Source organism: Engraulis encrasicolus, chromosome 19, assembly GCF_034702125.1.
Source record: "Engraulis encrasicolus isolate BLACKSEA-1 chromosome 19, IST_EnEncr_1.0, whole genome shotgun sequence".
Classification (NCBI taxonomy): domain Eukaryota; kingdom Metazoa; phylum Chordata; class Actinopteri; order Clupeiformes; family Engraulidae; genus Engraulis; species Engraulis encrasicolus.
In genome coordinates this window covers 23706-95794 of record NC_085875.1, presented here as the reverse complement: position 1 = coordinate 95794, position 72089 = coordinate 23706, and the positions used below count along the sequence as shown (strand labels likewise).

The following is a 72089-nucleotide window of genomic DNA, read 5'->3' as shown; positions in this document are numbered from 1 at the left end:
GGTGGCTTTTCTCCCATTACAAAGTTTTTTTTGTTTGTTTAATTTTTACTGTATTAGATATGAGGAGAGGAGAAAACTGAACCCAATTGCAGCTAAAACAGTGTGCATGTAGCACTCTCTAGTGGACAGTTGAGTTCATTACCATTGCCGGTCAAGGGATCGTATCGCATCTCACTTTACACTTGATAATTACTATTTTATAGAGGCTGAAATGTACCAACATCAACACTTAAAATATATTTCCACCATTTTCCATCAAACCCACAAATTAACTTTATGGTACTTTGGAAAGTAAGACTTACTGGGGAAAAAACAGCTTTAAGTCAAGAGCTGTCACGCAAACTTTGAGCTGTCAGAGAGGCATTCAAATATGTGAATGAACATCTTGCCAAACTGTGAGTGGATTTGATGAGTGATATTAAATTAGATTAACATGAACATTAATTAATATAGGACTATCCCTTGTGGGGCAAAAAACCTATATTATATTATCATTATATTGAATTATATAATGTAATATAATGTAATATGTAATATAATGTAATATAATATAATATAGCCTAATATAATGTAATATAGGCTAATAATAGGCCTATGGCTATACATGGGTAATATGGGCCCCGGGACACTGTGCACTGGAAAAAATGGGCCTCGACGTGAAAAAGGTTAAGAATCCCAGACCTACTGTAAGTCAAGGAGGAGGATGGGGGAGAGTACTAGTTAATTACTCCCCCCACCAACCTGGCGGGGTCGGGAGTCGAACCGGCAACCTTTACAACCTTTACAAGTCTGACGCCCTAACCGCTTACACATGACTACCCATGACGAGGACAGAAACAGTGGATTGAAACCCACTTTAACCCATTGATACCTAAAGCACCTGCATTAAATAGAATGCCTCCTAAATGCTTGAGCCCTTTTGGGGAAAACATGGCCTCAGCCTAAAAAAGCTACATACAGTATCTCAGCTTCTGATGCACATAAAAACATGAAATAATTTTTTAANCACTAAGACCCTCATCTTTTATTAGAATGTGTTCATTCAGCTCTAATATACCAATATTTTTAGAAAACAATCTCAAATGCTGCATCCATGCAGCTGCAGGAGCCTGGGTCGATGTTGCGCTACTACACAGAGAGCATCCGGTATCAATGGGTTGAGGAGTATGTATGAACTCAAACAAGAAACTGAAAAACTGATAAGAACTGAGAAAGAGATAAACCAGATCGCAATACTACTGTCAAAGTAAATAAAATGACACATTAGAAATATACAACACAAAATACAAAGTACAGAACTTATTGACATTATAAATAACAATACACATCATACCAACACACAACACAACATACACAACACATCAGAACAATGCACTGAACTTATTTACATTAACACAACTTATTACCATTATCCGCTTATTCACTTTCAGAAAAATAAAAATACAGCAAACAGATATCACTGCACATAACACCTGTAGCTCTGTGTGTGTGTGTGTGTGTGTGTGTGTGTGTGTGTGTGTGTGTGTGTGTGTGTGTGTGTGTGTGTGTGTGTGTGTGTGTGTGTGTGTGTGTGTGTGTGTGTATGTGTGCATGCGTGCGTGTGTGTGTGTGTAAATGCACGTGGTGTTGGAGTAGGAATGGGGCAAATGTGACTGAGTGGCTGTTTCTGCAGCACGAGGAGGTCATATGGCAGGGGTCCCCAACCTTTCTGGGTCTGAGGGCTACCGAGGGCTATCCGAGGGCCTCTGAGGGCTATCCTAGGGCTATTTTTGTTCAAAATCCTCTACTGATGTCTTGGCATCATTCGCAAATCACACTATTATTGATTACTTATAGGTTATACAGAATATATAATCTCATGCATTAACTGTGACTAAAATATGGTAGTCGTCACTGTTTGTTAACATCCTTGGTGGGCCCCTCAGAAGCTCCTGGAGGGCTACCTAGCGCCCGCGAGCACAACATTGGTGACACCTGTCATATGGTCTGGTTTTTTATGCCGTCCCATTTCAATGTGCATTTTAGCGCCTCCTCATGGTCTTTGTTTTACCACTGCCACCCCAGGATTCCTAATTGCTGATTGGCTGATTGAAGCTAATTGAGAACATCTGCACCTGGGGATATAAAAAGCCAGAGGATCTTCAGTTGGGACCAAAGAGGCTTGAAACAAGACGGCTTACTCACGTCATAACAGCGTAGTAGGAAATGATGGCGAGGGGAGTACGGAAATGTTATTCACTGTGGAACAGGTCATAGGACAGCGTGAATGTCTGTCAGCTGTCCTTAATTACCCCCAGCAATTACTGCTGACCAACAGCTGCCGTTACTTGGCCACAAATTATCCATCATGGTGTCGCCCCCACTGACCATGTGCAAGGGAGTACGAAAATGGCATCCATCGCACCCACTGACCAATGACCATGCGCAAGGGAATTAATTTTCCATCCACTCGTGTCCTCAGGCAACGCCCCCGTACTACACCGTGGCCAATGCATCCCCCGCCAAGAGATTGTTCTTTCTCTTGAGTTTCTTTGGTTGGGAGCTGCTCTCCAGACGCTCTGCAGCACTTTCCCCTCGCTCCCGTTTTGCTGACACTGTTGTCTTGTTTACCTTTTGGACATTGCCGTTGGCATTTTGATCTTTTTGTTGATCTTGACCCTGAGCTCTGAGCTCTTGTATTTTTGTTAAACCCCTAGGCATTTTGTAAATACATTTTTTTTAGATTGAGCCTTGATTTTGCGTCTGGCCCCTTTCATGTTACCAGTTTGTAACACCTGTCATATGATCTGACAGAGGGACACAGAGGAGTCCGACACCACAAACCCGGGATACAGTGGCTCGGTGAAGGTGGAGCGGAACGTGTACAGGTGCGTGACCGTGTCGTAGGAGACGTTGTAGAAGGACAGAGCGCCGTCTGGCCAGTCCAGGTACACTCCTACTCGTCTGGAGCCGGAGGAGGGGGCAGGTATGTCGATGCGCCTGTCGTTGTGACTGACGGAGTAGCCGCTGATGGAGCAGGAGAGTGACCAGGACTTGGCGTTCAGTCCCACTCGACTGTTATTTCGTTCATTTTTCATTCATTTTAAGCACGTGACCTCGACCAAAGTTATCCAATTTGGGGAAAAAACACAATTGTTGGCCTTAAAGAGTGGCAAAAACGGTCTTTAGGAGCAGGAGAATAATTAGTTGTTGTTTGAACAAAATCACCTTGAGGTGGAGTCAAAATATTACACTCTAAATACTGAATAAATAATTAAAAAAGAGCCAAAAGAGCCAGTTTTTTTAACGGCTCTTTGAAAGGAACGAGCCACTAAGATCCGGATCCCGTCAAAGAGCCATAAATCCCATCTCTAATGCAAACCCTACTGCAAAAAGTTACACAATGAAATAATGGCAGCCTAGGCTATGAGTTTGGTCTCCATCTGCCACATCATAAATCTTCCATCTTGCCCAAGTTTCCCTAAACCGATGAGCACTAAAGGGAAAACCATAGGCCCATAGCCTATATCAGTGTTTCCCAACCAGGGGTACATGTACCACTAGGGGTACGCGAGCACACTGCAGGGGGTACTTGGATAGATATTATTATTATAACTAATGTATGGAGCAGTCACGTCTGGACAGAGAAAGCGATATAGAACATGAATTAGGGGGTACTCATGGCACAATCAAGAGGTTTAGGGGGTATGCGAGAAAAAAAATGTTGGGAAACACTGGCCTATACTGTATGTCTCTGCCCAGGGGCGGAGCTATGGGGGGGTGCAAGCAGGGCATTTGCCCCGGAGCCCAGGGCCCAGGGCCCACCTGTATAGGTGGGAGGGGCCCTATTGTCACCTTGGCAGGCCGTATGGGAGGGCCTATCTATGTCGTGCCCTGGGGCCCCGGGTGCAATTGCTCCACCACTGGCTCTGCCACTTTATAGTAATTTCCCTGTATTCACGAACCAGGCAGTGGACTTTGAATGAAGGTTCCCCCGACGATTACAAGTCCAAAAGAACTGAGCATACCCTTCAGTAGCCTAGGCCAGTGGTTTTCAAAGTGGGGGCCGGGGACCCCTGGGGGGCCGCGAGAGGGTGCTAGGGGGGGCCGCAGCAAGTTGGAAAGGAAAGTAAAGCAAAACAAAATAACTAATAATTTAATACATTTAATAACGAATGTACATCAAAATAGACCAAAAACAAGAGTAACAATGTCCCTTTAGTTAGGAACGGCATTCTAATAGCCTAATCTAGCCTATTGCATCTCTGAAGATCACTAGGCCTACTATTATCGTTATTTGGCGGTACTTACAAACAAACCTGAACTGGTTGTGAAAGGGGGACCAGTGCACAAAAAGATAGTGTGGCATGACGCATTTAATTAAGGGGGCCTTGGTTGGAATCTGCTGGTATACGAGGGGCCTTGTCATGGTTAAGTTTGGGAATCACTGGCCTGCTTATTTTGGGTAGGCCTAGTAGGCGGAGCATGCCATTCCATTCCTTTTCCACTTGCCCGCGTTCGCCAACTAGTGGCGGAACTGTGGCTAAATTGAGAGCCAATGAGAGTACAGGTTCTGGGGGAGCCAAGATGGCGTCAGTGGAGGAAGGCGTGTTCGTTTGAGCTCGTCAAGGGAAGTGGTTATAACAACTTTATAACAACTAATATTGATGCAAGCCATTTGTTTTATTTCGTGTTAGGCTACGCTTTTTCCAGTAACTGAACTTTATGGGAAAGAAATTGAAGAGTAAAAAGGTAAAGACGATACCGAAGATGGCAGCGGACAATGCTATCCATGCTGGTGAGCAAGACGACATGATATTCTTTGACGACTCCGATTCAAAAATAACCGAAGACATTGCACTAATTCCCTTGCCGGATACCCCAATGAAGCCGGTGTCCAAAAAATCTAAAAGAGAAGAATCACACAGTGTTAACGAGGACATTTTAGCTGCGATAAGCAAATTGTCCCTCAAGCATGATGCTACCTTCCAGAAGGTGTCAGTGATTGAAAAAACAACTCAGGCTACTTCAAAAGAACTGGACAAATTATCCACTACAGTGAAGCAACTCGTTGCCGAGGTTGGTGAAAACAAAAAGGAGCTTTCCCGTCTGCAGAATGAAGTGCACATGCTGAAAAAAGACAACACCGCTTTGAAAAAAGCTTTGATCGAAACGCAACGCTACGGCTGGAGATCCTTTCTGAAACTCCATGGTTTGAAAGAACAAGCTGGAGAAGATGTCAGACGGAGAGTCATCGAGGTTCTACAGCAAGCGGCAACCTTTCTTCCTGCTGACGACCTCAACGCGGGTGTGGATGTGGTACACCGCCTCGGGCCGCCACCAACGGATGCGAAATGCCGCTCAATTATCATCCGCTTCTCATTCAGAAGGGTGAGAGACGCGATCTGGCAAGCGTCGAAGAAGTGCAAGTTTCTTCAGAATAACGAACTGTCAATCACGGAGCCTGTCCCACCAGAAGATAGAGCGGCACGAGAGAAGTTGTGGCCTTTAGTCCAGAAGGCAAGAAGTGAAGGCAAGAAGGCATCTTTCAAAGACTCTCATGCTCTCATCGACGGTAAAAAATATGACTATACAGAGGTCACTGTGGATTGAATGGCTTAGGCCAATCCATTTCTAGCTATCCAAAATAACTGTAAATATGCCAATTCTTCCTTTGCTTTTATTATTTATCTTCAGAGATGATAGACTCTCAATTTACTCCTGCCTTTTTAAGTTGTATGGTAGGTTAGACCTACTCTAACTTATATTTCCCAGTAGACCTATTAGTAACATCTGGGGTATTTTTTTCTCTCTTTTGCAGATATTAGCCCATACCAAAAAATACAAAATTCCTTTATTTTTCAATAAGCAAACACAAAATAAGCAATCAGTCCGATTTCAGTAGGGCCTAAGTTTAATAGGCTATCTGATGATGCTTATTGTGCATCAGAATATGTTAAAGTTGTTATCCACCTCCTTTTGTAGGTGAGTTTTTGTGCAAGTTCTTGCATATCAGTGTTTATTAAGTTTGTTTTCATGGTTGAATCTTTGTGTTGTGTGTCTTTAAATGTTAGAGGAATACGAGAAAATGTGAAAAGAAAGGCTTTATTTTTATTTTGCAAGAGAAGTGAAGCAGATTTTGTTTTGTTACAAGAAACACACTCACTTGAAGAAGATGGTAAATTTTGGAAATTACAATGGGGGAACAAGACTTACTATTCTCATGGTAGCAGCCACTCTGCAGGTGTTGCTATACTCATACACAGATTTAAAGGAGAGGTTTTAGAAATGATGCATTCTTTAGAAGGTAGATGGGTCTTAATTGTTGCCAATTACGACAAGAAAACCTTTATTATCGGTAATATCTATGGATATAATTCTAGTCAACTTAACAAAATTCTTTTTGCTGAGATCTCCAGTAAAATTAAATCACTCAATGACAAATATAAAGACTCAATAATAATTCTGGGTGGAGATTACAATGAATGTATGGACAGTTCAATTGATAGATTTCCTCCCAAGTTGAATCAAAGTTCCTATTTAAATAACTTAATATTGTCCTTAACTTCTGATCTATCTTTAACTGATACTTGGCGTTTCTTTAACCCAGATTTAGTTGATTTCACTTGGTCCAACAATACTATGACATTGAAATCAAGAATTGATTTTTTTTTAGTCTCACAGTCTGCTTTGTCTTTAGTTATAGATACCACCCACTCTGCTGCACCTTTAACAGATCACAAACTCATAACTCTCAAGATTGGTGACCTACAATCTAAACCAGCAATAAGAGGATACTGGAAATTTAATAATTCCTTATTATCTGATGAGGAATTCAATGACTCTATTAAAACACTCATCAAAGAGCTATTTGCTGATTGTAATGATGGATACAAACAAAAATGGGAATTTTTTAAATACAAAACTAGACTCATTGCCTCAAAACGATGTAAACTAATTAAGGCCAGTAGGAATCAGTTAGAAACTGAATTATTGCAACGCTTAAATTTATTATCCAAAGAAGATAATACAGAAGAAGAAAAGTTAGAAATAAAAAAAATCAGTCTGCAACTGGATGATCTTTATTTGAATCTAGCAAGAGGTGCCTTTGTGCGGTCTAGAGCCAAGTGGCTGGAAGAGGGAGAGAAAAACTCTACTTACTTTTTTGCTTTGGAGAAAAGGAATGGTCAAAGGAAAATGCTAAACTGTCTTAACGTTAATGGTAAAATCTGTAATGATGCCACTAAAATTTCAAACCATGTTTATAATTTCTATAAAGAATTATACACTTCCAATTTTAATGGCTGTACAGCAGAGGTGTTCATCAAAAAAATTGAGAGATACATTCCAACCATAGATGACTCTTATATGTCATTCTGTGACTCTGACATAACGAAAACAGAGATAAGGAAAGCACTCTTTTCTATGAAGAAAGGTAAAGCCCCTGGTATAGATGGTTTATCTATAGAATTCTATGTTCATTTTTGGGAATACATTGAGAACCCATTATTCTATATGTTCACAGAATGTATTGAACAAAAACATATGACGTCAACTATGAAGCAAGGAGTTATCTCTCTAATTCCTAAACCAGGGAAAGATGTGCATTCCATTGAAAATTGGCGCCCGATATCTCTGTTAACAATCGACTATAAAATTTTAGCACTGGTCTTTGCAAAAAGGTTCAAAACTGGCCTTGATGGTATCATATCAGAGACACAATCTGGATTTATGAAAAACCGCCACATTACAAACAATATAAGATTGGTACTTGATCTTTTAGATTACTCAGATGAGGTACATTCTGAAGCTCTCATGCTACTGCTAGACTTTTACAAGGCCTTTGACTCCATTGAGCATCAGTTTATTTTTCAATCTCTCAAGCTATTTGGATTTGGTCAACCCTTTATTAATATTATACAGACGCTTTATTATGACATAAACAGCTCTGCAATAGTTAACCACAGCACTACTCATAGATTTAATGTTGAGCGTGGAATAAGGCAAGGATGTCCTCTTTCCCCATTTTTATTTCTGCTAGTGACAGAGCTTCTTGCTTTAAGTATACTTAATGATTCTGATTTAAAGGGCCTAACCATTTTTGAAAGGGAAATTAAAATATCACAATTGGCAGATGACACAATTTTGTTTTTGCAAGATAAATTACAACTTCCTCATGCGCTGGCTCTTGTGGAACAGTTTTCTGATGCTTCAGGCCTGAAATTGAATGTTTCAAAATGTGAAATATTACCCCTACAGGTCTGCAATGATACAGTATTGTATAACATCCCAGTAAAACAAACAGTTAAATATTTAGGTATACAAATAACTAAGGATACCAAGATAAGAGAGGATTTAAATTTCGCAGGGAAAATAATAAAAGCCAAGAACATATTTAATTCCTGGTTACAACGTGATCTTAGTATATATGGTAGAGTGTTGCTTTCTAAAGCAGATGGTCTTTCTCATTTTGTTTATCCCTCTCTTTCCTTATTTCTGAAAGACAAAACAATAAAACAGATCAACAAATTATTTCTGGATTTCATTTGGAGAAATAAAACTCATAAGTTAAAGAAGGAAGTGTTGGCAGATTGTAAAGCTAATGGAGGTCTAGATGTTTTAGACTTCTCCAACACAATTAGCTCCTTCAGGACTGGATGGATTCGGAGATGCCTTTTACAACCCAACTCACTCTGGTTCTTTATCCCTAATCACATATTCAATAAATTAGGTGGTCTTTCTTTTATTCTTAAGTGCAACTTTTCCCCTTCTAAGCTACCTCTTAAACTTTCTAATTTCCATAAGCAATGCCTACTTGCTTGGAGAATGTGCTTTGTCCATAACTTCTCCCCCCATAAAGTATTTATATGGAACAACTCTGATATCACTGTAAGAAGCAAAACCTTATTTTACCCTAATTGGTTTGAACATGGCATTAATGATATTTTCTCTCTATTTGATGATTCAGGTACTTTCTTGACGTATGAACAGTTTCTGTCACGCTTTCTTTTTCCTATACCCTTTCGTCAATTTCAAACAGTTATAAAGGCAATCCCTCAAGGGCTAGCGCTTCACCTATCATATAATTTACCAAATTTTACTCCACTCTCCTCAGAAATCATATTAAACGGCATTAACATAATTGATAAAAAATGTGACAACAAATATATACGTAAATCGCTTCAACAAAGGGACAGAATCACTCCTAGAGGGAAATTTTTTTGGAATCCTTTAGTTCAAGACATCATTTGGAAGAAGGCTTGGTTACTACCTCACAAATATTGCATTACGAATAAAATAAAGGAAACTCATTTCAAAATTCTCCATAAGATTTACCCCACAAATGTATTTATTTCCAAATACACAGACTTAAGTTCAAATTGCTCTTTTTGTAATAATGTTGATGAAACCCTTGTACATTTATTTTTTGACTGTAACATAGTGAAACGCTTTCTTGCAGACCTTAGTTTTTATCTTTTTTCACAGCAAGACCTTTATGTTTTCAGTCTTAAAGACATTTTCTTTTACTATGAAAACTCAAATGACCCTTCTTTTGATTTGTTTGTGAATTTCTTCCTTTTACATGCTAAGTTTTTTATTCATAAGCAAAAGTGGGAAAAATGCAACCCTTCTTTATGATATTTATTTTAGAAATGTCTTCTCTTCTCAACTCTCTCAAGCTTGTAAATAATAAGAAAAATGACAGACTTTTGAATATTCTTTAATGTATTCCTCTTGTTTGTTTGATTTTTGTCTGTTTTATTATTTTTGTTCCTTATTTGAGTTGCTCAATGTAACCTAACCAAATCGTCCATAGTATTTACTGTATTTACTTGACCTTGTATGTCTTGTTATGTCATGTCTTTGTCATCCTCTTTATTGCAATTAAAAAAAAAAAAAAAAAAAGAGAGTACAGGTTCTCTACTAGCCTAGTTTCACTTTCACTTGTCTCGACGGCGATGACCCAGGCCCATCTCGCTCGAAATGGCGAGTCCAACAACAATGGGAATGGTAAGCGAGACTTGGATGTTTTTAGTGGGACTTGCATTAGAAGAATTCGTGTTTTACTGAGGGGTTCACGCACGTGTTGAGTGGTTCCACGTGAGAGACTGTTGTCGAAAACAAAGACAGGAAGACGTGGATTTTGAAGGAGAGAAATAAAGGGAACTGTTTTTTTTCTTGACGGTAACAGTTCTCAAGATTTTGATATCGAAGAAGTCCATTGCAATCTATTTTGGGAAATACACAATCCAATATTTGTTTAGCGAAGACTCGAAAACATTGATGCGCGCGTCGACCTCACCACACACAAATGGCCATAGGCCTATCTGTTTGCGTTGTCGTGCCGAAAAGCGATTCCCTGCCAGAACACGTGTGCCTTCATTGAAACCAATGGAAACCAATGAACAATATTTCAGATATTTTTTACCCATTTTTGCAGGCAAATCCGACACAATTTAAGATGGAAAGCTTATCAATAAAGCATCTACATTCCTTCTGGAAGTATTACAAAGAGATGGTTACAATATCAGTATTATTTCCATAAAAGAATCGAAGACTTGGCATAACAAATGTTACGGTTTCATTCAAATAGCTAATATTAAGTGGAGGACGAGTAATGTTTCATAAACATATTTTAGGTCATAAATTATGTAATTGATTCTGCCAAAATTAGTATAATTTTCTCTCAAAAAAATTTAATTGATTGGTTTCAATGAGGGCACTCGTGTTCTGGCAGGGACTCGCTTTTCGCAAGTGACATTGTAAACATTAAATTGAACACTAAAACTTTATCTTCACAGGGTCCCAAGCACACACTCACTGAGACGCCACCCACAGGAGGTAGGCTAATTAGGTGTCACATTTCTGTAAAAAATCCCAGGTGTTACATCGTGTGTGTGTGTGTGTGTGTGTGTGTGTGTGTGTGTGTGTGTGTGTGTGTGTGTGTGTGTTGGGGATGGGTTGGTAATCAGTTTAATCGATAATTGCTGGCAAAGGTGATCCAGTTTTAAGAACTATGATGATGAATAAACCCAATTTATAAACTGGCAAAAGGAAAAGTAGGCTATGGAATGAAATTGTCCTGTTTGGTGTGGGGAAGGAGGACAGAATAGATAAATGCAATGCTTATACACAGTGTTATATAGTTTATACACCAGCTATTACACTGTACCCCCTACCTGAGTTGGATGTTATACTGTATAGGATTAATAATGTAACTTAAAGGGACACTGTGCAAGATTTTTAGTTGTTTATTTCCAGAATTCATGCTACCCATTCACTAATGTTACCTTTTTCATGAATACTCAAGTTACTACCACAATCAAATTATTTCATTAAAGTATTCATTATGACTGGGAAAATTGCCCTTTTCATACATAAAAAGGGGGATTTTCTCCATGGTCGGCCATTTTGAATTTCCAGAAATAGCCATTTTTAGCTGCAAAAATGACTGTACTTGGGCCATACTAGAAAATATTAGTTTATTGCATAGTAAACTTTCATGAAAAGATCAAATTAGGCAATAGGCAGACCAGTTTTAATGTGCAGCTTTAATGTGACCATTTCCTGCACAGTGTACCTTAAAATTATGTGAAATTATGGTGGTATGCACAAATGAGTACACCCAGACTGATGCCAAATTCCTATCTTTAAAACAGATTAAGACATAGCCATTACAAATTTGGTGACCATAAGGGAACATATTTGGCGCCAAGGGGTTCATCACTGAATCACTCACCTCTTCAGATGCGTTCTGACATCTACTGACATCTACCAGGACATTGTTTATTTATTTATTTTGTTTTCCTTTCTATCCACCTAGTCAAAACTATTGTAACTTGTGAAAATATCTGCACAATGAAATATTCTGTGTTACTTTTCAAAAGGGATTATCAATGCTTGGCAATAATACTGTGTCAAGAGGAATTTTGCAAAAGGGGATATTGTTTTAAGGCACAATGACAATGATTATTACACAATACAGGCAAACAGACAGGCAGGTAGGCACCCAGACAGACAGGCAGGCAGACAGACAGGCAGGCAAGCAGGCAGGCAGGCAGGCAAGCAGGCAGGCACCCAGGCAGACAGACAGACAGGCAGGCAGGCGCATAGGCACCCAGACAGACAGACAGACAGACAGACAGACAGGCAGGCACATAGGCACCCAGACAGACAGGCAGGCATACAGACAGACAGACAGATAGGCAGGCACATAGGCACCCAGACAGACAGACAGACAGACAGGCAGGCACCCAGACAGGCAGGCAGACAGGCAGGCACCCAGGCAGACAGGCAGGCAGGCAGGCACCCAGACAGACAGGCAGGCGCCCAGGCAGACAGGCAGGCGGGCAGGCGCCCAGACAGACAGACAGACAGACCGACAGGCAGGCAGGTAGGGAGGCAGGCACCCAGACAGACAGACAGACAGACAGACAGACAGACAGACCGACAGGCAGGCAGGTAGGGAGGCAGGCACCCAGACAGACAGTCAGGCAAGCAGGCAGACAGGCAGGCAGACAGGCACCCAGACTGTCAGGCAGGCAGGCAGGCACCCAGACTGTCAGGCAGGCAGGCAGACAGGCACCCAGACTGTCAGGCAGGCAGGCAGGCACCCAGACTGTCAGGCAGGCAGACAGACAGACAGTCAGGCACCCAGACAGACAGACGAACAGGCAGGCAGGCACCCAGAAAGACAGACAGACAGACAGGCAGGCAGGAAGGCAGACAGACAGGCAGGCCAATGTTCTCAGCTAAGTCCGAGACATTTTTTTATGCCGTGAATCCGAACGGTGCACGATTAATTGATGAACTCATGCTAGCCTTTTCCCATATTAGCCCAAAGCTGAGCAGTTAACCCATGTTTAACCTCTACCGCAATGTTGCAAATACACATTTTTGCACCCACTGTCTGTAGCCTATATGGCGAAACTGAACAACATAGGGAATTAGGGAGTACGAAATCAGCTGTTTCTGTCAAGAAATTATATGGGGGAATACTTTAATACTTACCCGTCAGCGCTGAAATTTACCCGTATTTGACGGGTGGACGGGTGTTAAGTTCCATCCCTGACACACACACACACACACACACACACACACACACACACACACACACACACACACACACACACACACACACACACACACACACACAGTTTGATTAGATGGACCTCCTCGAAAATGAGATATCCTATCTCAAGGGGATATCCCCCTAAACAAGTAAATTGAAATTGAATTGAAAAGATATTGTGACTTAGCTACTCTACATGAGGGTGTGTGTCTCAGCTTTGTTGGTTTCATTCATGTCACATCATTGTCTACAATATCTTAGTTGAATTCATATTGAATGTGTGTGACTCCAGCCACAGTGAACATGGAGGAGCCGGTGTGTCTGATTGATACGGGGCCTGACGGGCGCCTGCGTGTCCAGCAGGGGGCACTGCAGATCCTGGAGCAGATCCAGCAGCCGGTGGTGGTGGTGGCAGTGGTGGGGCTCTACCGCACAGGGAAGTCCTACCTCATGAACCGACTGGCTTTGAGGAGAAAAGGTTCTGACTGCTTTGTTTTGACTTTTGGCGCATTACAGTGAAATATTGATTATTATTAATCTCTTCCGCCAAGGAATCTTTGAAAATGACAAAAGGAACAAGTGATTAAACTTTGGTGGTGATCCGGATCATGATCAGGAACCAAAATTCTTCACTATTGCTGGCCCAGAAATCTAGACACCGCAAATTGAATTGTGGGAGAGGGCGAATTTTGACATTCCAATTTCTAACTCCAGTTTCTCAACAGGGGTGCCTCGGGCCCCCCTCAGGGGTGCCGCGGAAGCGTGGCTGATAAATAAATTATGTAATATGATACATATTTGTCTAAATTTACAAGTTAATGCTAGTCAGTGGAATCTTTCATCTGCCATTTAAGCACAATAAAGTAAATATAGGTCGCCCCAGTCAGCTGCAACTTCAAACATAGGTCGTGTGACGTTTCCAAATGTGTTACTTTTCTAAGCTTGCGTGGTATCAGATGTGATTCTATGTTATGGCTTGTTGGTTTGGGGGGAATTGAAAGGGTGCCTCGCCTTAAAAAAGGTTGAGAAACACTGCAGTAGTCAAATGTTCTATCAAACAACTTTCTTGGCGGAGCTCTGAAGTCTCTGAGTGTATTCCTAGTTTTTAGCATGCATTCTGAGGATTTAAATTGTAATTGTTGGCATGGTAACTGTTACCTTGACTACTACTCCTCTCTCAGGCTTTGCTCTGGGAAGCACAGTCGAGTCCAAGACCAAAGGCATCTGGATGTGGTGTATGCCTCATCCCAGTAAATGTGGTGGGTACACACATACACACACAAACACACACACACACACACACACACACACACACATACACACACAAACACACACACACACTCGTCCATTCAGATGTTGTTGATGTTTACTTGTGTTTCTCCTCCTGACTAGGGAACACCCTGGTGCTGCTGGACACAGAGGGACTGGGAGACGTGGAAAAGGTCAGGGCAGTATGGCACATGGATGTGTGTGTGTGTGTGTGTGTGTGTGTGTGTGTGTGTGTGTTTGTCTTCAAAGAAGGTTAATCATGTTTTGCTTTACCTTCTTTGAAAACACACACACACACACACACACACACACACACACACACACACACACACACACACACACACACACACACACACACACACACACACACACACACACACACACACACACACGCTTGTCCATTTGAAATGCTGGTGGGGCACAAAGTGTATTTGACTGTACATGTTGTTTCCAGGGTGATGAGAAACATGACATGTGGATCTTCTTCCTGGCCGTTCTGCTCAGCAGCACTCTGGTCTACAACAGCATGGGAACCATTGATAACGTTGCCTTGGAGAAACTACAGTATCCTTTTACACATACACATGCGCACGCCCACCCGCCTGCGCACACACACACACACACACATACATACATACATACACACATGCACACATACACACACAGAACAGTTGTAAATCTCCATCAGCCATTGGCCATTAGGTGACATCTCCTCAACAGCTCCCCCTATAGTTTTGTGACAGAACTGACGGAGCACATCAGGGTGAAGTCCACTAATGATGGCGAGACCACAGAGCTGATGCGTGTCTTCCCCTCCTTCGTGTGGACAGTCAGAGACTTCATGTTGGAGCTGGAGCTGGACACCAAACCCATCTCAGCTGATGAGTACCTGGAACATTCCATGAGGCTGAAAACAGGTGACAAACTCTGTTAACCTCCCTCTCTCATATACATAATGTAGGTCCTACAGTGTAGGCTATAGTCAGGGCCGTGTGAAAGGACCAGTTCTGCCAATTTCAATATGCTGTTGTATTGCTCATGCTACCCTTGACTTGTCAGTACCCGGTGACGCTGCATTTTTCGGCTCAGGCCTTTCCAAGATCAGAGCTATGCTAATGGGGGCAGATTTTGTTCACATTTTTTCTTAACATAGGCCTACTCCAAATATTTTCCCAAAAGGTAGGCCTACCAGTGTTTGCTAGTTGTCTGCTGATGTTGCATGACCTTTTGGATATTTTTGGGAATAAATCAAGATTTAAAAAAAAAAAATGTAAACCAACACCTGCCCCCATTACAATGACCATGAAATAAAAGATTCTCAGGTACTGACAAGTCCAACTGCATGTTGAAATTGGCTGAACTTATCCTTTAACCCTCACGAGGCCCAGGGCAGATGCACCCCGAGGGCCCCAAACCACATTATAATATGGGCCGTATTTCAGATGCATGAAACAACGCAGGAAACACGTTTACTCCAACAGAAAAAAGGGTGCACTGAAAATAGGGATGCAAACGATTAATCGGGGGAAAACAAGGGAAAAACGCCGCTTATCAATTAATTGTAAGTCGATTGATAAGGCAATCAACTAATGATTAATGAATTAATCGATAATTCGCATCCCTAACTGAAAAGCCTGCTGAGTCCAAGAGTCGCAAGCCAAAGTCAGCTGAATAAGACGTTGGCTCACCTGGAACTACCAAATAGAACCAAAAGTCTCGTAACGTTTTTCTACGTTGCTGCCGAACAATTTGTCTAATTGAAACCGTGGCCAAATGTTGCAGCGGTTGAACACAGTGGTGTAGTCTACTTTTTATGGTGGGTATACTGTATATTTGAGCATTTTTTGAAGTGGGTATACTGTATATATTGTGCTATTCAAAACAATGGATCAATCAATTTTAAGTGGGTATACTGAAATCCCTGAAATTTAGAAGTGGGTATACTCCGTATACCCGCGTTCTACGTAGACCAGTGTTTCCCAACCAGGGGTACGTGTACCACTAGGGGTACGCGAGCACACCTCAGGGGGTATGCGGAAAAATGTAATAATAGCAAATATATTGAGTGTAGTCACATTGGGAAAGAGGAACAGAGCATGTGTGAGGGCGAGGGGGTACTCATCATATGACAAAATGGCTTAGGGGGTACGCAGGACAAAAAAGGTTGGGAAACACTGACATAGACTACACCACTGGTTGAACATGTTAAATATATTAATCTCCAATAGCCTTGGAAAGAGTGGCTCTCTGTCAAAGGAATTAACTTTTTAACCTTTTTAAACAGAGACACAAACACAGGGTCAAAGTGAGCAAATGCTTCATCACAGGTATTGGAAAATGCAAGATGTAGATTTACATTTTAAAGTAAGGAAACAGACCTACAGTAACTTCCCTGGTTTCCTTTGATTCATGAAGGATCCTCCCGGCATGTTGTTCAACTCAACCGTGTGCGGCAGAGCCTTAGAGATTTCTTCCTCGTGCGACGCTGCTTTGTCATGGAGCGCCCAGCCAGCTCAGCAAAGATGAAACGTGTGGAGCAGCTGACGGATGCTGACCTGGAACCAAGTTTTGTAGAGCAGGCAAATGACTTCTGCAGCTACATCTACCATGAGGCTCAGGTGAAGACCATGAGAGGAGGCAGAGAGCTGACTGGCAGGAGTGAGTAGTGCTGTACATTAATTGGTGTGTGTGGGTAAAGTTTTCCTGCTTTTTCTGCTGATCTGCTGTTGACGAATGGATATTTACGAATGGATGTTTGTTGCTGGCCTCTAACGGTAGGGACACATACACTCGAATTTGGGCAAGCAAAGCAAACTTTGCCATTCATTCCTATGAGGGAGGCGAAGGCAAGCGAACAGGAGCGAAATTATTAAACCAAGTTTAATATTATGCAAATGAGGAGTGAATTCGCCTGCGGCGGCCAATCAAATCAACAACATAACTGTTCCATTCCATTTGATTCGCCGCGACGACCTGATGACGATTGAGCTGTCAGCGAATTTCGCCTCTCTTCGCCTTGCTCGCTTCGCCTGCTATGTGTCCCTAACGTAATGGTCTAATGGTTGCTCCTCTGTTGTCCTTCAGCGCTGGGCGACCTGGCAGAGCACTATGTGGAGGCCATTCGCAGTGGGCAGGTGCTGTGTCTGGAGAGTGCTGTGGAGTCGCTGGCAAAGATCCAGAATAGCAGAGCTGTGGCAGAGGCTCTGGGGTTCTACCAGGCAGAGATGGCTGAGAAAGTGCAGTTCCCCACAGAGACACAGGAGGCGCTGTCTAAGGTCCACATGGAAGCGGAACAGCAAGCCATCAGCAAGTTTATGAAGGCATCCTTCCACGATCCGGATGAGAAACATCTGCTGCAGCTCAGGGTGGGTTTTCCATTCACTACACTGAAGGAATCAATCAGCCTGACTGTGTGGGCATAAAAGTAAGATTCCAGTTTGAACCTTTTTCGTGCATGCACATGCAGTTTGTATATTTTACACCAGTGTTTCTCAACTGGTGGGTCGCGGGCCAAAAGTGGGTCGCGGAGGGGTCTTGGGTGGGTCGCGGAGCCTTGGTGTAAAAAAAAAACGTAACTCTAAAAAAAAAATTCCAACTCTTCCTGCAACAATTTACAACTGTTATTTTGATAGGCTAGTGAACTCCATGTCATCTGTTGTCATAGATACAATCTGAATGTTTATGCGAGATAAATAGCGTGCAACCAGTCATTCGAGTCTTGGTTACATTTTGAGAATTGCATTGAATTGACTTGAACGCTAAAGAAATTGGGTCGCGACCGAATGAGAGTGGAAAATGGTGGGTCCCAAGACTGTTCCAGTTGAGAACCACTGTTTTACACCATGTAGCTTTTGTCTGGGCCGAGTTAAGCAATTAATTTGGTTAGAATACTATTTGTATTGTCTGTTTCCATACCTAACTGTTCTTTTCTGATCTAAGACAGTTTGATGACTGGGCACATCTCTGATGTTTGAGCACCTGTCTGGCGCACAATGCTACTTTTCTTAGCATTGCGTTTAGGTCAGCTTGGCATGGGGCTGAAGTAAAATATGTTCCTCCATTTCAATACACTTGCTTAACTAGTTACAGTAGACCCACTCTGGCCTGTGGCCATCCCTCTCTCCTCTGTCCTATCAACAGGCCAGCTTAGAGGGAAAGTACAGAGAGCTGTGTAAGAGGAACGTGAAGGAGTCTCATAAGCTGTGCTGGGAAGTCCTCCGTCAGGTGTTTGCCTCTCTGGAGGATGGAATCAGCAGTGGTTCCTTCATGAGACCTGGGGGCTATGAGGAATACCGCTCTGAACTCGACCGAGGAGTTGAACACTACAGATCAAAGACAGGCAAGGGACTCATGGTGAGTCAAGAGTACTGTATGTGTGTGCGTGCGTGTATGTTCAGCTGATTCGTTTAATTTTTGTTGATGGCCATGAAAAGCACTGTGACAACTGGCAGACAGAAAAGACACCACACATTATGTTCTAAAACCAAAACAACATGCAAGGAATCTATATAGCAAACACAATAGAATTCAAACCAGTTACCGTGGCGCGCACTCCTTGCACCAAACACAATAGAATTAAAAGCTGTTACCATGCACACCTTGCACCAAATCCAATAGAATTCAAAGCAGTTACCGTGCATACCTTGCACCAAACCCAATAGAATTCAAAGCAGTTACCGTGCATACCTTGCACCAAACCCAATAGAATTCAAAGCAGTTACTGTGCATGCCTTGCACCGGCAATAGGATTCCATGGTGTCAACACATCACTTTTTACATACGTTTTTACATTTTTACACCTATACAAAATAATCATAATCATACAACTAAATCAAGTAACAGACAAACTAAATAGCAGAGAACTTTATCTCTGTGTTCAAAAAAGGGTCACATGCTCCTATATTAGTGACAACTGTGCGTGTGTGCGTGTGTGTATGTGCGTGTATGTGTTGCCAGGGTGAGGAGGTCCTGGTGGAATATCTAGAGGAGAAGCATGTGGTGGGCAAGACTATCCTGATAGCTGACGAGAGCCTGACTGAGCTCCAGAGGAAGGCGGAAGGTGAGAGAAACCCAGACAAAGTCAAAGTGAAAGCCCACCAAGGAAACTCCCATTGTCATTGGGTCACAGCACTCAGTGCCCACTGCACACAACACAATTGCGTTCATACCTCACCTGTGCAAGGGGGCAGCTCCAAACGGCACCCCAAGAGAATAGTGCTGTGGGATGCCATGACTAAGCTGCAACAACAGCACTATCCTTGCTATAAGCCTCTGTTAACCTAAAGCTGGGCTTACACTGTGCGACTTTTGCCCCGATTTTGCACCGATTTGGCGCTCGCACGACTTTTTGAGAGTCGGGACGATTTCTTGCTCAATCGCAGGTCAATCGCGAGTCTCGCATCGTGCAGTGTACATGGGGTAACGACAAGCGATTTCGCCTCACGATCGTGCAATCGCAGGGTCGCAAGAAAATCAAAACGGTTTGAAATCCTGGTCGTAGCTCATGCGTAAATTGCACAGTTAAAGCAGTGCTACGACCCGATTTGACACTTCACATGCACAAATTAATAGGGCCGTGCGATTCGCTGTTGTGCGCGACCTCATCTCCACCTCAGGTGCCCATGTTCCCTCCTCTGCAGACCGGGGAAACATGCCTGTCGCGTCGCACAGTGGAAGCATTTGGCTCGCATCCGACTGTCGGCTTGTATAGTGAGATGTGAACTTTTAAATAGTGAAATTTCATCGTGCAGTGTGAGCAGGAGCTTAATTCCCACGAGTGAAAATATCGCACAGTGTATGCCCGGCTTAAGGTGCAACAACAGCACTATCCTTGCTATAAGCCTCTGTTAACCTAAGGCGCTCTATAGTCTTCCATCTGCGTGTGCGGGCGTATATGCACATCTCGGTGTCTTAGATTTTAGTTTGAGCGATAATATTTTCAAAGGGTGGATGGATTTTCTTTCCAACAATTATTAGCCTGGCGAGCCAAACCCCTACAACAAAATGCTATATAGGGGTCTGGTGGAGCTCGGAGGGAGTATGGGCGGAATAAACGGTTGTCTATCAAAATGCCACGCAATAGGATGGCGCAACAACCAATCACATTGAATCCCCACACAGCAACCTAAAGGGTGTGGCAATAGTTCCAGAGCTACCTAGCGACCAGTGCACTTTCCATTCCGCAGTCCGCACACACAGCCGGCTTCTAGACTCAACTCGCCTAATCTCGCTGTTTTTGGCAAAAGTAAAGCAGCAGAAACATTGCTTTACTGACAGGTTAGGTTTAGGGATGGTTTTGGTTAGGGCACAGCAAAGCATATTTGCGTTTAGTAACAGAAATACGCTGTGGCAAAACGAAATCGCAGACACGGCGGAAAAACTGTGAAAACCATGTCACTTGTCAAAAGTGCATGAAAGCGCTTTACCATTGCATTGAGGAGCACGCCTTAACTTCAAAATGCATCGCACCAACACGCTGAATGCACTAGCGTGCTATACAAGCATGATGAGTAGAGTAGAGTAGAGTAGAGTATCTTTTATTGATCCCAGGGGGAAATTAAGGTGTCAAGTAGCATACACACATACATAAATGAAGACATTGCTCACAAGACGTAACACACATATTACACATAAAATAATCATCATATATAGCTCACTGTTACATATATTTGCCAAGGCATCTCTCTCTCTCTCTCTCTCTCTCTCTCTCTCTCTCTCTCTCACTCTCTCTCTCTCTCACACACACACACACACACACACACACACACCAAAAATAAAGTGTAAAGTGTCCACAGTGTTCACATGTGCCTTAGCTGAGTGGCACATAGAAGCCAACACAAAGTGTCCAGGAGTGTCCATAGTATTCCTTGGAAAAAGAGATGAGATGGGGGGGGGGTGTAACACAAGTCGCCCCCCTGTCTCACTACACACACACACACACACACACACACACACACACACACACACACACACAAACACACACACACACACACACACACACACACACCAAAAATAAAGTGTACATAGTGTCACCTGTGCTGGGTGGCCAAAAAACAAAGTGTCCAGGAGTATCAGTAGTCCAGGGGGTTACACAAGTCGCCAACTGTGTCTCTACACACACACACACACACACACACACACACACACACACACACACACACACACACACACACACACACACACACACACACACACACACACACACACACACACACACACACACACACACACACACAAGCAGCTGTGCATTGTCCAGTGACTGCACTGTCCAGTGAAGAGGAGTCGAAGGGTAAAGGGTTAAGAGTCCAGGTAAATAAAGTGTGCAGGAGTGGGATTTGTTATGCAGTCCAGTCCCCTATGACAATCTCTCTTTGTGTGTCCTTCTGTGCAATGTTGAATAGCTGGATGGCCCTGGGTACAAATGACTTCCGCAGCCTGTCTGTAGCTGAACAGGCTTCTCTGGTTGTTGAGGACTGGGTACAGGGGGTGCTCGTAGTTGTCCAAAATAGAGTCCAATCTGCTAAGTGTCCTCTTGTCAGCAGTGGTTGTGAGGGCGTCCAGTTCTGTGCCGACAACAGACCCTGCTTTCCTCACCAGCCTGTCAAGCCGTCCAGCATCTCTCTTCCTAATGCTGCCACCCCAGCATGCCACAGCATAGGAGAGCACACTGGCCATGGCAGACTGGTAGAACATCTGCAGGAGTCTGTTGCAGACATTGAAAGACCTCAGCTTTCTCAGAAAGTAGAGTCTGCTCTGTCCTTTCTTGTACAGTGCATGTGAGTTTGCAGACCAGTCCAGTTTAGAGTCCAGGTGAACACCCAGGTACTTGTATGTGGAGACTGTCTCCACTGTCTCCCCCTCGATGGAGACAGGCACCAGCCTGACAGCCTGACTTAAAACATCGAGTGATCAAATGGTAATGTGGAGTGACCTATTTGTGTCAGATAAGTTCATGGTGCATTTTTACATCAATCCTTAGCAGCCACGGAAGTTATAGTCATTCAGGCTTTTTGAATTAAGCAAAAACATTCATGTAGGAAGTAGCACAGACAGCCACCATGTTTCTTAGAAAGTTTTGTACGATTCTGTTTTCACTAGGTAGCCCGGCCACCCATCTCGCTCCTCACGATTTGATTGGCAGGTCATCTTTTCGAGTTTCAGCCTCGCAAAGCGACTAGGGTTGGCTAGACTGCCCTCGAGAGCAAATTCAATTTGCGGTCGCTACGGCCATCTAGATTTCTTGGCTAAGCAATTACAAAATGTACCTTTAATCTACATACTACTCAGGGGGGCAAAGGTTGCTTATATTTTTTGAAACGCTACATGTCTGTTTTTGTATGATGACCTTTCTGGATTTTCAGCTAGTTAGTGTTATCAGCTGTTAACCCTCTGGTTGTGTTAGAAACATGGTTACGTTCATGGTGTTAACGGTCAAAATTGACCGCCTACACAAAAAAGGTAATAATACATTGATTAAAAATCTGTTTTGCATATTTTGTGATTAATACTTTTTAGACATCCATTTGAAACATGTACAATGTGATTTAAATGTTATTAGGGGCCAAGCAGCGAAGCTGGCGAAGGCCCCTACTGTTTTAGCTGGTATTCTTATTATGTCACCTTTCCTCTCCTTAGCAAGTCTATGGCAGCCCATAGAACCGTACGTAGGAAAATGCTGTAAATCGGCACACACATTCGGGCCCGGCTCAGCATTACCCACAGCAATTTATAGGTCCCCAGCCCCAACGCTCTAGCGCCACCAACAGGTCAAAGTTGCAGGTACATTTCTGCTTGTAACTTTTGAACCGCTGGGCCAAGTTTCATAAATTTGGTATCCCTGGAATCCTTGGGCCTAGACGAATCCAACGCACCCTATGACGTCATTTTCCGCCAGGATAGTTTTCCCGCCATTTTGAATTTTGTAAAATTCAATAAAAATGCTATTTTTTCGGCAATTTTTGACCAATTCACCCGAAATTCGGTATATAGTATCTCTGGACTGAGCTACACATGGGGTCTTCAGGAATATTGGATATCTTTTATCGTTTAGCCGTGAGAGCCAATCAAAATTGTCGTAAAAGTGGTGAAACAGGAAGTGAGGTCATATCTCAGCAACCGTTTCTTGAATTAGCCTGATTTTGTACACACATAGTAGTCCATCCCATGACCTACCACAAAAAAAATCAGATCCCCAGCTCAAACTCTGTAGCGCCACCAGCAGGTCAAAATTTTAGCTACATTTTTGCCTGTAGCTTTTGAACCGTACTCCCAATTTTCAAAATATTGGTACACAGGTCATCTTCACACTATGCTGCACCCAGGTATGGATTTTCGTAACGATTGAAAAAACTATCAGCTCTCAGCAGCCATTCAAAATTGTGGAAAGAATGAAGGGATTTTTCTCATCTCTCTGTCCCCTTTGCCAACGGCACCTGCGCACGTTCACTGACACCATTCTCGGCAGGGGGTCTCTGGACACACAAGAGACGAGAGCTTAGGTGTGTGCGTAGTCTGCTATTGCTCTAGTGTCAACCAAAGCCCCACTGCCCCAGCCCCTGCACATACCCCCCCACCCCCACCCCACACACACACAGACAGAGGGAGAGGGAGAGGGAGAGGGAGGGGGAGAGGGAGAGAGAGGGAAGGAGGGAGGGAGAGAGAGAGAGAGAGAGAGACCATTGTTGTTCTCTCGGTTCCTCTGTCTCTCACACACACACACACACACACACACACACACTGCACGAAAAGAGGAATTTGTGGATGAGTTTTGCACCTTAAATTGCCTCATACCTCAAGCCACAGCATTTGCGGCTCCCCCATGCCCCCCTCCCATCCCCTTCTTAGAAGAGCCTTTAATATGTAAATGCCAGTGATCAGGTCGGGAGCTGCCCCAGTCAATTTCAAGTGGGGTGGGGTGGGGTGAGCTCAGGTGGGTGGGAGGGAGTGGGGGGCCGGCAGGCCTGTTTCTAGGATTTTGGGGTCCCTAGGCAACAGGATTGTTGGGGGCCCTAGGGCATTTTTTGGCCTTTTACTAAAATGTGTGTGTGTGTGTGTGCGTGTGTCTGTGTGTCTGTGTGTATGTTTTTTCACGCTGCCCAGTGGTGTTTTTCAGAATCACTAACCATTAAACCAGGGGTAGGGAACCTATGTCTCGAGGGCCCTTGAGGCCGTTTTATCTGGCCCCTGATATCATTATAATGTTTTGCAACTTCACATGAAATAGGCCTATGACATATTTTGCAGGCCTAAAGGAATCTTAGAAATTACATTTCCAATGCAATTAAGTTATATTCAGGGGACCTAGAAAAGGTGGGGACTGTTTTAAAGGTGTCTACCTTTAAAGATGTCTATATGTCTATATAGGCCTAAAGGTGTCTATATAGGCCTAAATTTTATGGGGAAATCCTGATTTGTGTTCATAGTACGGCCCCCGGAGGATTTTATGACCATGGTAGGAATTTGAAGTGGCCCCTCGAATTAAAAAGGTTCCCCACCCCTGTATTAAACCTTTCTACTAGCCACAGCTTTGCTGTCAGTACATTTTATTATGATACTATAAGCTCAGAAATTAAGTTGATCAAACAATTCGATCTGTGCTATAAACATTTAAATGAACCTACAGAATAGGCAATCAAAATAGAATCATCTGAATGATCTTTCTTGGACATACATTTTGAAGTGACCCTTCGAATTAAAAAGGTTCCTCAACTGCTTGTGAGGAAATACATCAATGTGCTTGGCCACTCTGGTTTTTAAATGGTATTCTGAACTAAAGCAAGGATTGTTCAAGTTAGTTGAAAATAGACCGTCTCTGGTTAAATTAGTTCTACACCAAGCCTTTAGGTGGCAGTAAAACTAATTGGCACAATGCGAATTCCACACACAAGCCACAAAGAAAGAAGCCATCAACCGCGGCCAAAAACACCTTCCTGATTGAACAGAACCACGCGCTGTCTGTGTGGTTTCACTGTTACAAGTTTCTTGGTGATATGGGGGGAAAGTTCCTCACATACCAACGGAAAATGGGCTTCACATACATGTAAGTACATTTTACTCAACTGTGGTTTAAAGTTTCAGTACTCAAGAGCGATTGAATAGCTCCTCTGAACACAGATCCGCCATTGCTAAGTTGTAGCACAGCCGCTTTACATAGCTGGTAGCTCAAGTCCCCTCAATGTGACTACACTAGTTGCTGCTGTACGCTAGTAAATTCTGATGACTTGCGAGCATCGTAATGACAAAATCCTGTGGTGAAACAGTGAATGTGTTAAGTATACTTGTTGATGGTAAATTGTTTGACATTGCTCGTTCTCAGTTGCCTTTCCCCTGCCTAAAGATAGACAAAGGCTACCGTTAGCATGCTATTGCGTTAGCTCATCAACTAGATGCCGGGCACTGCTCATTTTTCACGTCTGCCCGGCATTTCGCTGATGAACTAACGCTTAGACGCCTTGCCAATGTATTTTACAGCGGCAAAAATGCATCTAGGCCACGTTGGCAAGACTGGTGTGCCGTCTGGGTATGTTGGTTTTCGATTCCGTGATTGTCGCTCCCAACGCAGGACGCTCCCCGGTCGGCCCGCTCCCACTAGCCAGACTATCGATCCCACCGCCATATAACGGAGCTAGTTATCTTTTTGATGTTAGTTTTTTGTTTCTAACCCTAACCCTAAATCTAACCCTAAATTGCTTGTATGTGGCAGTGTATGATAATACGTGAAATATAATCGGTGGGACTACACGTCCGGGAGTGATAGAAACACCTGGGACTACACGTCCGGGAGCGATCTCAGTTGGGAGTGTCCATCTATCTCCCTTGGTTTTCAGTGCTGGGCAGTAGCGAAGCGACTAGTTTAATTATATTCTCTAGTAGCTTGGTCGTAGCGTCACTACTATGTATCGAGTAGCTAACGTCCCTGTAGTTAAGCTATTTTTCCTCAAGTGGCGACGTAGTCTACAAAAGCTACAATTTGTCCCCCATCGATTTTACTCAATGATTTTTGTTTTACTTTCTCTATCCTGAAACCTAGGCAGTCACACAGGGGTTCCAAGACCCACCTGCGTAAAATCAAGTCAAAGGTGGGATATAATTTAGTTCCATGCTACTTTGAAACACCTTGCCCTTTCACCAAACCGACCGATTCTTCCTTGTTGCGTTCTATATTATGACAGCTAACCTTGAGTAGTTCTGGCGGCAGCTCTCAGTAACGCGAGCCCAATGTATCAGCGCGAGCTCAATGTCGACCAGAGTGGTCAAGTTAATAGAGCACGCCACCCCGAAATCAATGTGAAATACCCTGGCATTTGCAACAGTAGGCAACCTGTCCTTAAAAAGTATGGGTCCTCAAAACAGCACTTGTTGCACAAATAAGTGTAGATGGCCTCTTCAAGAAATTTAAATTATGTATGGTCACTTTTTCTTATTGTTTCACGTGGAGGTCTACTGACCTTGTCTAAATAATGTAGGCTAGTTTATGTCCATGTATTATATTAGGACCCAAGGTTAATGGGTTATTCTATTTGCCATGTTTTCACAGGCTGCTGTCTCATAATATGGCGAAGACGAGTCACCTGAAGGCCTAACTCGCCATAGAAGACTGAAAGAATGTAAGATTAACTTCTTTGTGACCAATATGACTTGCTCATTGATACATTTGCTATGTCAATATGAGGTGCATGGCGAATTATTTAATTTATTTGTCTCGCTTCTAGGAGCTGTAGAAACAACAGGGTGTTCTTTTTCTGGGTATTCTTTTTTATAGAACTGGACAGGTCATTTATTCGTTCCCCTTGTTTTTTGAAGTGTCCTGCAGGATGCTGTGTCCTGCAATCCTGTGTGCTGTGCTACAGACGCGTGTGGAGGTCAACCCCTAAATGGGCACAGTCTCACCACAGAAGAGTGAAAGAGGGTAAGCTTAACCTATAGCCTACGTCAGGGTCGGGGAACCTTTCTTATTCGAAGGGCCACTTCAAATTCATCCGAGGGCCGTAAAAGTCCTCCAAGGGCCGTACTATGAACACAAACCAGGATTTTCCCTTTCACTTTAGGCCTATATTGAAGGCAGCCACATTTAAACAAACACCACCATCTTCAGGTTCCCTGAATATAACTTAATTGTTTTGCAAATGTATTTTATAAGATTCCTTTACAAAATATGTCATATTTCATGTGAAGCTGAATAGCATTAAAATTATATCGGGGGGCCAGATAAAACTGCCTCAAGGGTCGCCATCGGCCCTAGAGACATAGGTTCCCCACCCCTGGCCTACATTGTCAATATGACTTGTGCTACTTTACAGATAAGTTGTCAATGCTGTGCATTGCTATGTTTTGATTCATTTTCTTACATCCTGCAGATCCTGGCAGGGAGACGGTAGTGTCCTGCAGAATGGTGATGGGCCAATCTTACAAGAGACCACAGAAAACTGATATAGTGTAAGATTATCCCTGTTGGGCTCAATAGGTCTTGCTTATTGACATATTTGCTATGTCAATATGAGGTGCATGGCGAAGTATTTATTTATTTATTTGTCTCGCTTCTAGGAACTATAGAAACAACAGAGTGCCTGCTGCAGTATGACGAGGACACCCTGAGCAGAGAGCTCCAATAGACCCAGGTCCAGTGTCTTGGCAGGGTGAAATGGCACTGATATGGGTATGTACTGATGTCAGTTAAAATGAATGAATGAATTAATTCTCATATCTGAATAATGTGAACACTGGATTTACCACACACACACACACACACACCCTAGGCCTAGATGATTTGGACCCAAGGTTACTTTTACCACAGCTCTGGCACATCAATTTTCATTTGTTTAATAACTGGGCAGGTCATTTATTCATTCCCCTTGTTTTTTGTAGTGTCCTGCAGGATGCTGTGTCCTGCAATCCTGTGTGCTGTGCTTCAGACGCCTCTGGAAGCCAACCTGAAATAAGCACAGTCTCTCCACAGAGGAGTGAAAGAGGGTAAGCTTAACCTATAGCCTACGTCAGTGGTGGGGAACCTTTCTCATTCGAAGGGCCAATTCAAATTCATCCGAGGGGCCTTAAAAGTCCTCAAAGGGCCGTACTATGAACACAAACCAGGATTTCCCCCTTCACTTTAGACCTATATTGAAGGCAGCCACATTTAAACAAACACCACCTTCTTCAGCTTCCCTGAATATAACTTAATTGTATTGCAAATGTATTTTCTAAGGTTCCTTTACAAAATATGTCATTTTATGTGAAGCTGAATAACATTAAAATTATATCGGGGACCAGATAAAACGGCCTCAAGGGTCGCAAACGGCCCTCAAGACATAGTTCCCCATCCCTGGCCTACATTGGCAATATGACTTGTGCTACTTTATAGATAAGTTGTCAATGCTGTGCATTGCTATGTTTTGATTTATTTTCTTACATCCTACATATCCTGGCAGGGAGACATAGTGCATGAGACCATAGAAGACAAAAATAGTGTAAGATTATCCCTGTTGGGCTCAGTATGACTTGCTTATTGATATATTTGCTATGTCAATATGAGGTGCATGGTGAAGTATTAATTTATTTGTTGTTTCTACAGCTCCCAGAAGTGAGACTGAGTGCCTGTTGCAGTATGACGAGGACACAGTGACCAGAGACCTTCAGTAGACCCTTCTGGCATGATTGGCGGCTGAAGAACATGAAATCAACAGCAATGTTTATAATGTTGTACATACCTGTATAGTCTGTATTAAAAGGCAGTACCTGTACTATTTTTTCCTCTTACTTTCATATTTACCACGTATTTACTATGAATTGACAACTTTTACTCAAATCCATTTTTGTATGTGCCCTGACTAAAACTATCCTTAAACCTAACCTGTCAGAGGTGTAACAACAACCTGCTCTTAGCAGTGTGGCAGCAGTCTACTTGGATGCAGTGGGGAACATGGAACCCTTTTTTGAAAAAGCATTGTATGTTTCTGAGTTTTATGAATTGTGCCCTTCCCAAACATCATGCATAGGCTAGGCGTATCTATGACACGCTGATTTGAACCCACTATCGCGTGTGTCCAATACGCATTTTCAAGTTAAGTCGTGCTCCACAACGCCCTGTGACAGGTTCGGTTTAGGGATGGTTTTGGTTTAGGCACAATTTAGGTAGAAATTCGCCTAATCTCGCTGTAATTGGCAAAAGTAAAGCAGCAGAAACATTACTTCACTGACAGGTTAGGTTTAGGGGTGGTGAGCAAAGCATATTTGCGTTTAGTAACAGAAATGCGCTGTGACAAAACAAAATCGCCGACACGGCGGGAAAACTGCGCAAACCTCGTCACTTGTCAAAAGTGCATGAAAGCGCTTTACCGGTGCGTTGAGGAGCACGCTTTAAATTCAAAATGCGTCGCACCAACACGCTGAATGCACTAGCGTGCGATACGTACGCTAAAGCATGATGACAGCCTGCCCAAACCTAATCTGTCGGTAATGAAATGTTTCCTAGTTGTACATTTGTGACCTGAGTGCTGTGTACATCACTGCATATAGAGTATACTGTTTGCAGGGTATGTGTGTAGTTGCATGGTTCTTGTCAAAGTGTGTGTACATTGTTTGGTGTGATATTAAAAGCGTAAAAAAAATCATTTTCATTTCATTCATTTTCATTTTATCAATAAATTCACATCATGCATGCATGCTAAAGCCCCATCACAGTGCAGCCTATAATGATGTGAATATACTAAGTAAAATAAACCTAGGCATATTAGTAATAATAATTTTTGCATAATTATACGGACCTACTGTATACGGTCTGCATAAATGAATCCAACGTGGCCAATAGAAGCTCGTAGCTGCCGACCCTGCTAACCAATAGCGCAGCTCTTTTACTTTGAGCCACGTGTCTTTTTCGTCCAATAAGAGAAAGGCTAGTCCGCGTTCTGGGCTGGCTGTCATTGCCTTTCATGTGGTAATCGTTGGGCCATTAACACCCTGCTGTGAGACCTGCCCGCGGCTCGCGATTCGCTTCCGGGCGAGTTGAGTGTCACCAAAACTGTTAATTTTGATTCTCTCAAGCGCTCAAAATCAGACGAAAGTTAGGCAAGTCCGTGGACGATTAGGGACGAGTTCATTGTCACAAATCCCCCTTTTCGTGCTGTGACACACACACACACACACACACACACACACACACACACACACACACACACACACACACACACACACACACACACTTACTTCTGTATATGTGACCAAGAGGGGGGGGGCGCTCAAGGCCCACTAAACCCGTTCTGCACCAGGGAACACAACACACCACACAACACGCCAAGACAAGGGATAAAGTTAAGAACAAATTTATTGGGGGATAAAAGTTATACTAAAGGGAAAAGGGGGAAACTCTATCGTCAGGGCCCTGGAAGGTGGAGACCGGGGGGGGGGGGGAAGCTGAGAGTCACTGGGGCGGCAGCGAGGGTGGCTCGCCAGGCGGGGGTCTCGTCAGTGGCACGACAGCGTCGGGGGTAGCAGCGGGAACGGCTCGTCCAGCGGGGACCTCGTCGGTGGCTGGACAGCGTTGGGGGATAGTGGAGGACACGGCTCGTCGGGCGGGGACCTCGTCAGTGGCCGGACAGCGTTGGGGTCGCGGCGGCACGGCTCGTCCGGCGGGGACCTCGTCAGTGGCTGGGCAGCGTGGGCGTAGTGGCGGCACGGCTCGTCCGGCGGGGACCTCGTCAGTGGATGGACGGCGTTGGGCAGCGGCGGCGCGGCTCGTCCGGTGGTGGGGGAGGGCTCGTCAGTGGCTGGACAGCGTTGGCGTGGTGGCGGGCACCACTCTTCCGGCGGGGACCTCGTCAGTGGATGGACGGCGTTGGGCAGCGGCGGCGCGGCTCGTCCGGCGGGGGCCTCGTCAGTGGCTGGACAGCGTTGGCGTAGTGGTGGGCACACTCTTCCGGCGGGGACCTCGTCAGTGGATGGACGGCGTTGGGCAGCGGCGGCGCGGCTCGTCCGGCGGGGGCCTCGTCAGTGGCTGGACAGCGTTGGCGTGGTGGCGGGCACAACTCTTCCGGCGGGGACCTCGTCAGTGGCTGGACAGCGTTGGCGTAGTGGCGGGCACACTCTTCCGGCGGGGGCCTCGTCAGTGGATGGACGGCGTTGGGCAGCGGCGGCGCGGCTCGTCCGGTGGGGGCCTCGTCAGTGGCTGGACAGCGTTGGCGTGGTGGCGGGCACAACTCTTCCGGCGGGGACCTCGTCAGTGGCTGGACAGCGGCGGCACGGCTCGTCCGGTGGTGGGGGAGGGCTCGTCAGTGGCTGGACAGCGTTGGGTCAGCGTAGGACACAGTCGAACTAGTAAACAGGAGCAGGCTAGTCATCAGTAGTCCGGGCATGGAACTCAAGGTCCCGGGGGGGGGGGGGGGGGATAGCGGCTGGCGCACCTGGGGCTGCTGCTAAGTGAAGGGAAGCACCACGGCAGATCACACTGGTGAGATTTACAAAGGTTGTCCTGACAAACAATTCAAGGCACAGCAAGCTCAGGGCAATAGGGTTCAAAAACAAAGCAGCCCAATTATCATGCAAACAGGTAGCCAGCACAACTGAAGGGTATACTGATAATAGTGCTCGAAAAAGGGGACACTTAGCGTTGCTGTCGTCGTTGCTCCTCCCTCCCGCCAGCCGAACTGCAACCGCCCGAAGGTCTCGTCTCGTCCAAGGGCTCGGCAGGGGCAGCTTCGGTGACGGTCCGAGAGAAAGGCTACTGGAGGCTGTATTCGGTGCAAAAATACACAACACTGCAATCCGTGACAAACTCAAACTCTCAGCACTGCAATCCGTGAAACTCAACTCGTATGCACATTTCGGATGAACACAATAGGTGAAAGATGCACGAATACCAGCCCCAGCAGCCAACTACCACTCGGCTAGCACCGAAGCTAACAGTTGGTAGCGACACATCAACAACCCAGCTCCAGGGGTAGTCTACTTAGCTGTCGATATTCTCCCACTTCTCCTTCGTGAGGCCCGGTTTCTTGTGTCCGTTGTCCGTCTCGGCAGTCTTCTCCGGTCGTCCGTCCTCTCTGCAAGCACAGCCCGTGTGGTGTCCGGCTCCCCGGTCGTCTCTCAAACAAGACGCATCTCCAGCATATATAATGCTCCTGTGATGGAGTGACCATCACTAGGGTTGTGGGTGTGTTCTGACTAACATGCCAACGAGCCTGGCTCTTTGGTGTAGCGGTCAGAGCCCCGGTTTACTACCTCAAAAGGTCTGGGTTCGAGTCCCAGCTGGGCAACTCTACTCCCCTTCGCTACAAAATGGTGTCAGAAGTGGGATGGTACCGTGAGGCCATCGGAAGCGTACCCATTGTGTGTGAGCCGTAATTCCATGTGAGGGACCCCCAGGATTGGTGACCCCGGTGTGAGGTACCCCAGTGATGGGTGAAGCATTGATGACGGGGCACACTGGATGGGAGAAGCATGATGGGCAGATGCGTGAGGTACACCATGAGTGTGTGAAGTGCACGGGTGCGCTTCCCGAAGGGGAAGGCAGTGTGATGGAGTGACCATCACTAGGGTTGTGGGTGTGTTCTGACTAACATGCCAACGAGCCTGGCTCTTTGGTGTAGCGGTCAGAGCCCCGGTTTACTACCTCAAAAGGTCTGGGTTCGAGTCCCAGCTGGGCAACTCTACTCCCCTTCGCTACAGCTCCCCCTCTCAAACACACCAATCGTTGGAGCGAATTTTCTTCCCCTGTCCAGCTGGGCTGCATTGGGACAATAATGAATTAACAGGGCACGATTATAAACCATTAGCCTTGCTAGGCTGGCTGCCGTGTTTACATTTTGGGACAGTGAGCCGCCATCTTTGTTCCGGATGGCTACACCGAAACCGCTCCCTAAAGGAAACGGGGAACACATATTAGTTCCGCCCCATTGTGTGTAGTCACCCCGGTGACATATACACCAATTCCTCAGACCAGTCTCTCAAAAGGCTGGCCAACATTACATTGCAGCCTATAGGATTCTTATGTTTAGGATTTCAAGGACATATCTATTTTCAGTAGGCTCCCGATTCTTTTCCATAATATTGTATGTCATATAAACAATTTTACTAAATAGAATGATCACAGAGGATTATAATTGCTGTCCAAAAAGCAAGCCTCTCAAGTATAGAAATGACTTGCTGATATTTTATAGACTAATTTGAGAGGGAATGGAAATGTGTTACTCAATATAAATCAAGGGCAGCACAGGCCCTGCCATGGCCAACCGGTAGGGCACTCGTCTATCATGCGGCTGACCCGGGTTTGATTCCCAGCCTCCTTTGCCTACCCTCCCCGTCTCTCTCCCCATTTTCCCCTCCAAGGAATGCACCCCAACATTGGCGAGATTTGGGCCAAAGGGGGCGCTGCAGTTCCTTCTGTTGCCATGGCAACTTTGGCAAGTTTACTGCTTGGCCCCGCATTGCTGCTTGCAGCTATATTTCTGCTTTGTTTTAGTGATTTGTAGACTTTTTTCTTATCTTGCACCAATTCGTTTTATTAACCCTCTGGAGTCTAGGGCCTCTCAAAGGCTTTCAGGCCGTTTGGAACACCTTTACTTTTTTCAAGTATTTCAACTAACTGTAAACATCTATACTAATGTGAGACATATGGTTGCATTCTGAAAAGCCTAACAAAAAGAATATGAGGGTAAAATGAATGTAATATAAACTGTATATAACTTTGGGAGATGTAAATTAATGGTCCGGTCATTTTTGACCGAAACACCATGAATGTAACAAGTTGGTGTATCTTCCAGAATTCTTTAGGAATTTCATTATATTTCATTTTGACCATTTGAATAGGTAAGCTGGAGGATATGATGAAAAATAGAGAAGTTATTTAAGAATGAAGTTTCAAAACGGTCATTTTTGACCGTAACAGAACCAGAGGGTTAAAGTGACAACCCAAACATTTTTAAGATGGGTGCATACATATGTTTCTACTGGCCTTTGTTAAAGACATATGGGGATATTTTATTTTGTCATGTTTGGTATAATAGAGAAGAGGAGACTGAGCTTTCATTCAAGTCCTTTTGTGAACATTTTGGTTGAGCATCACCCTGTAGCTCTTCAAACATCGACTCAGAGACTCATTTCCGCCTAAATCATCTGTCTTTTAATACGGTGGCATCAGAGAAACAATGTTCAAACCCTAAAATACTGCCTTGATTTTAAGGGATCAGAAAATGTATCATTTCCAATACCTATATTACCCCATTTTTGTGTGAAGTACACAGATATGTGGTGTACCTATTTCCTTAGCCCTGCCCAGCACTAGCAAGGTGTACCTAATGAAGTAGCAGGTGAGTGTACATCTGTACTGTAGCACTGATTTTGATTGCTAAGGAAAATGCTTTGCCTAGGAACCCTTGCTAAGCAAATAGGTACACCAAATATATGATCCATACACTAGACACGCCAAGCTTTTATATGGTATACAACAAGCTATGCTAGCCAATCGTAGAATGGCTCCAGAGGCCTTGTCAGTTTACTACTATATAGAGCTGAAACGTCTGGAGCATTGTGGGGTGATGTACAATTAAACTAAGGGGTGTAACACACTCAACTCAAACAAAGTGAACAACTGGGTGCTCATTCCTCGAGAATATAAAAATAATAAAAATAGAAATAAAAATAAAGAGCAGGAGAGCACTCCAAGTTTTGTGGTTTATTGCCCGTCAGACGTTTCGGGGTTAACCTTCTTCAGTGTCGGGCAAACATTTCATCCAGCAGGTGCACACAATATAATCAAAGCCCCAAGTGTCCACCCATCGCTTTTCAACCAATCAACATTGTTACATGAAACCGTTTGGACATAAAACTTTTTCTTTTTTCTTTTTTACATTTTTACATCTTATTTGTGAAACCAAACCAAAAATACATCACAAAAAACAACTCAAAACAATTCCTTCATTTAGTCCATTTGGCATCATTGTGTCTAGTTGGTGTATCCAAGTGCATTCCCTTTGAAGAAGTAGCCTATCCCTATCCCCGCCCCTTCTAGGCATCGCTACTGTCTCCACCCCGCAAAATTTCAGGTCACTCACATCATGTTTAAGTTCGTAAAAGTGGCGCGCCACTGAGGACTTCTCGTCTCTGTTTCTTATGGCGCACTTAATGCTCACATATTCTTGTTTTAAGTTCTCGTTTAGTTTTACCAACATACATGAGATTACAAGGACACTTCAAAACATATACAACAAACTGCGTTCTGCATGTGATTCTTCCCCTAACAGAAAAGTTCCGCCCCGTCTTAGGATGAGTGATAGACTTTGGTTTCAACATTGTGACACTGTACACAATTATGGCACGGAACATTACCGTTAGATACAACAGATACAAAATGTGACGTGGGTCTTTTGGGTAGAGTTTTCACTAATGTCTCTGAGACTGGATGACCTTTTATAAAAATATTGCGGGCGTGTCTGAAACTGATGAAACCTGTGGATCGCTCAAGGATGTGCCAATATTTCTCAATGACATGTTTAAATGACTGTGATATCGGGCTATAAGTGGAGACCATGGCCACTCCTTCTGACTTTACCTTAGTGCTAGGGCTTAACAGTTGTGTTCTAGGCACCTTACGAACTTTGTCCAATTGTTGCGATAAATTATTTTCCTTGTAGCCACGGGTTTTAAACCTCTCACACAGCGCCTGCTCATGCATCTCAAAGGACTCCTCAGAGCTGCAGATGCGCTTGATGCGCAACAATTGCCTGTAAGGTAGCGACCTCTTTAGTGCAGGTAGATGGTAACTGTCATATTGCAAGAAAGTGTTTCTATCTGTTTGTTTTCTGTACAATCCCGTCTGCAAACTGTCAGTATCACTCCACCTCCTTACAAGAACGTTGAGGAATGCAATTTCATTGCGATCAAACTCCATGGTGAATTTAATGGTTGTTAGTCTGGTATTTTATATAATTGTAGAACTCTTGGAGAGCTGTTTCAGTACCACTCCACACGAAGAATATATCATCAATAAATCAAAAATTACATACACAAAATCAACCTCAAATTTCCCCATAAACAAGTTGGCGTAATTGGGCGCCACTGGGGAACCCATTGCTGATCCCGTAATTGCAAATAGTATTGATCCTGAAATTTGAAGTAGTTTTTTGTGTGATGTAAAATACAATTAAAAATGCGTAGTGAGAATATTACCTCGAATTATTATTAAGGACATCTTGAAGGTTAAAAAAAAAACATATGGCATTTTGGACAAATTGTCAGGATTCAGACATCATAACAGTGGAATCCCCAAGACACGGTATCATTGATGCTGGTTGCTAAGGAAAATGCTTTGCAGCCGTTGCTATGCAATTGGATGCACCAAATACTGTATGTCAGTGTTTCCCAACCACTGTGCCGCGGCACACTAGTGTGCCGTGAGAGATCGTCAGGTGTGCCGTGGAAAATTCTTGTTTAAAAAAAACAAAAAAAAAACCGAATTCATTATTATCAGCAAATAATGCCAATATGTCACCCAGTAGTGTCTACTGTTGACTGGCGTCCTAATCATGTAATAATTCCTTATCACTAGGTGGCAGCAGCAGGTAGCGAATTGCATTGTAGTAGCTGTCAAAAGAAGGCAATAAAAACCGCGAGCTCGAGTCAATACAATAGAGTTACATTTCATTTGGATTTAGGACTACCAGTACTTGTACGTGGGATGCAACGGCACCGATTCCATTGTGCTTGGTATGTAAACGAAACACCCTTCACAAAACAAGAGTGCGTACGATTTTGCTGGCCTGCGTAAGCAGACAGAGAACCAAGCAATATTTATGAAGGAAAAAGGTAAACGAGAGAGCCCTTAAAGCTAGCTAGCTAAACTTGTAGCTAAATAAAAAAAAGTCACACAGTGGCAGAGACGCTACCTGCCTGCAAAGCCATTGTAAATGAGATGCTAGGACCTGAAGCGGTTAAAGAAATAGCCAAAGTCCCTCTCTCAAATAACACAAATTTCAGACATTGATGACATGTCTGCTGACATCGAAAGTGTGGTTTTGGGAAAGATTTGTATCCGTGAGAAATTTGTGTTGCAACTTGACGGGGCTGCGCAACTGGACATGCGCAACTCCTGGCCAATGTGCGTTTTGTGAATGGAGACGCAATCAGAGGAAACATTTTGCAAGGCATTGATCAGAGATTGATATTTATACATGCATATTCATATTATAACAGTGAAATCTTTCCTAAATATCATTGCTACTGTCAGAATAAGCAGTATTTTCTGTATTCCTGCTAATAGAATGCTTTTGGACAGAATACCAATTTGTAAATAGTAGACCTAGGCCTACTTTGAAGTTTATAGCTTCCTTAAGAAGTGGACACGTTAAGTGCACTCTTTATTTGAAAGATGAAATATAAAAGCTGATTTTAAAAAATACATTTTGTGTTTATTTGATTGCTATACAAGACACTTTTATAAGACTGACTATATTGTTAATAGGCGGCTACTATAATTTGTTGTCATTATTTCATCATTTTTGGTTGGTGGTGTGCCGCGAGATTTTTTGAATGGAAAAAGTGTGCCCTGGCTCAAAAAAGGTTGGGAAACACTGCTGTATGTGGTAATATCCGTGTACTTCACACACCAATCTTTCATATGGTGTATTACAAGCTATGATAACAACTGCAGAAGATCTCTAGAGGCCTTGCCAGTTTACTACTACATTGAACTGAATCATTCTGGAGTCATGTACAATATGATGTGTACAAAAAAAAGAAAAAGTATAGTGAAAATGAGTCATATTAGCTTAATCACGTCTTTTGATATTTTTTTCTTACAGCATCTTTCAAGTGAAAAAAGACCATCTCCAGCCCTCTAAATTTCTGCAACCCTTCCCCCCAGAACATAGGGTCAGGAGGGAGGACGCAGAGCAGCGTGAAGGGCTTTTGAAGCGTCGCATGGCGATACTGCAGCAAGAACTGCGCGAGTTGAAGAAGAAGAGCGATGAGAGTATCATGCGGCTGGAGACCAAGAAGGAGGAGGAGAAACAGAAAGCCTGTGTGGAACACCAGCAGGCCCTGAGTGCTAAACTGAAGGTCTGAGGAAATGGGACATGGAGTTAGTTATTTAGCCATTTACCAAACACATAGCAATTCAATAATGGAACATTGCAATAAAATATAATGTAAGATGTAATGCAAACTAAATTGTTAATTTTTGTAGCTATATAAGTGGCGGTATGTTATGGCAGAATGAAGTCCAAAGGAAGGTTCTGGAGTGAGTTTGAATTACCTGCCGTGATGCATTACAGGAGCAGAGAGAGCAGCTGGAGCACGAGTTTGAGCAGCAAACCCATGACCTGAGGGAGGAGATCGCACAGTTGAAGAAAGAGACCGCACAGCTGAAGAGGGAGAGGGAGAAGAGCGAGCCTTGGGAAGCAGCAGGAAGATATGTCATCAGCCAGCTAAACAAGAGGATGGCCTTTGCCGAGGTTGGTTTTAATAGTGACTGACTACTCATTTTGTCTGTGTTTGGTTATAATACCTGTATAAAACTATCCTTTTGTCCCGTGATTGTTTGTTTCATCCCTTTATTTATTTACCTCTTGTGTCTACCCCTTTATAGGATGGCCAGCAGGTGGAAGACGAAGATCATATGGTGAAGGATGTTTATACACTAATACTGTAGACCCCTTAACTGTTTGTACACAGATGTGATGTAATCGGGCTGCATTGCTGGAGCAGAATCGACCATTTACTCACATTTGTAACAAAACTAGCCAGGTGTTTTTTTGCGAAATAAGAAAATGGATAGTCACGATAACTTCAGATATAAGGTGGGCGCCACAGACACAGGCATTCCTGATGGTGTCCTCAGTCCAGTCAGTACTAAGGCTGTGTTCAAAAAATCGATTCACGATCCAATATCGATTCACGTTGGAAAAATCTGATATCGATCCAAAACTTTGTGGATCGATCTTTTATGGAGGACCATCCCTATATTCTCAACCGCGTCGGGTAGCTCTCTTCAACATACGCACGGGGCTGTTCCTGGCAGTAGTGCAATTTTCACTTTAAACTATTCATGGATTAATTTTATGCACAGTGCAACCTCCCCGCGGCCTGCCAGAGACATCTACACAGCTTTCGGAAATGCCAGTTGCGTTGTGCAGCATTGTTGTTATTTCATCTGCGTCAAAGTTATAGGCGGCCTAATAGAAGAACTTTTGTCTGCATTAACACGTTAACATGGCGCATTTAGTGTGCAAAGCAATAGAATAGAATCAAATACATTTCAGAGTAGACTAGTGGTCTTGACTTTTAAAAAAAAACACGAACCCCAAATGCCATGTGATGTAATATCATCAAACAAACCATAGCTATAGTTTTTTCATTTTTGAGACAAATGCCATCGCTTCTTCTTTTAACAGCGAAGACGAGTAACTTTGAGTTGGGATGGAGTGACGAGTTTTAAGGGGAGAAGAAAATAGATGATTTGTTGGCTGATGAAATTATGAGAAGTTATTGTCCCCGCCTTCTAATTTTGAATGCAAGGACGGCAAGTAGAGCTGTGTTGAAAAAATCGATGAATCGATTTTAAATCGATTCACACATTAATTTCCGATAATCGATTCATCCATCCAAAGATCGATCTTTCTATTATTATTATTATTAAGCGGGCTTGCGGAGCAAGGACCATGCAGAGCATGGCCCTTGCAGAGCAAGGCCCGTTTATAGTAATCTCTAAGTCCTGTTTCTTATTATTTATTAAGCGGGCTTGCGGAGCAAGAGCAGAGCTCTTGCAGAGCAAGGCCCGATTATAGTAATCTCTAAGTCCTGTTTCTTATTATCGTTCTTGTGCAGGGCAGCAGTAAAAATAGAAAATGGATCTCCTCCTAGGCCTTTCGAGATAGAGACACCGTTCAAACACTAAAACGACCGGCTCGGCTTGGAGATCGCGTCTCGTTATAGGCTTCTCCGTGTCTCTTGTCGTTTTCCCGTTTTTGGCGATTTTGTTAAAGCCTGGGTCTCCATTGAAAACTATGGTGGAACCTTCATGAACCAAAGTTCCGCCACTCTAGAGATTAGAGTGTAGGAGGCTTTTTCGGTCATAAAACATCAACACTTTCACCTAGAAGTTTATTTGACGCGTTGTTAGCGAGCTCTATGGGATGTCTCCAAATTGTGAAAGTTTCATCTCCCAACTCCCAATACTTTTTAAATGGCAGGTTTGTAAAAAAAACAGGCCTGGCTCTATGGAGAATCCCATTCTTTCGAAAAGTGCATTTTTCAAGAGATCAGCGCATGTCCCACACGGAGGTCCATTTGTGCCTGAAAATTTTAACCTATAAACTTCATTCAAAGACTGTTAGAGAGATCACAAGCATGACTCCGATCTGTGAAAAGGACACGTGCCAACTCCTTTTAGTTTTTTTACAACGATGTTGTAAAGACAAAAAACTCATTCTCATTTTCTCCCCTGTTAAAGGCTCAATACTAAGTGTCTTTCAGTCAATCACAACAGGTGCAGCCAGTGAAGGATTCCATTTCAACTGTCACTGTCTCAAGATTCCATTCTTAACGAGCAGGTGCGAGCAAGCATTCTAGAAGTCTATTGTTGAGCTCTGCAATGCAATGTAATATAGTCTTGCTGGATTATGCATGACAATTAGCTGCTTGGCTTAGTGGTAATGCATGCCGCTGCATTAGAGATATGGAGGTTGAGGGTTCGAAACCCACCTGAAGCCATGTTGATTTTCTAAATTATATCATATGCAGCGTTCCTTGGCCGACTTAAAATGCCATGTATATCATTTAGTATGGATGGCAAATGTGCTGAATTACAGATATTGAGGTTGGGGGTTCGAAACCCAGTCAAAGCCATGTTGATTTTCAAAATTACATCATATGCAGTGTTCCTTGGCCAACTTAAAATGCCATGTATGTCATTTAGTATGCATGGCAAATGTGCTGGATTACAGATATGGAGGTTGGGGGTTCGAATCCCAGTCAAAGCCATGTTGACTTTCAAAATTATATCATATGCAGTGTTCCTTGGCCAACTTAAAATGCCATGTATGTCATTTAGTATGAATGGCAAATGTGCTGAATTAGGGATATGGGGGTTGGAGGTTCGAACCCCAGTCGAAGCCATGTTGATTTTCAAAATGATATCATATGCAGTGTTCCTTAGCCAACTTCAAATATCATGTATTGTATGTCATTTAATATCAATGGCAAAGGGGTTGGATTACAGATATGGAGGTTGTGAGTTCTAATCCCGCTCGAAGCCATGTTGATTTTCAAAATTATATCATATGCAGTGTTCCTTAGCCAACTTAAAATACCATGTATGTCATTTAGTATATCCCCAAAACGCAGAGCTACAACACTTTCAAGATGGCTGAATCCAAGATGGCTGAATTGTTTGGCCCATAACTTCTGACTGGGTGGATGGAGTTTTTCCAAGATTTCTTTTAGCTTTGTTTTCTCAATAGTACTTTGTTTCATCTCTGCCCCCAAAGGCAAGCCCGCTTCCAGCATTTTCTGTGAGAATGCATTTCTAGTTTATAGCTTGGTCTTGTGCAGGGCAGCGCCAATAAAGGGAAATAGTCCAGAAATCACAAACGCGAGGATCAAGTTGAGTGTGGTGTTTAATGACAGACACCGGGTGAACAGTACAGCAATAAGCCCGACCGGTCTATATCCGGCCGGCTGGTTACGTCATCACAGGTAACATCCTAACACTCCTGGCGCTACCCTCTTTTCTTCAAAATATTACCCCCCCCTGTGAAATACCACCACCCAAGAGTCCCACAAATATCAAAGATTATCATAAACACATCAATCAATAATCAACAAGTAGTCCTCAATGTGACACATAATCACCCAGTCTCTGAGGCATGCGTCGCGACCTTCCAGAGCGCCTGGGCATGCTCTCCGGTAGGGGCACGTCGTCTAGCATGCCATCGGGGTAAGCCAGCGCGTGCGTGTCACCACTTGGCACTGACTCCTCTTGGTTCACGTCGTCACGTGGCAAGTACGAGTCAGCAGGAGGCTCTGCGATTGCTGGGGGCGTATCAGGGACCTGTGGTGGAGGGTCCTCCGACCCCTCATCGGAATCGTCGCTAGTTCCAGGGCACTCGGCTGTCGGCCCACTCAGGGTGTTGGTTGCGTCCTCCACTCTGTAGCAATCACTCAGCTTGACTCTGTAGGAGGTGCGGCGCAACTGGGACCCAGCAAACTTCTGAATGTTGCACCATGCTCCATCTACCCCGACGACCAGGTACCGGTCCCGTGCTTTGGACTTGTTGCGATCCCCGTAAAGGTAGACAAGATCTCCTGAGTGCACAGGGATAGGCACAGGCACACGACCAGATGGTGTCTTGGACCTCATACTGTGAGGGTGGTTGGAGACCCGCTGCGAGTGCTGTGACATGATGAGATCCTGGTCATCAACGGGCAGTTGTCTGTGGGAGAACTGGTCTCTCTGGAACAACATTTCACGGGCAGACAACCCACGAGACCTCACCCGACTGTTCAGGCGTGCAGTGGCGAGGGAGAGCAGCAAGGGGGTAACAGCTCTGCAATTAGGCTCAATGCGCAGAATCTCACCCTGGAGTTCTTGGATAGCTCGCTCGGCAACAGGGTTTTTGTTGATATTCTTGACCCTTCCCACTTCGATGGACACCCTGTGCTTAGACAGGGTCTCGTCCCCAGCCAGTGCGGCGAAGCCTGGCGCTGGGTCAGTTCTGACCACTGCTGGAGGACCGTCGAGAGGACAGAGCCCCACACACAAGCGGAGCAGGGCTTCCCTGAGAGTCTCGCGGCGCTCGTCTTCAATGAGGGCGGCCATGGTAAATGATGTGACACACTCTCGAACCACAAGAATGCACTGCCGCTCCCGCCTGAAGACATCTGCTGCGAAAGCTGAGCCCACGACTTCGGGAGGATCACCGGTTGTCTGGTCGCGCACGAATACTGGTGCTTTTCTCAGCGCCACACACTGGTGGCACCCATCGGTGATGCGCCGCATAGTAGAGTCCATGTCCAACGCATAGAAGTAGCGCTGTACAACAGTCTTCAACTGGCCGTACGTAGGGTGGTCCAGAGTGATGTGAAGTGCGGTGAGTAAACCATCCAGAACAGACCTGGGCACGATGATGCAGTCTGTTGAAGCGGCAAGGGGAGTGTGTCGACGAACGACCAAGAGGCCGTCCTTGGCTACTGTAGCGACGTTCAAGTACCGCTTCACATCACGGATGTTGGTCAGTTTCTTTGAAGGCCTTGTCCCCTGACGGAGATGGGCCCCCGTCCTCCTGAGGTCAGAGCAGTCTGACTGTATAGCCAGCCATGCTGACCTGCTGGTGAAGGGTAACTTCTGGGACCCTCCTATGACGTCACTCAAGCTGACCTGGCCAACAACAGCCTCGGCAGTGGAACGGACAAAGGTGCAGACTTGGCACACCGGGCTGGTGCACTCTGGTGCATTGCGGCTGGCAAAGTCAGATGGCAGAATGGCTGCACCTGCCACATGACGTATCTGGACCTGGAAGCGGCTGGCCGTGGAAAGGAACGTGGTGACCCGTGGGCTCGCTGAGAATTCTCCTCTACACAGCTTTTCAAAGGCCTGCACACAGGGTTTACTGTCAGTTAATACACATGCCTTCAGAGCAGACTGTATTATGTACGGTGCAAAGTGCTTCACGGCAGCAGCGATGGACAAGGCCTCGACTTCACACGGCAGCCAGGACACCTGAGTCTTACGCAGCTTTGCACTGAAATATCCTGCAATCTTCACGGTGCTCTCCCGAGTGACGTAGAGCGTAGCACCCAGGCCAGGCTCCCTGACTGCACCATCCGTAACAATCCACAGCTGATCTTCAGGCTGGGGCAGGGTGATGGCGTGATGTGAAGACAGCGCATTCTGTGCACGTTTGAAAGCGCTGAGCAACTCTTCTGACCAGTGAATGATGTCCTTGGACTCACGCCCAGCAATGGCGTCATCCAGGGGGGCGAGCACACTTGCGCAGTCCTTGAGCACACGAGACAGCACCTTGTATGCTCCGATGAACGAGCGCAGCCCCGTTACAGTCTTTGGTGCAGGGCATGATGCCAGGGCAGACACGCGGTGTGGACTGGCCTGGATAGTTCCCTGTCGCCACACCCAGCCCAGGATGGTGGTCTGTACTGGAGCAACGGTGGTCTTGGTGGCTGACAGATGTAATCCGCATTGTCGCAACGCTGACAGCACTCTCCTCCACACTGCTGCCAGGCCCTCAAGCGTGTCTGCTCCACAATATAAGTCATCGGCTACTTTGGCGACCTGTCCTTGTTCCAGCAGCTCCCCGAACACTCTGCATGTCAGCTCCTCCAGTGCCGTTTCAGACCCTGGCATGCCCATCGCACTTCGCACATAGACACGCACGCCCTTGAATGGAGTGACGACACCACAGTACTTCCATGAGTCTCTGGATAGCGGGATCTGATAGAAGGCTTTTGTGAGGTCCGTCGCGATGATGTATTTCCACTGGGCTATCAGACGAAGAGTCGAGTTGACATCTGGCATTAATGAGGGCTGTGGCTTACTGTACCGTCCGACGTCGGCGAACGCTGTGACAAGTCGGAAGCCGCCATCAGACTTCTTGACGAGGAACGAGGGGTTTAACGTACTCAACATCAATGTCAACATCTTCTGGCTTTCTGAAGACCCCCATCTCCTCCAACGCGTCGAACTGTGTCTGGAGCTCCTGAAGCTGGCCTCTGGAGTATTGTGGCACCCTGCCTTTGCGCTGTGGGGGTTGGACTGGCCCCATATGCACTCTGGCTTGGAAAGGACCAACGGCGCCATTGTACCCCTTAAAGTGTGGGTCAAACACCTCGTCAAATTCGCTGTGCAGAGCACAGAAACTGTCTCTAATGTCTGGAGGCATTATGTTGTCTGGGTCCAGACGCACAAGGCTGGAGTGCGTAGCGGAGCGGTGGAGAGGTGAATTGGCTGACACAGGCATGTGGGGTGGTGTGACCGTCGCGTCGCTAGAAGAGGGCACATAAGTGGGACGCACTTGGCAGACATGGGCATTTCGGCATACCAGCTGTGGCTGCCCGGTGAAGTTGGGGATGCGGATTTTCCCAGACACACTCCTCACCATGGCAGGCGCAGGCCACTGCTGTGTGTCGGTCAGTTCTTGACAGGTGCCCACGTGAGGCTCGATGGCCAGCTCTTTGTCCCCGTCGCACAAGTCGGGAGGGAGATCCAGCTCGATGTACTCCCCGGGCCACACTGTAGCTCTAGCATGGGCGCGTATCACGTGGGCGCGCCGCACAGCGTGTCTGTCTGTGGCCACGGTCTGTGACCCATAGCTGTAGATGTTGTCACCCAGACACACCTGGTGCTTGGCAGGTCTGACTGACACATCGTTTTGTGTCATGAATGGGATGCCAGCTAAAATGTCTGAATCAAGATTTTCCACTATGAGCCCCTCAAAGTAAAGTCTCTGATTGTCTCTTTGGAAGTAAGTCCGTGTTTCCCCCATGACCCTCAAGGGGGACGAGCCATCTGCCTGGTGCGCAGACTGTGTACTGCTTGTAACTGTAATGCCCAGTCTCGTAGCACAGGAGGCCCTCATCATGTTGCCAGTGGCTCCACTGTCAATGGTGAGTCGCACAGGGAGGTGGTTGTGAAAGGCATCAAGATAAGGGGACTGTTTTATTAACACACGCTGCACGAGAGAGGGCGACGCAGCTTCATCCTCTTCAGCGCAGTCTGACGCATCATTCTGCCCGTCGAGTACCCTGCGGGCCTTTGCCATGTATGACTTGTCATGAGGAGGGAGAAAGGGGCACTTACTGAGAAAATGGCTGTCTGGCCTCCTGGCCTCTCTGCACAGTGGACAGGCTCTCTCTTGCCGGCCAGGGAAACTCCTCCTTTTGGGGCGCTCGGACACAGCAGCTCGCATTGCCCTAGCATCCTCAGAGGCCTGCACCTCCTCCAGCAATGACTCCAGGGCTTGTGAAATTTCGGGCTTTATGGAGGCTAGTGTGCGCGACCTCAGTTCAGTGCCATACCGCTGTTTTACCAGCCTAGGCAAGTCAGTGTGTATCAAACGCAGCCATGTAAGCACAATAAAGTTCTCCAAAGAGGGGGAAAGTTCTTCATCTTCTGTCACAGCAACCCCCATATGGCTAATGCCACAGTCTTTATGCAGTAAATTATCCTCCATAAATGCCATTAGACGTTGGTATAAGTCCTCAGGTCTTTCATTAGGCTTTAACTTTATAGCAGCAAAGTCAATGAAATGAGCCCCAGTGCACTGAAAGCCATAGTGCTGGCGAATTGTTTGCCATATTTGGTCAGCAGAAGTTGAATTTTTCACAATAGAAAGGCGTGAAATTACGGGGCAATAATTTGCGATCTGTCCGAGCATCAGTTCAAGCATGCTTACTTTGCGTTGCCGTGTACGGCGCTGCGCAGCAGGCACAGGCTCCGCATCATCAGTAAATCCTCTGAATGGCGAAGCTTTGGACTTCTTCTCCCACTGCACGCCGCTGACCAGGAACGGAGCAAACTCATTATCCAACGACAGCGTGTAGAGTAAATTCTGCCGCCAGTTCTCGAACGAATTCACTGTTTCAATCTTCGTCAAACACCACTGCTTCGGTGCTCTGTGTGAAGCCGCCATGTTGACCTACTTTCACCGTCGCGTCTTGGAGATGGCTTTTATAATCCACCTGTGATTCCCTCAGACCGGACACCGAAGCCCACGCGGAGTTTAATCCATCTTCATTTGGAAACGTGAGTTCGAGAAGCGCTGCCACCACGCCAATAAAGGGAAATAGTCCAGAAATCACAAACGCGAGGATCAAGTTGAGTGTGGTGTTTAATGACAGACACCGGGTGAACAGTACAGCAATAAGCCCGACCGGTCTATATCCGGCCGGCTGGTTACGTCATCACAGGTAACATCCTAACACTCCTGGCGCAGCAGTAAAAATAGAAAATGGATCTCCTCCTAGGCCTTTCGAGATAGAGACACCGTTCAAACACTAAAACGACCGGCTCGGCTTGGAGATCGCGTATACTAATAGGCTTTTCCGTGTCTCTTGTCGTTTTCCCGTTTTTGGCGATTTTTTGAAAGCCTGGGTCCCCATTGAAAATAGTGGTGGAACCTCCATGAACCACAGTTCCGCCACTCTAGAGATTAGAGTGTAGGAGGCTTTTTCGGTCATAAAACATCAACACTTTCACCTAGAAGTTTAGTTGACGCGTTGTTAGCGAGCTCTATGGGATGTCTCCAAATTGTGAAAGTTTCATCTCCCAACTCCCAATACTTTTTAAATGGCAGGTTTGTAAAAAAAACAGACCTGGCTCTATGGAGAATCCCAGTCTTTGGAAAAGTGCATTTTTCAAGAGATCAGCGCATGTCCCACACGGAGGTCCATTTGTGCCTGAAAAATTTAACCTATAAACTTCATTCAAAGACTGTTAGAGACATCACAAGCATGACTCCGATCTGTGAAAAGGACACGTGCCAACTCCTTTTAGTTTTTTTACAACGATGTTGTAAAGAGAAAAAACTCATTCTCATTTTCTCCCCTGTTAAAGGCTCAATACTAACTGTCTTTCAGTCAATCACAACAGGTGCAGCCAGTGAAGGATTCCATTTCAACTGTCACTGTCTCAAGATTCCATTCTTAACGAGCAGGTGCGAGCAAGCATTCTAGAAGTCCATTGTTCAGCTCTGCAATGCAATGTAATATAGTCTTGCTGGACTATGCATGACAATTAGCTGCTTGGCTTAGTGGTAATGCATGCTGCTGCATTAGAGATATGGAGGTTGAGGGTTCAAAACCCACACGAAGCAATGTTGATTTTCTAAATTATATCATATGCAGCGTTCCTTGGCCGACTTAAAATGCCATACATGTATATCATTTAGTATGGATGGCAAATGTGCTGAATTACAGATATTGAGGTTGGGGGTTCGAAACCCAGTCAAAGCCATGTTGATTTTCAAAATTACATCATATGCAGTGTTCCTTGGCCAACTTAAAGTGCCATGTATGTCATTTAGTATGCATGGCAAATGTGCTGGATTACAGATATGGAGGTTGGGGGTTCGAATCCCAGTCAAAGCCATGTTGATTTTCAAAAGTATATCATATGCAGTGTTCCTTGGTCAACTTAAAATGCCATGTATGTCATTTAGTATGAATGGCAAATGTGCTGAATTAGGGATATGGGGGTTGGAGGTTCGAACCCCAGTCGAAGCCATGTTGATTTTCAAAATGATATCATAGGCAGTGTTCCTTAGCCAACTTCAAATATCATGTATTGTATGTCATTTAATATCAATGGCAAAGGGGTTGGATTACAGATATGGAGGTTGTGAGTTCGAATCCCGCTCGAAGCCATGTTGATTTTCAAAATTATATCATATGCAGTGTTCCTTAGCCAACTTAAAATACCATGTATGTCATTTAGTATATCCCCAAAACGCAGAGCTACAACACTTTCAAGATGGCTGAATCCAAGATGGCTGAATTGTTTGGCCCATAACTTCTGACTGGGTGGATGGAGTTTTTCCAAGATTTCTTTTAGCTTTGTTTTCTCAATAGTACTTTGTTTCATCTCTGCCCCCAAAGGCAAGCCCGCTTCCAGCATTTTCTGTGAGAATGCATTTCTAGTTTATTATTATCGTTCTTGTGCAGGGGCAGCAAAAATAGAAAATGGAAATCCTCCTAGGCCTTTCGAGATAGAGACACCGTTCAAACACTAAAACGACCGGCTCGGCTTGGAGATCGCGTATATTAATAGGCTTTTCCGTGTCTCTTGTCGTTTTCCCGTTTTTGGCGATTTTGTGAAAGCCTGGGTCCCCATTGAAAAACATGGTGGAACCTTCATGAACCAAGGTTCCGCCACTCTAGAGATTAGAGTGTAGGAGGCTTTTTCGGTCATAAAACATCAACACTTTCACCTAGAAGTTTAGTTGACGCGTTGTTAGCGAGCTCTATGGGATGTCTCCAAATTGTCAAAGTTTCATCTCCCAACTCCCAATACTTTTTAAATGGCAGGTTTGTAAAAAAACCAGGCCTGGCTCTATGGAGAATCCCAGTCTTTCGAAAAGGGCATTTTTCAAGAGATCAGCGCATGTCCCACACGGAGGTCCATTTGTGCCTGAACCCTTTCACCTATAAACTTCATTCAAAGACTGTTAGAGAGATCACAAGCATGACTCCGATCTGTGAAAAGGACACGTGCCAACTCCTTTTAGTTTTTTTACAACGATGTTGTAAAGACAAAAAACTCATTCTCATTTTCTCCCCTGTTAAAGGCTCAATACTAACTGTCAGTTAGTATCAGAACAGGTGCTCCCAATGAAGGATTCCATCTTAACTGCCACTGTCTCAAGATTCTATTCTTAACGAGCAGGTGCGAGCAGCCATTCTAGAAGGCTATTGTTCAGCTCTTCCATGCAATGTAATATAGTCTTGCTGGACTGTGTATGACAGTTAGCTGCTTGGCTTAGTGGTAATGCATGCCGCTGCATTAGAGATATGGAGGTTGAGGGTTCGAATCCCATCCGAAGCCATGTTGATTTTCTAAATTATATCATATGCAGTGTTCCTTGGCCAACTTAAAATGCCATGTATGTCATTTAGTATGCATGGCAAATGTGCTGGATTACAGATATGGAGGTTGGGGGTTCGAATCCCAGTCAAAGCCATGTTGATTTTCTAAATTATATCATATGCAGCGTTCCTTGGCCGACTTAAAATGCCATGTATATCATTTAGTATGCATGGCAAATGTGCTGGATTACAGATATGGAGGTTGGGGGTTCGAATCCCAGTCAAAGCCATGTTGATTTTCTAAATTATATCATATGCAGCGTTCCTTGGCCGACTTAAAATGCCATGTATATCATTTAGTATGGATGGCAAATGTGCTGAATTACAGATATTGAGGTTGGGGGTTCGAAACCCAGTCAAAGCCATGTTGATTTTCAAAATTATATCATATGCAGTGTTCCTTGGCCAACTTAAAATGCCATGTATGTCATTTAGTATGCATGGCAAATGTGCTGGATTACAGATATGGAGGTTGGGGGTTCGAATCCCAGTCAAAGCCATGTTGATTTTCTAAATTATATCATATGCAGCGTTCCTTGGCCGACTTAAAATGCCATGTATATCATTTAGTATGCATGGCAAATGTGCTGGATTACAGATATGGAGGTTGGGGGTTCGAATCCCAGTCAAAGCCATGTTGATTTTCTAAATTATATCATATGCAGCGTTCCTTGGTCGACTTAAAATGCCATGTATATCATTTAGTATGGATGGCAAATGTGCTGAATTACAGATATTGAGGTTAGGGGTTCGAAACCCAGTCAAAGCCATGTTGATTTTCAAAATTATATCATATGCAGTGTTCCTTGGCCAACTTAAAATGCCATGTATGTCATTTAGTATGCATGGCAAATGTGCTGGATTACAGATATGGAGGTTGGGGGTTCGAATCCCAGTCAAAGCCATGTTGATTTTCAAAATGATATCATATGCAGTGTTCCTTAGCCAACTTCAAATATCATGTATTGTATGTCATTTAATATCAATGGCAAAGGGGTTGGATTACAGATATGGAGGTTGTGAGTTCGAATCCCGCTCAAAGCCATGTTGATTTTCAAAATTATATCATATGCAGTGTTCCTTAGCCAACTTAAAATACCATGTATGTCATTTAGTATATCCCCAAAACGCAGAGCTACAACACTTTCAAGATGGCTGAATCCAAGATGGCTGAATTGTTTGGCCCATGACTTCTGACTGGGTGGATGGAGTTTTTCCAAGATTTCTTTTAGCTTTGTTTTCTCAATAGTACTTTGTTTCATCTCTGCCCCCAAAGGCAAGCCCGCTTCCAGCATTTTCTGTGAGAATGCATTTCTAGTTTATTGTTAAAATTGTTATTATTTTTTACAATTTTCCCCACAGTTAATCTTTTTTCAGTCTTCCACCCATCGCTAACTACCAAATGCTTGTAAGATCAGCTGTTTACAGTTATATTGATATAATACTAGATTTAATATGTTCCCTCTCTAGTCATGAAATGAAGGAAACAGCTCAAATAGCCTACATTTTTAATGAAATCGGATCAAATCCGAAATCAGATTTAATCGGATTGAATTGGAGCGAATCTAAAAAAAAATAGATTCTGAAAACTGAATCATTCTTGAAACTTGAATCGATACCCAGCTCTACCGGCAAGGGATAGTGAAAGGGTGCATTCACACACGCACGTGGACACACCCATACAGATGAGAGAACGCAGTGGGGAAGGACTTGTACATTACTGCGATTGGGATAGTTCTAGGCCTACGTTCACTGCTTCAGGATTTTTTTTGGCGTCAAAGCGTTCTTTTTTAGTGCCCAGCTCCACGGTTGACTGAGAACTCTCCACAGCAGAGCAGCGTTAGATTTCAGCGATATCTCTTCTGTTCCGAGCGAATAGATCACCAGCGTGGCATCACTAATCATGTCCCATTGCACAGACAATCTATAATCTATCTACAATCCCTCACTTTTGCCCCAAGAGTTTCAAAATTTCAATTTTCATGGTCAGCCAAATAGACAGCGTACACATGAAAGGACAACCCCCATTTTTTCAGGCACAGCCTCTGTCAACACATTGTGGTAGTCTGAACGTAGGTACAGTAATTGGAATTAGTAGGCCGGAAAAACTTTGAAAGGTTACTGGATAGGACAATGAGGTGGATAACATGGCATTGGCTACTCTGTTGTCTGCCCTGGAAGAGGGGTGTAAATAATAATCGAAATGTATTGATGTATCGGACGGAAATTTAATCGAATCACATTGTATCATGGAAAATGTAAAATCGAATTGAATCGAATCGTATTGTATCGTGGGGAATTCTTAAGTATTGAAAAATCATCGAATCCCTGCTTTAAGAAATCGATATCGTATCGTCATGGAGGCTATGATTTACTAGCCTGACTATCATCAACTTTCAAATCTCTTTGATATTTTGTCTGACCAAGAGCATTACAATTAACATTTCACAAACTGCATGGTTAACCCGCCTCTATTACTTTGCTAATGGTTCTTTGCTTCCCGAGAAAGTGGGAGGAGTTGCCGATTTTTCAGGAGCTCAGAAAGTATGTGCATTGCTCTTGAACTGACTAGCAGCAACGCTGAAGGTGTTGTGTCACTAGTAGGGCACGGCCTGGCTAGTGATTTACAGAGTAGGGGTGAAAGTCACTAGCCAGGCCCTGCCCTCCTAGTGACACAACACCTTCAGCGTTTCTGCTAGTCAGGTCAGGAGCAATACAAGTACTCTGGAATACGTAATGAACTGGGTGAGCATCCACTAATGCTGCTAATGGGCCTTCACACTATGCTGTCTAATGGTCCTCATCAGGGTCCTCATACAGCCAAATTTAAAGAAGAATTTTAAAGAAATTGCTTCCAGAATTGTGTGCCTTGTGTTTCTTGACTTAAATGGACGTGAAAGAATTAAAACACATTTTGCTAATTTACATTCAGTGTTGTGAAAAATGTTTTCCAGGCCAGATGTTTCCTTTGGTGAAGTCCGTCGTCATCATTTGGGACAGATGAGCTGTAGATCCTGTGCTGACATCACAGACTCCTCCCACTGGGAGTTAATGGAACCCTCTGTCACCGTGGAGAATAATGGAGTTGTGGTGTATAAACACCGCTCTCCCTCAGGAAGCTTTGAATGTGCGGTTTCGGGCTTGCGCTGGGTTTGTGCCAACGACGTCAATGTGCAGTATCAGTTCGGTAATCCGGATATGTTCAGAGCTGATCTTGCCATGCTGCAGTACACACCCATCGGCCCCCTGCTGGACATCCGGGTGCTGGCGGGGGAGCTGCTGGAAGCCCACTTGCCCCACTTCGCCTGCCTGGGAGGCTCCGGGCCGTCACTCACAGAGGCTGTAAGGGTTTTGCATGGGTCAGATGGCACACTCACTCTGGAGCAGTGCGAGCTAACGCGCTACCATGCCAGGCTGCTGAAGCCATCCTTCTCGGTCACAGAAGTTATGGTGAAATTCGGAATCCCAGTGAAAAGTCACCTTGATGTCATGATCTACCGGACTAGGTTCATACCACTGACCTTCTATGTATACGCCGTGCCACGGGATGCTTCCATGATCCAAGCAGTGGAAGAGGAGTTAGGAGACCACCAACATGCGAAGAAGATTAAAAAAATTCGTCCAGACGTGTCCATGTGGATGAACTCCAGGCTAAGCCTCACGTCCAGCTGTCCAGCTGAAATCTCCCCACCGGGGATCACTCTGAAGTACATCAGACCTCCAGACTTCTTTGAGGTGTTCATGGAGAACCCAAAAGAGCGCTTCGACCTGGAGCTGAAGTGCAAAGAGCAGTGCGTTTGGAAAGCCACTATGCGGATGGTGGAGTACGATGACACTGCTGAGGTGATGGCTGCTTCGGCAGCAAGAGATTCCAAGGGAGCAGTATTCCGCGGAGCGTCACACCGCCTAACGAGCACTGATGCCAGGGAAACTGGGGCAGCTGGGAAGCTAACGAACAAAGGTAGACTATGCTTGTGAAGTTTGTAGGAAAATCCACTGCCAAGAACGTTTTTCTGAATCAAACTGATATGACATTTCTAAACTTGACATGTCAGTCAGTCAATGTTCTACTCAACTGTATGTTGCTGTATCAATTCCATTGCCTAGAATGCCAATGCATGTGACAATAACATAGAATTAGCTTCAGTGAAATCTGACTGCAGCCGGTGTTGGAAGTGCATAACGTACAGTACGTGTTTTGCACGTTGAAGCAAGTTGTACACCAGTACGAAGAACCCAGAAAAATCTCTAGTGCCAACCAGAGGGAAGGATGTCAGACCGAGCTCGCTTAATATTCCAGATAGATTATGTCTTGTCAGTTTGTAAATTCGTTAGGTTCCATATCCAGTACGTCTGCTGAACTGACTGGAACTTGCGCTGCTGCTGTGCAGTATGCTCAAAATGCTGTCTGTGTGGTTTGTGTTCAGATCTGCTGTTCAAGCTGCGTCTCGGCCTCATCCAGAGGCTCTCGGGAGGGACGCTGAGAGACGTGTTGGATGGCCTTCAGCGCGAGAGAGTGATCAGCCAGACGGAGGCGGGGTATGTCCTTGAGAGGAGCAGAGTGCGTCGGGATCAGATGACATCACTGGTGGACATGGTCTTCAACAAGGGAGAGGCGGCCTGTGACGTCACGCTCCACCTTCTGCAGGAACTGGACCCCTACCTCTACATGGACCTGTACCAATCATGCGTGGGCGCGCAGCCAGTGCTTTTAGTGGGGTCAAAAAAGTACCAACATAATAGTTGGAGAGCCGCTACTACCGGCATGACTACAACTAGTACGCTAAGCCTACTAGGTCTACTACTAGTAGTGGTATTACTACTACTACACCTAATGGTCAGCCATGTTTTGATGAAGTGAATGAATGCTACTGTCATGTGAGATACCTCATATATTTAAAAGTTACAATATACAGTTGAGGACGATATTATTAGCCCCCCTCCTGAAATTAGACATTTCTCTTGATTTCTCAGTAAGAATGACCATTATTAATCGTTTCTGTTATTCTGGAAACAAATACACTGATGGAGATAATGTTCAATGAGTTGAATTTGGATTTTTCTATTGTTACGATGAGTTTAAACAAAAAAGGGCAAAAATGACAAGGACAAAAGTATTAGCCCCCTGATCATTAATAGTCAATATGGCGCCATTTATGAACCAAAACTGACAACAGGCTCTGATAAGTTGCTACCTAGGTTGGCACATGCCCCACTAGGGATTTTGGCCCATTTCTTCACTGCAAAGTGTTCTAGCTGGTTCAAATCACATGGATGCTGAGCATAGACATTAACCACAGACTCTCAGTGGGATTGAGGACTGGACTATGAGCGGGTGATTCTAATATCATGGTTTTAGTGTCCTTGAAGAACCTCTGAACTAATCTAAATGTATGCTTTGGGTTACAATGTTGTTGGAAGACCCAGCAATCCAGATTCAGACCCAGACTCCCTGTGTCTGAGGCTGAATAACAGACTAAACTTGATGCCCTTCCACTATGTGTAACTGTGGAAACTGCTTAGCCTCATTAGACCAAAGAAGCATTGGACACCTGCCTAGATGATTGTTATTGACCTGGCCTCACCTGGAGGTTTTTTCCCCCTCAAGAAAGACAGTTGTTAGGGCTTGTCATCATATTGGGCTTTGGGGCCGTCATCACAGAATAACCCTTTTCTAAAGGCAGTGCATATCAGAGTGTTATTGAGCTTTGCCTGTGAACATTTGAAAGTTAAAAATGAGTTTTGAACGTCTCTGCTTTCATCTGATGATATTCAATTGCACCTGCTTTGATGCATGAATTCTGCTTCTGTCAGGTGAAGAAAGGGATAGGCCTTGAATCGTTATAAGATTGTTTCCACAATTAAACATGGTGGTGGATGCATCATTCTGTGGCAGCCTCAGCCACAGGAAACCTTGTTTGGGTGTACGGCACCATAAAAACTGAAAATTATGATAGAATGTGGACAGTGACCTTGCAAAAATATGCTCATAGAGGAAGCTAAGATCTTCACTGGACCTTTCAATAAGATAATAACCCAAAACTTGCATCCAAAATAGTTCAAATGTTCTTCAAGGATACTAAAACCATGGCCATGGAGTGGTTCCGACCTCAATCCTTTAGATAATATTTGAAGAGTGCTGAAAATGAATGTCCATCCTCAACATCCATGCAATTCGGACCAGCTTAACTATTTGCAATTTAAAAAATGGCCCAAAATCCCTGGTAGGACATGTGCCAACATAGTTAACAACTAATCAAAGTGCCTGGTGTCAATTTTTGTTCATAAATGGCACTGTATTGACTATTAATGATAAGGGGGCTAATAATTTTGTCCTTGCCATTTTTACACTTTTTTGTTTAAACTCATTGTGAAAATGGAAAAGTCCAAATTTAACTTATTGGATACTATCTCCATGGTGTATTCATTTCCAGAATAACGTACATTTATTAATAATGATCATTCTCAATTATCAATGAAGAGATATGTCTAATTTCAGGAGGGGGGCTAATAATATCGTCCTCAACTGTAATTTTGCAAAAGTGTGCATGCGGGGGGTGGGGGTGTTGGGTGCATGTGAAACTTCCAGCTGCCTTCCACATTAGGATATCTGTTCTTCCATTGACTTCAATGTTAAATGCAGCATTCCAGTTACAGCTTTTAACCAAGTTTTGAACATTTGAATGTAATTTAGAAGGTACCAAATGCCAACTGTTTTGATGTTAATGGGAAAAAAAGAAAGAAATTTGGATTACAAGACTACAAAACTGTTTTGCGTAATAATTTGGAACAGAGCATTTTGGGCATTTTAAGTTTTTTGTTATTTTTTAAAATACCATTATCATTGGAAGGTTAATTCAAAAACTTTTTAATTGTACTGTAATGGCTAATGGCTTGGAAATTCTGACGACTGTCATTTCTATTGATTATTTGGGAAAGCGGCAAAAAATGTTATTTGCGTAATATTGTGGGATGCGGTGTATTTGCCATAGTATAGAGCATTATGAGTGGTGCCACATGAAAGCTAACAAAATGTCCCTTCTGATGACGCCCAATATATTAGTTTCAGCTCAAACAATACACATTTGGACCTCAGAAAGGTTTACTAATTCAACAAAGTATAGAAATAAATTTAAGTCTGAAAGAAAATGTATTTACTAAAAGTGGCAATGGATTTACAAATCTTTTACATGAGGAAGTAGACTATTGATATCTTATTTGTCCAAATGTTTATCTGTGCTATTACTTTATTCATTTTATTTCATTGTGATGTAACTGTGACTGCAGATTGGCTATCTAGTATACATTGATTTATGCGTATTTTGAATGAAATTTGTTTACTATCATGCAATGTGAACTCTTTTTTTTGTCACGTCGAAGACCCGTTTTTAAACTATGCCTCAGTTTATAATAAATAAATTGCTACATTCAACTGTCAGGTTTCCTATGAGAAAATGGATTTTATGAACAACAGCAACTCAGCCACGAAGTGGTAGGTCAAGTAGACAGAGAGGGGTCCGCGGGTGCTGAGATGCAAAGTGCAAAGAGGAGGTGGACATTTTGCACAGCCACTTGCCACAGAGCTCCACACTTCATGGGTTAGTTCCAATATGCATTTGTAGAGAGTTACTTGTGCACAATCCCTGGTGCTGAACAAAAAGATTACGTATTTTTCAAAGGAGTGTGTGACTGCGAACCTTTTTTCAAAAAATTAGTTCCAATATGCAACCTTGCCTCCTCCACTTGTGCTTGTGGCCTCGTACCAGGAAGTAATATGTCATGATGACGCCACGGACAACAGTATTATATTTCAATATCTTGCAAAAGCTCAATTGTAAAGTCATTTTCTCCTGTGAAAACTGGATGGTGCTGGTGAATGAATAATAGTCCCCCGAAAATTGTTGTGGATAGGCTGACAGCGGGGACACTTTGTTTTCTCCACAGAGGAGGGGCCAGGAGGTGGGGCGAGGCCACAAGCACAAGTAGAGGACGGGAGGTCGCATATTGGAATGCATCCCTTATGACCTTCAGATTAGCCTAAGTGCAGTACAGAGAGCGTCATGGAATGGGTTTCCTTGGCCGAGCTGTTGTCCCATTGAGGTAGAAAATAACACTAGAGGTGACACGGCAATTTGCGACAGTACTGGGAAATTGCACATGGAGCTTCCCAACTGTGTAGGCACCTTCAGTCAATGCAAGTCAATGGAGAACACGCCCACCCCTGTCAAAAAATGACTAAAACTGAATATGAAGTAACACATTAATCAATGACCAGATTTGATTTTATGAACATAGTCAGCAACACACTTCAACTATTGTCCTTGTATAGTGTGTTGATGGACATTTTCACATGATTAAGCCATTTTTGACAGAGGTGAGCCTCCATTAATTTCCATTTCTCTGATCTACCTACAAACAATGGCCGCTACAGATTGCCGTAAAAAGGGGGGCGGGGTCACCTCTAGTGTTATTTTCTACCTCTCTATGTTGTCCTCATTAGCAGTATTGTACTGCCTTCAACATGAGCCATACTTTATATGACCTGTCACAAGTTACCAATAGAGGGCACCATTGTATTGTTTCAAATCATTCCCTGGATCTCAAACGGTGCACTTGTGCACTTCAGTGTTCATGTTTTAGTGAGTATGGCGTATTAGTTACGCACTAAAACAGGGCTATTCAATTGGAGGCCCGAGGGCCACATGCGGCCCAGATGCAGTCCACATGCGGCCCAGGCATGGCCCCCAACTGAAGCAGTATACATTTCAGTTTTGTTACTGCAGTACAACACATTATTTGCTTGTGAATATTCTGCTTGTCTTATACATTCACATTCAATGTGGCTAAGTTTTAGGTTAGAGGAGCATGTTTAAAATTTGTTTGTGGACTACTGATTTTAAGTGTCTTTTCAGTGGTCGTGATGTCTGAAAATGTGCGGCCCGACTGCAGTTCTTGGTTTCGAAATGTGGCCCAGATGAAATTCTAATTGAATAGCCCTGCACTAAAACATAGTGCCCGAAGTGCAAAAGAGCGCCATAGGAGATTCAGGGATTGTTCTGATGCTTCTGTACATACTTTGATTAAGAAATAATTTACAGCTGTACCTTGGTTTTTTCAAAGTATTTTTGGGGCCTTCCAGCCTTTATTATTACAGGACAGTGGAGAACAGACAGGAAATGATTGAGAGAGAGAGACCTGGGGAAGGGCCGGGAAATGACCCCGGTTGGACTAGAACTGGGGTACCCGTGGACATGCAAGCCCGAATGTGGGGGACTTAGCGCGCTGCGCCAAGCTGTACCTTGTTATGTGCGGAGACGTTCTAAATGTGTGTGTTGAATGCTTTGGCTGTATGAGTCTCTGCAAGCATTGTCTGGTATTGATCACATGTGGGCACTGTTAGCCCTGAAATAGCAAAGAGCTGGTGGTGAACTTGTTCACTGTAAATGGAGCGGAGTTGAGTGCTTGGCTAGTCTGCATTCCTTTGCAGCCTCTACTAATGTGCTACTATTTTCCACCACGCATCTCCCGCTGTTATGGTCTTTAACTCTGATCTTATATGACCACAGTTTCCCAAAATACTCATAACATGTCCAGATGTGTTTTTGCATAACTTATGCAAGATCATGCTGCTTTTAAACATTTTAATTCTTTGTCATTGGGTATTTAAAGATCAAATCAGACTAATATCACATCAGAGGCGGATATAGATGAAATGCCCACACTCATCTCCATGGTGATGATCGCAACAAGTTCATTGTGATTTGGGCTTTTTAGGCTATAGTATGCATAATCGAAAATCAAATTACTTTTGTCTGTGCTCACCCAGTAGTGCAATTATCATACTGGACAACATAATGGACAAAAAAGTATTAAGTATTTAACCCAACTAGACCACACTCTGAGCGATACAACATAATATATAGAATACAATAATATTTAATATTACTGCTAACATTACTAATATTACCATAGCCTAATAAGCCTATTAATACTAGTGCTCCACACCTACTGTTGACCATACATTAAGATATTTTGCTTTAGAGGTGATGTGTGTTCAGGACTGTTGGTGATTAAAAATAATCTTAAAAGCACACCAAAGGCAAATAAGAAATGCATGTGTAATCACAAGTAATATATTTATTTGGTATAGATGCAATAACTCACAAGTAACACCACCACACTACAACAGAAGAATATGACCTTCAGGCTTAATCATTTCTATTCCATTCTATTGTACTGTATTTTATTTGATCAAATTCTATTATATATTATTCTTTTCTATCCTATTCTAGTTTATACGATTCTATTCTATGTTAATAGAACATTGATATACAGCTCCAGGTCACTCTATTAGAATATCATGAAACAGTTGATTTATTTCCATAATTCCATCAATAATGTTAAACTGTCATGGATTATAGATTCATGGCCCAGTTTTTTAACTATTCCAATCATTAAATTGTTTATTTTTACATATTTTGGTCTTCCAGCTCAAAAAACCCATGAATTGGGGAATTCGCATTATTAGAATATTGTAATAAAATCACAATTTTCTTCATCAAAATTCGTTTCACATCAGTGCTCATCAAATCAGTTGAAATTTGGTACTTTCTACATAACATGCAATGTTCAATACTTGGTTAGGACTCTCTCTGTCTTAATAATTACTCCCATGCACTGTTTCTGCCATTGACTTCAATGTTAAACGCATCATGGCCGTTATTAAGACAGAGAGAGTCCTAACCAAGTATTGAACATTGCATGTTATGTAGAAAGTACCACATTTCAACTGATTTGATGTGCACTGATGTGAAACGAATTTTGATGAAGAAAATTGTGATTTCATTACAATATTCTAATAATGCGAATTCCCCAATTCATGGGTTTTTTGAGCTGGAAGACCAAAATATGTAAAAATAAACAATTTAATGATTGGAATAGTTAAAAAACTGGGCCATGCATCTACAATCCATGACAGTTTAACATTATTGATGGAATTATGGAAATAAATCAACTTTTTCATGCTATTCTAATAAAGTGGCCTGGAGCTGTAGGCCTATAGTTATTAATCAGGATGAAGAAACATTGTCTTTCATGTCTACGGTATATTGCCATGTCTATAACGTTTAATACAAAATCCAAATCCTGTGTGTACATGTACATGTCTGACTTTTTAAACACTGAAGGTATTACAAATGATGTCCTACATACAGTATGACGTAATATATCAGCAGACAAAATTAAACAGACAATTAAAAAAATTAAGACAGATCCCTTTCATTCGGCAAGAGAAAGCCAAAGTAAACAAACAAACAACAACAACAAAAAACCCAAGATGGCTGATGTAGCATACAAGCATGTAAGTGTGTCTGATATGTTTTCATAAACACAATATCTGGAACACAACCGAATTTTCCCTGGCCATTCCATTCCCTGGACCAGTAGTAAGAATCATCAGAATCATCTTACTTTTCAGCCTTCTCCATCAGTTTACATCAGGCCCTGAAGGCCCCTCTATTTCATCAGGTAGCATACACCAAATTGATGTTTCTGGAACAAATTTGCTTGAAAGCTGCAAGAGTACACCAGAGCAAAATCAACCCATGTAAGGTGTTCGGATCATTTTGACCAGTTTTCACTTTTTAGCTTGAGAAAATATTATCAGTTATATTCTTTCACAGTGAGATTCACTGGCTTTCGCTCATTCTCACTGAGGAACATGAATCTGTAGAAAAAAAGACCCCCCTTTCCAAACCCCGCTGCACATCTCTATTATACAGGAGGTGTTCCCGGGTCATTTTGACCCGCATCACTTTCAGGGGCTTATACATCAATATTTTCTAAACTCTGTGCAATAGTGATCACATGTTGAGTAGACAAGGCAGAGGGTGAAAAATGTGGGGAAAGGAGTGCAGATATTGTTCGGTACTTCAGTTGTGCATCAATGTTTCAACCTTGGGCTACAACAGCACTGGTGGCTCAATCCCAACGTTTGGATTGAGTTTACTCTCTTTCTTCACTGTCTCCTTATCTTTCTCTCTCTGTATCTCACTCACAAAAACATGAAAAAACAGAGAATCGCAAGCATAATGAAGGAAACATGAGGGTGAATATGAGCTATGATTTTCTCCTTTTTAAATTATTTTTATATTAAGAATTCTCAAATTGACCCAAACACCTTTTATGTAACAAAAACACAAACACTTTACCATGTTCAAACAACATGGTATACATTATATTACATTGTATAACAGTGTAAATACGGGGTTGGACAAAATATCTGAGACACCTGTCATTTTAGGATGGGAAGTTTCATGGCTCAAGTGGACTAGCCTGTTGGCCAATCTTTATTAATTGCACATTGCACCAGTAGATTGAAGTGTGAAGGTTCAACTAGCAGGGTAAGAGCACAGTTTTGCTCAAATTTTTGCAATGCACACAACATTATGGGTGCCGTATCAGAGCTCAAAAATGAGAAATGTGTAACTGTTACATCTTTGACCGAGACAGAAAGTCTCTGTGATGTATCAAGAGCCACGGTATCCGAGGTAATGTCTGCATACAACCAAAAGAGGATGAACCATATCCAACAGGATTAACTGTGGACGCAAGAGGAAGCAATTCATGAGGATTGGCCAACAGGCTGGTCCACTTGAGCCATGAAACTTCCCACACTAAAATGACTAAAGTGTCTCAGATGTTTTTTCCAACCTGTGTATATCTAATTGTGTATACAAAATAAGGGAAACATAGCATGCACACTTATTCAGAGCAACAGCACTGTCTCAATAATCGCTTGCAGCCCTCTCCATCAGTCTGGCATGATTCCTCCTCATGTCTTGCATGAGGCCCTGAAGGCTCCATGTGTTCAGCAGGTCGTCTCCACCAATTTTATCCGCTTTCCACAACAGTAAGTGGCCTTTACTGCATCACAGTATTGACTTTGTGGTTACCAGTTTTTACCCATTAGGTCCCATGTAACTCCTCTAAGTTACCCTTACGTTGCTCAGACACTGTACACTGTAATTAGAGGAATGTAAAAGTCAGTAATGGTGTATATATAACTGTATATAGACTAAACTAGAAAACTAGATAGAACTAGAAAAAATGTAAGGATACAAGAAAAACAAATCCAGAACAAGATTGAATATTTCCAGGTTTTCATGGTTTTCCGGGACAAGTGGGAACACATCTCCAGCCATTTCAGATGGTGCCTCCTCATGTCTTGCATGAGGCCCTGAAGGCTCCATGTGTTCAGCAGGTCGTCTCCACCAATTTTATCCAGCGCTGACATCATCTCATCCATCACCTTCATCACAGGCTCCAGCAAGATCATGCGTCGGGTTTGCAGCTCTGCAGCACTCGCCACCCCACTCAACAGACTCAGCTGATGCACCGCCTTCCTCACCTTCACATGGACGTCTGCGACAACCCCTCGCATCTTAGACATCCTCTTCAGACTGACCTCCTTCTCTGTGATCTTTCTGTCGGTGTCTCTGATGTCACACTGAGCTTCCTCAATCAGGAACTTATACTTTGATACTTCAGCTGAGCATTCTCTCACTTGTATTGCACAGCTATGTACCTCCTTCCTAGCAGTCTCTATTGCAATAGAGGCACGTCTCAAGTCAGCGTAACCCTTAGCAGTCATTATCATTCCTGTAGGTTCAGAATATATACATGTATTTTAATCTGAGTTAACACAAAGGCCCCCCACAGCTTACATTATATTTGTTTATGCCCAAACTGTGACAAATGTGTTAAAACAGCAAGCTTGGCCTCTGAACAACACAACCTCTAAACAAGCCTTATATGTATATGCCAAATATGTTTTGAAGTACTGTAACAGAGGTGAGCACAAGTGAGTAAATAACAAATTCATAGCAGCTGTCATAAATTTCCTCAGAAACCACACCTTCTGTGAATGTTATGCACTCACCTGTCAAGTACAGACAACTGTCATGCTATATACTGTAGAGTTGGAGTAGACTCTCCATAGCCTACATGTTAAGTATGTGTTTCCTTACCTGGAATCAATCCAAGAATTGGGAGGAAGACCAGAACATTAACTCCAACAATTATTAAATTTACAGCATTCTCTCTTTGTCTTCTCATGTCATCAAGGGTGTCTTCAGTCGACCTCAAATATATCATCTGTCTCTCCAGGTCCTGCTTGTGACTGTCTAAGAGTGATTGGTGTGACTTCAGCTGCTTCTGTAGGTTTTTTAACTTTGTCTCTGCCTCCCGCTTCTGTCTTGCTAGAGCACTCTGCTCTGCTGTTAGCGCTTCTGTCTCCTCATCTAGCCTGTGGAGTGCTGCATGAGAAACCTGGTCAGATGCCTCCAAATGATGCTTCATGGTTTCAATCTCACGTCTCATCTTCTTGAAATCGTGGGATCCAGGAAGAACAATTTCTTTATTGACACTGAGGACCATCGCTGAGACATTGTTGAAGGAACGGAGCCCGCTGCTCAAGGGTTCTATCAAAGCATGCAGTCCCAGGTGTATCTGCTCGACATGTCTGAGGGCAAAAAGGAAAGGGTTACGGTACATCCCAACCTGGCCACTGATCGATCAGTTCTTTGTACTTACAGTACTGACTTTGGCTATACAGGGAGGTCCAATTCTGATTGAGGCAAGATAAAGTGTGGTGTAATAACCCGTAGGATGCCCTCATGTGACGTGTCAACTATGCAACGTCACTGCAGCACGTTGCTGCTAATTAGCCTCTTGTGGCAGATGGGGGCACCGGCAGGCAGCGTTGGGCAGTAATGCATTACAAAAGTAATGAATTACTGTAATGCATTACACTTTGCTGTAATGCAGTAATGAAAAGTATTACAGAGCAAAAAATCTGTAATATTTACCTAGTTACAATGCTAAATAATTTAAGTTACAATGCATTACAATGACCTGAATTTTAGTGGTATTCAGTGCGGTGGGTCAGAAAGACGCCATTCCTGAACCTGGTAGTTTTTTAGTCCGCATGCTGCCAAAAACACCTCCTGGATGGGAGGTGAAAAGGTCATGACTCCTGAGCTTGATTTACACTGTAATAAACTAGACTGCCTGTGCAGTCGCCTTCGACTGCTTAAGGTATATCCCCGAAACGCGACGCTTCCAGTCCCCAATCATTCCTACCACTCCCGTCCACCTTTTCATGAATGTTTATGATAAATACAAAATATAAAATAAATATATTTAATATCTATACATAGATCAATGACGTGCATAGGCTTAAAACCAAATGACTATTGTGAAAATGAAGGAAAAAATGGGGCAAATGGTAACACTGTTTTAATGGTTCACTATTACAGTGGATATACCACATTAGGTACAGTGTAATAACCAGTGTAACAATATTTAATACCACGTCATACCAGTGTGACACCATGTACCAATTTTGTACTTATATCATGTAGGCTATTTGTGTGTAAGTGGTATTACATGGTATTGCATATTTGTACACTGGTATTACACTAGTATTACATGGTATTACATATTGTTACACTGGTTATTACACTGTACCTGGTATTGCCTATTTTTACACTGGTATTACACTAGTATTACATGGTATTAAATATTGTTACACTGGTTATTACACTGTAGGCCTACCTGATATGGTAGATTCACTGAAATGGTGAACCATTAAATTAAGGAGTTACCGGGCCAATCAATCCACCCAGTCAGAAGTTATGGGCCAAATAAAAATTCCACCATTTTGAAAGTGTTGACCTCCAAACTCGAATCAGTTCATGAACCTACCCTGCAGCATTCACACACCAAATCTGGGACAGATCCATCCACCCGGTCAGAAGTAATGGGCCAAACAAAAATTCGGGCATCTTGAATTCGGCCATCTTGAAATTGTTGACCTCCAAACTCGAATCAGTTCATGAACCTACCCTAGAACATTCACACACCAAATCTGGGACAAATCCATCCACCCGGTCAGAAGTTATGGACCAAACAAAAATTCGGCCATCTTGAATTCGGCCATCTTGAAAGTGTTAACCTCCAAACTGTAATCAGTTCATGAACCCACCCTAGAGCATTCACACACCAAATCTGAGACAAATCCATCCACCCGGTCAGAAGTAATGGGACAAACCAAAATTCGGCCATCTTGAATTCGGCCATCTTGAAATTGTTGACCTCCAAACTCAAATCAGTTCATTTACCTACCCTAGAGCATTCACACACCAAATCTGGGACAAGTCCATCCACCCGGTCAGAAGTAATGGGCCAAACAAATATTCAGTCATCTTGAATTCGGCCATCTTGAAATTGTTGACCTCCAAACTCAAATCAGTTCATGAACCTACCCTAGAACATTCACACACCAAATCTGGGACAAATCCATCCACCCGGTCAGAAGTTATGGACCAAACAAAAATTCGGCCATCTTGAATTCGGCCATCTTGAAAGTGTTAACCTCCAAACTGTAATCAGTTCATGAACCCACCCTAGAGCATTCACACACCAAATCTGGGACAAATCCATCCACCCGGTCAGAAATAATGGGCCAAACAAAAATTCGGCCATGTTGAATTCGGCCATCTTGAAATTGTTGACCTCCAAACTCGAATCAGTTCATGAACTTACCCTAGAACATTCACACACCAAATCTGGGACAAATCCATCCACCCGGTCAGAAGTTATGGACCAAACAAAAATTCGGCCATCTTGAATTCGGCCATCTTGAAAGTGTTAACCTCCAAACTCTAATCAGTTCATGAACCCACCCTAGAGCATTCACACACCAAATCTGGGACAAATCCATCCACCCGGTCAGAATTAATGGGCCAAACAAAAATTCGGCCATCTTGAATTCGGCCATCTTGAAATTGTTGACCTCCAAACTCGAATCAGTTCATGAACCTGCCCTAGAGCATTCACACACCAAATCTGGGACAAATCCAAACATCCGTTCAAAAGTTATCGCGTTAACACGAAAGACCTTACGCGGCGGCGGCGGCGGCGGACGCGGCGGCGGCCGCGCACGCAAAACCATTACATCCCCGACGCTCCGCGTTTCGGGGATATAATTACCAGATCCATATATAAGCCCACAGTTCTTTTGGCGAAAGTAACTAAAGTAAGACTAATGCAAAAGTAGTGTAGTGCCTAACATTTTTAATAAAGTAATATTGTAGTGTGACGGATTATTTTGAAATGACAGTAACATGTAATCAGTAATGCATTACAGTTTTTGTGTAACTTGCCCAACACTGCCGGCAGGCCTATTAGACTGTGGGCTAGATATCGTAGCTCCTCTAGAAATGGAATTTCCTTCTCACTCTGGAGTGGCAACTTGATTTTACTTGATTTTGCCCATCAGTTGAAAAGGGAATATTTATCCGCATATCGGGCTTTTTTCGTAGGCAGATAATTCATCTAATCATTGAAACAATGTAGGAATTTCTTTCCTGGCCATGTTGTTGTTATTGGAAGAAATAACACAGCTTGCATTTCATTACTGACACGTAGTTTTTTTGGCGAATTCATCTACCTCCGTCACCTCATTGCTCTATTGCTTTAACCCATTTTGTCTTAAGCCCTTTTTGGGAAAGGGTGCCCTCTGCCTATTAAATCCTAAATACCTCAGCCTCCGAAGCACATACAAACATGAAATGAGTTTCATTTAAAAGCTAGGACCCTCATTTTGCCTTAGAATGTGTTCATTCAGGTCTAACTTACCAGGACACAATGGCTTAAGGGAACAGACCTGTCCTCTTTTTGACATTTCTCTCTCATTGCCAAATGAATGTCGGATAACCGAACACTAACAGCGAAAAAGAGCACTTTTGAAAGTTTGAGGGATAACATTTTTTTTGCATGTACACAACAAGTGAGCCCACTTACCTTGTAACTTTTTGCCAACAAATCTGACGGCTCTGGGTAGCATGTGTGCTAGGGTGCATCAGATGCCCCCTATGAAAAGATATTGCCTTGGCCCTATAATAAAAATGTTCTACACCCAGTAAAAACACACTGTGTAAAATATTTTGAAATTTGGATGAAGTCTACCGGGACCACCAGCCCCATGAAAATAGAAAATAATGGTGATAGTCAGAATCTTGGAATAGAAATGGACATTTCGCTGCATAAAGCTACCCAATAAAAACATATTGCCTCAGCTGTGTGATAAAAATGTTCTATGCACAGTAAAGTCACTCTGTGTAAAATATGTTGAAATTTAGATGAATTCTACTGGGTCCACCAGGCCCATGAAAATACAAAACAATGGTGATAGTGATGGGCAACCTGGATTACAAAGCTGAAGTCCAGTACCACATATTCCAAATGACATACCTAGTTTTACCTTTCCAATTAAGGCAATTGGGCAGGTAAAACCAGGTCATTTGAAATCTGTGGCACTGGATTGTAGCTTTTGAATCCAGGTTTTCCATTGTCTTAAAACAGAGGTGGACAAACCCTGTGACACATTTGCCCCTGCCAATATAATGAACCAGCTGATCCTAATTACCACTTAAGCCAGGTTGATGAGGTAATTAGTGAAATCACCTGTATTGGGAGCACAAACAGAAGGAATATCTAAGCAGGGTGTGTATTCAGTCGATCCACTTACACAGACTTCAGTCTCGGGACAGACTGATGGTCAAACTGCTATATTCAGGCAAAATTGCTGTTTTGCAACACAATATCAACTCCTTGCTGCCTTGGACCACTGCTAGTATCAAGCAAGAGATTGCAAAGCTGTATGACTGTTATATTTGTGTGTTTCACCTGTGGGCCTACAATTCATGGAGGAACATCTGTACTAAAGCTGTGAATGCTCCTTGGAATGACTAGGCTACAAGGCAGTCAATACAACTGTATCGAAGAGTGCCATTACTTCTTTATCCCATCGCCTGTGGTAGTATTTCACTTTACTCCATCAGATGAGTACCATAACTTACCTGAGAGGCCCTTGGCAATGGACTCTGGACCTGGTGATACCCATGACATACCTAGAAGTCACTTAAGTACAGGTTTTGGGAAGCCACTCTTTCCAACATCACATACAGTTGCATTGACTGTACTCTATTGAACTACTGCAAGGAGTTCTTGAAAAAACACAAGTCATTCCAAGGAGTATTCACAGCTTTAGTACAGATGTTCCACCATGTATTAACAGCTACCTGTACAATACTGTAGGCCCACAGGTGAAACACAAAAGTCATACAGCTTCGCTCGCAATCTCTTGCTTGATACTAGCAGTGGGTCAGCTGGTGCATTATATTGGCTATATTTGGAATATGTGGCACTGGACTTCAGCTTTGGAATCCAGGTTGCCCATCACTATCACCATTGTTTTGTATTTTCATGGGCCTGGTGGACCCAGTAGAATTCATCTAAATTTCAACATATTTTACACAGAGTGATTTTACTGTGCATAGAACATTTTTATCACACAGCTGAGGCAATATGTTTTTATTGGGTAGCTTGATGCACCGAAATGTACATTTATATTCAGGGCTGGACTGGGGGGATAAATAGGGCCCGGGCACTTTTGGATTTATTATTAGTGGCGGAGAACTGACTCAGCGGTGGGCCCCGCACCCTCGTGGGCCCCTATTTTCAGTAATGTAAGAAATAAAAAAAATGGGGGCCCACGAGGGTGCAGGGCCCACCGGGAAATGCCCGCTATGCCAGATGGCCAGTCCAGCCCTGTTTCTATTCCAAGATTTTGACTATCACCATTATTTTCTATTTTCATGGGGCTGGTGGCCCCGGTAGACTTCATCCAAATTTCAAAATATTTTACACAGTGTGTTTTTACTGGGTGTAGAACATTTTTACTATAGGGCCAAGGCAATATCTTTTCATAGGGGGCATCTGATGCACTCTAATGTGCGCGCTAGCTGCCCCATTGACTTTGCATTGACGTGACGTCACTAGGTCGGCTGTTTTTTGTTGGAATTTTAATAAATCAATGTGCAAGTTTTGAGGACGGCAACAGCCAAAATGTTGATTAATGGGTTGTCAGGGGGTTATATAAGTAAAAATGCCACTCGTTAACACCAACAAACTGACAAGATATGAGGCTGGGCCCAGCACCTATAGGCCTGTTCACTATTTGCTGAAAATACTCAACTTCATCACTATGACATGCTATGACATTACCGAGAGCCTCAAGTAAAAGACAGCCATTGCTATTTTGGTGGCAGTAAGGTTGTATAACAGGTTCTGCACTAAGGCAAGACTCTGCCCGGAACATTCTCTTTGTGCCATTGTGATGCCATGTCTGGCCACCATATCATCATGGTGTCTCGAAGGGTGGCTTGAACTTGTGAGGCGCCATTTTGTCATTCAAACAACCCGGATTACTCTTGCTAAAAAGAACTTTCAAACAACGGTGACCCGTAAGCATAGGCCTACACCGTTTCTCTCACCTTTCTTTTCTAGTTGCTATGTTTACATCGGTGCACACATTGTTAACAGGTAGCTCCACATGCAAACATTTCATTCATACTACATCCACGAACATTCTACTGTACTGACGAACACCACACGCATGGCACTGATTCTTGAAAGTTTAGCAAAAACATGGCCCACTCATAAAAATACTAATGATCAAGGGGTCTGTTGCACATATGTACACTTGTTTTAAAGGTTTAATTGTAATTTTATTATATTTCATTACTGTAAACTTGCCCACCCCCTAAACACAGACATAATCATTTCAACTGATTAAAAATAAAAAAACCTCACTGATGGAATTTAAGAATATCACATTATGTGGAATAACATACCTGTATTGAGGAAGTTGAAGTTCAAATAGCGACATAGCCTACAAACAATATTTATCATTATTTTCTGATTGCTCTAAATGTGTCAATGTGTCTCAAAATGTATCACCACTGCCAGATATTTTCTAAATGGACAATAAATTCAGACCTGTGAGAAGTTGGCACCCCATATTTTGCAAATATGAATAAAAGTATTTTGATTCGTTTGCACTTTGTTTGTGCACGATTGTGCAGGCAAAATGAGTGTTTGTGCACAAACCGTCTTTAAGATATTTAAATTTTAAGACTTATATAACATAAATTAAATAACAAAAGCAAACAAAATAACTTACAAATGGTTTGTGCACAAACATTCTACCCACACGAGCATGCACATTTGTGCACAAACATCAGTTCTACCCACACAAGCATGCACAAACAAAGCACAAACAATTCCAAGCATTTTTGAGTAATTTGGATGTTTTACGGGTGCTGTGTGAACTACTTTCAAAAAATTAAAAGGGAAATTATATAAAAATGTTTTTTGCAAAAATGTTCATATTGCCTGCATTGCTATTCGTTTTATTGCATTTTGTTAGCCTGGTAAACAGGCACCACCCGCTGGACGCCAAAATTATTTCAGCTGCGAGTGGGTCTGGCCTCGGATCTGAGAACGTATCTGTGTCAGCTTTTTTTTTATTTAGTCGTAGTGTTAGTCACAATGACGAAAATCAATTTTAGTCTTAGTCATATTTTAGTCATTGCCTTCCCAATTTAGTCTTAGTCTTTGTCTAAATGACGAAAATCAATTTTAGTCTTAGTCAATTTTTAGTCATTTTAGTCAACACTGTACATAATAGAACTTCTCCACACACTGCTTCTCTTTTTAACATATATCATTGACTGTACAGAATAAACCTTCTCCGCACACTGCTTCTCTTTTCAACATATATCACACTGTGCAGAATGAAACTTCTTCACACACTGGCTTTTTTAGATTTAGTCTTAGTCTTAGTCACAATGACGAAAATCAATTGTAGTCTTAGTCATATTTTAGTCATTGCCTTCCCAATTTAGTCTAAATGACGAAAATGAAAAAAAGGGCTTTGACGAAATATTTTAGTCATAGTCATGCTTGACGAAATTAACACTGGAACGTATTGAACACTGTGCCCTGAGTCTGGCAAACTCAATCACAACGCAGAGATTTGTTTTGAATCAAAGCGGGCGGGGTTTTGAGGGAGTGACGACGAATCTCGCAACAACGTTGGGAAAGTACATCAATGGCAAAGATCACCGATTGGTCAGAGTGCCTGCACGATTTGAAAAAACAACAGGTTGTTCTCATCAACAATCTTCGGAGGTATCGTTCATCGGGGCCAAGCTAAATTAATCTGGTCTCACATTTAGGCTGGTTTATCAGGCTGCATTTTGTAATACTTTTCAGGAATTCTTATTTG

General features: G+C 43.4%; 2 protein-coding genes and 1 long non-coding RNA gene across 4 annotated transcripts; all 3 read left to right on the top strand.

Annotated features, from left to right (window-relative positions):
• Positions 1-13339: 13339 nt before the first annotated feature.
• LOC134435118 (guanylate-binding protein 1-like) lies at positions 13340-20246 on the top strand. The gene is made up of 10 exons (XM_063183950.1): positions 13340-13529; positions 14233-14310; positions 14444-14493; positions 14775-14884; positions 15053-15237; positions 16736-16978; positions 17405-17685; positions 18461-18673; positions 19277-19441; positions 20235-20246. Exons 1-10 carry the CDS (start codon positions 13355-13357, stop codon positions 20244-20246), a joined length of 1512 nt encoding a protein of 503 aa, XP_063040020.1. The 5' UTR covers positions 13340-13354.
• A 4590-nt stretch (positions 20247-24836) lies between these two features.
• Positions 24837-29055, top strand: LOC134469926 (uncharacterized). 2 transcript variants are annotated; one of them, XR_010039092.1, is made up of 7 exons: positions 24837-25358; positions 26856-26925; positions 27122-27227; positions 27676-27754; positions 27863-27974; positions 28184-28288; positions 28887-29055. It is a non-coding gene; the product is annotated as an uncharacterized LOC134469926 (long non-coding RNA). The 2 variants fall into 2 exon arrangements; XR_010039091.1 differs by lacking the exon at positions 24837-25358 and adding an exon at positions 26275-26397.
• Positions 29056-52792: 23737 nt separating this feature from the next.
• Positions 52793-63285, top strand: LOC134435116 (NACHT, LRR and PYD domains-containing protein 1 homolog). Its single transcript, XM_063183948.1, has 3 exons — positions 52793-53855; positions 54322-54571; positions 63156-63285. The coding sequence occupies exons 1-3, from the start codon at positions 52838-52840 to the stop codon at positions 63283-63285; spliced, it is 1398 nt and encodes a 465-aa protein (XP_063040018.1). The 5' UTR covers positions 52793-52837.
• The last annotated feature ends 8804 nt before the right edge of the window (positions 63286-72089 follow it).

What these genes read in the sequence shown, in the direction of transcription:
- LOC134435118 (XM_063183950.1), top strand. Translation starts at nt 13,355, where the DNA reads ATGGAGGAGCCGGTGTGTCTGATTGATACGGGGCCTGACGGGCGCCTG. An exon ending in GTTGCCTTGGAGAAACTACA is followed by an intron (nt 14,885 to 15,052) that starts GTATCCTTTTAC and finishes CTCCCCCTATAG; the next exon opens with TTTTGTGACAGAACTGACGG. An exon ending in TTCCATGAGGCTGAAAACAG is followed by an intron (nt 15,238 to 16,735) that starts GTGACAAACTCT and finishes TGATTCATGAAG; the next exon opens with GATCCTCCCGGCATGTTGTT.
- LOC134435116 (XM_063183948.1), top strand. Translation starts at nt 52,838, where the DNA reads ATGTTTTCCAGGCCAGATGTTTCCTTTGGTGAAGTCCGTCGTCATCAT. An exon ending in TGGGAAGCTAACGAACAAAG is followed by an intron (nt 53,856 to 54,321) that starts GTAGACTATGCT and finishes GTTTGTGTTCAG; the next exon opens with ATCTGCTGTTCAAGCTGCGT. An exon ending in CCCTACCTCTACATGGACCT is followed by an intron (nt 54,572 to 63,155) that starts GTACCAATCATG and finishes TGTGTTCAGCAG; the next exon opens with GTCGTCTCCACCAATTTTAT.